The sequence below is a fragment of the Haliotis rufescens genome, unplaced genomic scaffold, assembly GCF_023055435.1.
Source record: "Haliotis rufescens isolate VD_foot unplaced genomic scaffold, xgHalRufe1.0.p SCAF_6, whole genome shotgun sequence".
In the NCBI taxonomy this organism is placed as follows: Eukaryota; Metazoa; Mollusca; class Gastropoda; order Lepetellida; family Haliotidae; genus Haliotis; species Haliotis rufescens.
Window position 1 is genome coordinate 12,930,361 of NW_025964334.1, and position 58,060 is coordinate 12,988,420.

The 58,060-nt window shown below is 38.9% G+C and overlaps 1 protein-coding gene across 3 annotated transcripts; it reads right to left on the reverse strand.

The window, feature by feature from the left end:
- Positions 1-1,102: 1,102 nt before the first annotated feature.
- On the reverse strand, positions 1,103-51,247 carry LOC124135476 (MOB kinase activator 2-like). Of its 3 annotated transcripts, none has more exons than XM_046500841.2 (5): positions 50,935-51,247; positions 18,838-19,004; positions 9,532-9,634; positions 8,398-8,522; positions 1,103-7,247 (listed from the first exon to the last, which is right to left on the reverse strand). In XM_046500841.2, the coding sequence occupies exons 1-5, from the start codon at positions 50,949-50,951 to the stop codon at positions 6,904-6,906; spliced, it is 756 nt and encodes a 251-aa protein (XP_046356797.1). In that variant the 5' UTR covers positions 50,952-51,247; the 3' UTR covers positions 1,103-6,903. The 3 variants fall into 3 exon arrangements, with proteins under 3 accessions (XP_046356797.1, XP_046356796.1, XP_046356794.1); XM_046500840.2 differs by lacking the exon at positions 50,935-51,247 and adding an exon at positions 37,762-38,235; XM_046500838.2 differs by lacking the exon at positions 50,935-51,247 and adding an exon at positions 20,756-20,899.
- Between the last annotated feature and the right edge of the window lie 6,813 nt (positions 51,248-58,060).

The window sequence follows — 58,060 nt, forward strand, 5'->3', positions numbered from 1 at the left end:
CTCAATCGAGGATACAATATCGGTATTAGCTATTCTTTCATAATTTTATTTGTTGACACATTCAGTAATATTCCTGCTGTATGACACCGGTCTGTAAATAATCGAGTCTGGACCAGACAATCCAGTGATTGACATCATGAGTATCGATCTACGCAATTGGGATACGATGACATGCATCCAAGTACCATCTTTTAGTATGACCCTGCTGGAGGATCGAACCACCGACCTTCCGCTATTGGGCAGATTCTCTATCCACTGGACTATGGAGGTTGGTTTGTTGTTTAATACGGCACTAAGCAATATTCCATCTGTCTGGACCAGACAATCCAGTGCTTGATATCTTGAGCATCAATCCACGCAGTTGAGATACGATGACATGCATCAGTGAGCCTGACCACCGATCCCGTTAGTCGCCTCCTACAACAAGCATAGTCGCCTTTTACGGCAAGCATGGGTTGCTGAAAACCTATTCTACCCCGGATCTTTAGGGGTATGATCAGGTATGACTTAGGCTTGTATACCCATTCTGTTCAAATAAATAATATTCATATCATGTGAGTGCCTGAGTGAGTTTGGTTTAATGCTGCTTTGAACAGTATTTTAGTTACATTACAGCTTGTCAGGTTGAAGCTGGATGAAAAGATGCAGGCCTCACAGGTTTACCAGCTTGGTGAAACCTACCAGCTCATGTGATATGCTGGCAAATGCGGAGTGAGTTGGGTTTAAGGCAGCTTTGAACAGTATTCCAGTCATATCACCTCCACTTATTGTGGGAGGAAAGCCCATGATGCAGGTCTTAGACGTTTACAACTTTGGTGACACCTATGGGCAGGGTAGGGTGCTGCCAAACCTAGAAACATAAGGAGGTTTCGGATGAACCCAAGGGGTGCCAACTCTGCACAATGAATGTGCCTTTGATGACTGGGCCACCCGTGTCCTAACAAACCTAGAAACACAATCAGGGCAAAACTGGGAGTGGAACCAATGATTTCTGTCATGCCTATGGGATGGAACTATCCACAGACATTTACCAAGCCTTAGACCATTGGGACAGCCCCAATCCTCTGTTGAAGGGACAACAACATACAACAGACTAAAGCACTTCATAATATAACTTTTATTTTGACATAGGAGTAAAATGTATTGTGTTGAGCTGATGCCAGCCATGAAATATATGATACACAGCTACACTCACTGTACTGTCTGTATAGCATCTGATTAGTGCCAAGAGGCCACACTGAGTCCACAACACAACTCACACATATATAGGCCTACTCAGGGGAATGCCACACACATCAAATATAAAAAATTCTCACATGACTGTTATTTATCAATTCCTAGCACATAAAGGTCAAAATAGACATTTTTTCTCAAACAAAATAGGAGGCATATTAGTTACAGATAATATTTTCAAAATGCCTCATAATACGATTTTGCAAAACTTGATTTTCTATTGGATCTTTGTTTTGTCATGTTTCTGTGAATACATTCCATAAAACTTTGCTCACTATGATTTGTTTGATATGTGTGACATTGAAGCTTGTAACACACACATGCTATAAAAGCGTTGGATGCTTATTTAAATACTGATTACACCATGCCAAACCAAAAGGTCAGGACACAGCTGAGAGTATTCTGTACGAATGCATCCATTAACTGATGCTCTTTCAGTATATGGTGTTCTAAACAATAGCTGAATATTACACATAATGCTATTGAGTAAGTTTAATATAGCCCGGACAAACGAAGATCATGCAAAGTCACATAGCAAGATCCATATTATCCCTTATTACATTACTATAAAAGCAAACTCATTTTGGCAAATTACAAGGCTCTAAGGATCCCATTTATAATGTTTGGCACTAACCACATGGAATACAGATATTATGGAGTTAGGTCTTGTCTAGATGTACACAAGTACAGAGAAAACATTTCTATAGTTTAGACAGCCAGGTTAAGATTCCACCTCACCATGACAACAGCCAGGCTAGGATTCCACCTCACCATGACAACAGCCAGGCTAGGATTCCACCTTACCATGACTACAGCCAGGCTAGGCTTCCACCTCACCATTACAACAGCCAGGCTAGAATCCCACCTCACCATGACAACAGCCAGGCTAGGATTCCAACTCACCATGACAACAGCCAGGCTAGAATCCCACCTCACCATGACAACAGCCAGGCTAGGATTCCATCTCACCATGACAACAGCCAGGCTAGGATTCCACCTCACCATGACAACAGCCAGGCTTGGATTCCACTCACCATGACAACAGCCAGGCTTGGATTCCACCTCACCATGACAACAGCCAGGCTAGGATTCCACCTCACCATGACAACAGCCAGGCTTGGATTCCACCTCACCATGACAACAGCCAGGCTTGGATTCCACCTCACCATGACAAAGCCAGGCTTGGATTCCACCTCACCATGACAACAGCCAGGCTAGGATTCCACCTCACCATGACAACAGCCAGGCTGGGATTCCACCTCACCATGACAACAGCCAGGGTTGGATTCCACCTCACCATGACAACGGCCAGGCTAGGATTCCACCTCACCATGACAACAGCCAGGCTGGGATTCCACCTCACTGTGACAAGATGCAGTGTATAGCATATGGAACATTGGTGCAGTGTTTCACATTTTGTAACAAATTTGCTCATAAAAAATAACGAAATGATATTTTGACTTCAGTGAAATCCAAAAACATAATTAACTTAACATAGTCTTATCTAATGTGACTGTCAAACACTGACAATAGTTGATTTAGCATTTTCTACCTCGGTCATTACGACACTATCAGTTTATTCATATTTGACAAATGACCCATGTCTGTCTGTGCACAACAGTAAGAATTCTTACAAGAAAATAGTAAACACAAATTTCAAACAACCAATATGGCTTGCAATATTTTGTCTTGTTTGTTTGATAGGTACAATATGGCCCAAAATATTTTAAGGCAAACACATTTGCACACATCAGGTAAACTGTTACAGACAAAAACCACAAAGAAGTGACAGATCATTGTGTTTGTTAATGAAATGAAAGCTATATATGACATTAATGATAGAACAACAATGGCATGTGTATTTTGGTTCTAACTCCTGAACACATATGGAATATTTCAACCCAGGAATATCAAATTAATTTCAAAGGCAAAAGAAAACAAAATGCATGTTTGTAAGTATTACACAGAATCCAGAGTATTTTAATCAAAACTGCTGGCAAAATAAAGGAAATGACATTCAATCAAAGAGACACAATGTCAGAAATGCAGAGCTTTAAGCACTCAGTGAATGGTCAGTAACAAGTGTTAGCATCGTTAGCTTGATTGCGTTTATCTGGGGACGTCCTGAAAACAAACCCTGACAACAACTGAAAAAAAACTACAATCTACAACAAAATAAATAATCTATAAAATAAATACATTCTTATGCTTTGCTGCTGCTAGGGGTGGCCATGTTGGATAATGCTGCCAAGCTGGATTATCTCCCCTTGGAGCTCAAAATTGGAGGTTGATACAAACATTCTATCATGACAGATATACCATAATCGTCCTTATTCTGCATCGTGCCATGCTCACAATTTGTGTAGGGACAACATTTTGTGAAAAATTCAAAGATAAATGTAGAACAAGATATTACTGTAAATACTAGACGAGAGATCAGACGAAAAATGCAAGTCAGTTTCTTGGCTATGAATAATTTAGAATATTATTAATATCTTTGTATTTCTTGCTGTTTGGGATCCTCCCTACATGGCTTAGAATAAAAGGACTTGATCTTAAACAGATAACTGTTCATAGGTAGTGATGATGAAACAGACTTGGACCTTCATTACAAGAAATTCTGTATTTTCAAAAGTACTTGTGGAATTCAATAAACCTGTGTGCACAAGATTTTAACAAAATGGTTGAGGATATGAACACACCAATGGCATTCAATTCAAGTATAAAATTCAACATCAACTTATTCAACAGTTGGCAAAATCTTTTAAGATGGTAATATGCTGTAAATGCCTCCAACCTTATGACTCTACTCAATTTTCTGCTTAAGCTGAAACACAATACTGCTTAACTTAAGCATGCTGAGAAAATATATATTAATATGATACCTGCACAATGAATGACCAAAAGCTGTTAACACAGTTATTATCGGAGTATGTACATTTTTCCAAGATATCACAGCTCCACTTAATGTTCTAGTATTGCAGAAGACAAAGCCACTGGATCATGAAGTATGCATGTCTAAACAAACTGGGGGCAATGTTCACAAGCAACAAGTGGTCATCAGTTAGCAGCGGCCTGAGTAACAATACTGCCCACACAGTCCTGGGAGCATCACCTACATGACTTCAGTACCAGCCATGGATGGTTTCAGGGTATTATGACAGTATTACTGTAGAGAAAGCAGCTAGTCTGATACTAGGAAGTGTCCCTTCTTTCAAAAGTCAGAGTATTTTACATGACCTCAATGTAAATCATTAAAATGTCATTGATGATAAAAATATCTTTTTAAATAATTTTTCAATTTGCCTTTTACATATAAACTATCATTTGCAATGTAAAATAGCAAAGCCTGAAACTTCTTTTCATCCTAAAACAGTATTTTACTTTACCTTAACGATAAAGAACTGTATCAAATACTGTAATTCAATCTTCCATCTCATCACTGTTATCAGTTTTGGAGGATTGTAATGATTTCCAGACCTTGTGAAACCTTTCTAAAAGTCAATGGATGGCTGTGCGAAAATCGAAAAATGTCATCCACTGACTAAAGAAGAGCCTCTTTGCAATGAACTTTCATCAATTAACCTTTTCAGAGTTTCGGGCTGCTAAAAAGTATGTCAACGATCAAATTCTGACAAAATCTTTTCTGAGACAAATAATCCAAGATATTGCTGAAGTCCAAGTTCACACTTAAGTTAATGAACATGTCATCCTTCCTTGTATCAGACAGAACTGTGTCCCTCGTGGTGCTATCACTAACATCAGCACAATACTAATTAACACAACCATACACAACTGTATAGTCAAGGGTATAGCTATTTGCAACATCTGCAACTTCTTTCATCAAACTGGTCCAAACTGAGTCCACTTGTTTTCTTACAGTTTTCTAAAGACTTTTTCTGTCATAGTTTTACCCAAACTGATGAAGTTACCTACTTTTCATTCAATAAAGAATACTCGGTCTGGCAGTGTAAACTGCATCAGAATCTCCATCACTGTAGGAATAGCTGTCCTACACAAGTGTGGTACTTGTACAAGGTCACTTGTCATTGTCCTCCAGCAGATGTGAAAGAGAACATTTAGGCACACAGAAGTGTCAGATTAGCTCTACACCACAATTCTTTGGCAAGCAGCAGAACCAAGGCTTGGCACCAGTGAACAATCAACTCTATGTTATACACCTCCAACCTTGCAACCAGAGAGCCTTTAGGCTTTATGACGTGAAATTTCAATCCTGCCAAGGACATACATAACTGCATAACAGCCTTGACATGGGTAATATTTGGCACCTGTATGCGATTACCTGCTTGACATCCATCATTTCCTTGGCACCCTCTGCAAGACTTGTAACAATGGTAGCCCAATATAACAATACAATTGGCACCAATGGGAACCCTTCACTGCATTTAGCAATTAAAACCCATGACATCTTTCAAGAATTCTTGACCATGAGACCCTTCTCCAAGAGTATTACCTTGGCACATATCAGTCCTTATCTGCTGTGATGACCTGGTTATTAACTCAAGTCCTATTTGGCACTAATTGTCCAGCATCATCCAGAGTATATAACTTGGCATTAAAGGCATCATCGGGCCGTTCATCTGAAGATAATGTATCTGGAAGAACTGCCAGGCTTTCCATCTTTCTTGAATCCTGCACATCAGATTCCATGCCAGTTTTCTGACCTTGCCCACAATGTCACATAACAAATTACAACACATATCTGCTGTACAGCGTACAACGCCAGCTAGTGCTGATAAATACATTTTTGTCTGGTAAAATCCCTAGTGTGCCCACTATATCCAACACAGAGTATTGTTCGTTCTAACCTCATCTAGAATCCACAGCAACATATTAGTGAAGCCTACAGCTCTACAGCGAGGGTGAGGGTAGTAGGCTATTGCAGAACTGTGTGGGGTGCCAATGTGTGGAAGAATTGAAACGAGAAGATGCAGTCCTCACACAGTCATCGAAACCCTGGACTGGGTTCCTCATACATAAACCACCAAGTCAAAAGAATCACATCGATCAAGCTCTACACCAGGTGAACATCACAGTCTCTCTGTATCATGTATCTATCTCAATTGCAATCTACATCAACTCATCTGCAGCTGTCAACACGGACGTTCTGTCACTAGTCATCACCGAGGTATTGCCTTCCATCAGATATTGTAAACAATTACAATATATAGATTAATAAACAGGATCAATGTTTCATTTTATCAGAGCATGTCGATGGCTTTGAACAAAGAATTCACAGGAACTAACATTTCTACCCCAAATAAGCAAATAACACCTCATTACTTCATAATTATCATACATGTACTGTATATACCATTTATATCATAAAACAATAACAAGCACAGGCCCTGCTGAAAATGAAATTATCACCCAAAATGACATTATGAACACTGATCCATTCAAACTACAGAAAGCTGAAACTATGAGGCACGAGATCCTTCTTCAGCTGCATGAGGAGGACCATCTCCACATCCAAACATCCCGATCCTCATCTAGGATCTTCTCTCTCCCTAGAGTCACACAGTTGATACACTCCAACCAAGCACAGTATCACATTCTTGATCCTTCCACACTATATCCTGAGTCCCCGATGCAAATGCACGACCATTAAACATCCTGTTGATATGAAAGACAAAGGTTTGGAATCCACTATGTTTGCAGCAGCTGTTTCTCTGGCTGTGGGGGACTAGTGTCTTCCGGTGTTTCCTCACTATCTTCATTAGCTGCATTATCCTGTATACTCTGGTTATAGTCTTCTAGACATTTGAGGAGGGCCTCCACAAGGTCGTGGAGAACCTCAGTGTCCTTGTCCTCCAGTAAGTTAAACTCCAAATTGAAGACCATGAAGTGAGTGAACAGACTGTTTAAGTGGCCATGCAGACCTAGTGTCAGAAGTTCCCTATAATGTGCGTGGTATATGTGTGCTAATACTTGGAGGAGATACCGGTGCACCTTCTTCACAACTGTTTCGAATGAGTTTGGGAAGACATGACCTGAAAGACAACATCAAATGTTAGAGTGAGTACAAATGAGTAAATATTTAACATCAATTCAGCAATATTCCAGCCATATCATGACGAGACGTTATACATTAATGATACATATATTTAGACTAAATAAAAACCTGTCATCGATGGCAAATGTTAGAAAATCACTTCTGAGGAAACGTACTGAAGAATAAACCACAAATAGCAGTTCAATTGCAGATGCAGTGGAAAGCAATCTTGCCTCACTTATGCACATTCAAGCACAAGTTACAAGACTTTCATTCATTTCATGCCCCTTAAACATCATACTTCTGTGAGTCACTGTTGGTTTAGGTCTAGGTCAGCAATATTCCAGCTATATCATGGTGCCCTGTAAATGATGCACCAGGCAAACCAGTTGTTTATAGCATGACCAATGATCCATGTAGCCAGGGCACACTGACATACAATTGGCCAGTTCACACAATGTACCAACCCAATCTTCATTGGTTTCTTCTTATGATGGTGATGGTGAGTATGGTTTTACGCCGCTTTTAGCAATATTACAGCAATATCACGGCAGGGGACACCAGAAATTGGCTTCACACATTGTACCCATGTCGGGAATCGAACCCGGGTCTTCGGCGTGACGAGCGAACGCTTTAACCACTAGGCTACCCGACCGCCCCTTCTTCTTATGACAAGCATGAGACCTATATGACCTAGAATTGCAACAATAAGCATACTTCAACTTCCAAGGTACTGCATGATCTGAGACAGTTTCCAAATTCTGATATTGTCATATTCACCGTATTTGACATAATAAGCGCCCAGGGTGCTCTCAAAATTAGAAATAGGGAGCTCTTATTAGAATATTATTTTGGTGAAAAAAAAGCAGAGTTGAAAGATAAATTTCGTGGTTTATGCTGACAGCCTGAAATGTTTACGTATGACAGATATATTTTTCCAGAATTTAATGGCCCATAATTAAGGGTGCATATAACACACGAGTGTGTATTATACATGAATGAATAAGTCTTGTGTACATTGATCAATCGGAAGGGTTGCTTATTGGGATTGTTCACTAGCCAATATATTAGCAAATATTGCCGTGGAGTGGGGCGCTTATTACATTGAATACGGTATGCCCCAAACATTGCCCATTATCTGTACTCACCAAACTTTGTTGGGAAGACAGATTCGTCAGTGATGGACGTCTGTATATATGTCATGACATAGTCAATGTACTGAGGAGCTGAATATTTAAACTTCTTCCCCTTGTCATCATACCAGTAATATTGCCTGAAAAATAGATGTTGTAAAGACTACTACAAACATTCAACACTTTATGATTGTTCTTACAAAATAATATGAAAGTGAGGGAATGAACACTGAAAATTACTAAAAGCTATATATGAATGACAACTTCTGTGTTGTCAAGCTAAATCATTCTTGTATGTTTCTATGTTTTGTTTGTTGTTTAATGCCACTCAGAAACATTCCACCTATATGACTGTGGCCTGTAAATAATCAAGTCTAGACCAGATAAACCAGTGACTGATATGAGCAACGTCCTACGCCTGGGTACAATGACACGTGATAAGTTGCCAAGACTATTCAGTACAACACACATAAGTTTCTGAGGGCCTATTCTAACAAGGAATCTCATCAGGGAGCGAATCATGTTGTGTTTTCATCAGAAAACAGCTTTTTAAGATAAACAGTGATTAACTGTTAGAACAATAATTTTCCATGACATTTCTACAGAAAATATGCCAAACATTTATGAATATAAAACTTTACTTAAACTATGGTAAACAATTAGCAGCAAAGGAGTTGATTGGAACCACATGGCTTTAACATCAAATTTACTCGTTAGTATTACTTTTCATGGCACAAAAGAAAATCCCATTTTCAGATATGCAGATCACTATATTACGTCTACAACAAGAAATCTGTGATTTCTAATGTTACGATACTGTATATAGATTTCATCAAATGATGCATCAATAGAGTCCTCAAACATAGTTGCTACTCCTTAACCAGTATGACCCAACTGTAATGTATACATTACAAACAGGCCGATCTATCTCACCAATATGGTGGGTAGGACCTTAAAAAATAACCAACCTTCAACAGATAACCAGCTCGACACAAGTATGCATCATCAGATTGCAGATGATTTCATACAGCCCTTTGGGCAAGGCTAATATTAGTTAATATTAATAAAAATTCATTTGTAATATTAGCTAACACATTTGAGGCATATTCATCTTGCACAACTACAGTCAAAAACTAATTGTAGACTTACACACTGCCCGGGGCTGCCATCGAGGAGCATGCTTGTCCCTCGGAGGTACAGTACTCAGAGATCACCCCATACATTAAGTTCACATGGTTGAAGAAAGCTATGGCTGAAAGGTAAATAAACATAGGTTAGAATCTTATAATCATGTAGTATGTCAAAACCAATGGAAAAAGCTCAAAGATAGCTACATTCATGAGATATGAATAGCAAGATGTGACATAGAAAATAATGTAGTCCTAGTCAGTATATCAAGGTCACTCAGGTCAATATGTGTCATGTGAGGCATACTGGTCTCAGTGTGTTAGTGAGTTGGGCTTTTGCGAGTTTGAAGAGTATTTTGGTTATATCACTGCATGTCTTAGTGAAAACTCACAAGCATTGGTATGAGTGAGTGAGTGAGTTTGGTTTTACGCCACTTTTAGCAATATTCCAGCAGTATCACAGCAGGGGACACCAGAAATGGGCTTCACACATTGTATCCATGTCGGAGCACTGGTATGGGGCTGACAAATCAAGAATCACATTTGAACCCTCACAGGATTCAGACACACCTAAGGGAAGCAACTTTGCCCCACAAATAGCAACACCAACATCTGAGCCCCTTGTTAGTTACAAAGTGACCAACGAGGGCGAGAACGAAAGTCAACCATCATGAACACCTGGCATAATCCAAGGCAGATTTGTCCTTGTTAGTAACACAAGGATCATGATGCAAAACTGATTCTTCTAAAAGTTCAGGACGTTTTAACTTTCCTGGTCATCATCTCATTTTTGACAACTTCAAAACTACCCGTGCGATTGATTTATCTCCTTTTTCTCTCATTATTGAAACAATATTTCTAATAACAATTCAGTAGAGACAAACATGTGACAACTCTACTTAACATTTGTTTGTTTGCCTGTGTTTAACATCAAAGTTGTGTTTGAAGTTTGTTGTTTCATGCCATGCTAAGCAATATTCCAGCCACATGACGGCAGCCTGTAAGACAATCCCTATCTTCTTTACAAACTGTCAACTACCACAAACAGTCGTAGCTTCAAACACTGATATGGAAACTTGATTGAGGAAATTCAATTCTCATGTTGCAACCAATGTGAATAGAATGCTTTCAACTAATACTCTGCACACTCTTTTGAAATCTATTCAGGTTCTGGTCCCCTTCATATCAGGTATCGGACACGTACAGGATCAGTACTACAAATCACGAAATCCAGTTCTCCTTGGTCAATTCTTTTGATAGAGACCAGAGACTAATTAACCATGATTTTGTTGCTATGGTGAAGTACTGTATTATTTTAAGTACCTTATTATCTCAATTATTGGTCTATCATCAGTCTGTACAGCTCTACTACTTGCCTGAAGACAGATTCTATCACAGCAACTAGTTGGTGTTAGTTCAGGAATGCAATGCAGGCTAATGGTTCCAGGTAGACACGGGCTCATTATAGATCTTATAATGTGTGAGTCTAAAGGCTTTTCTTCTTCATTAAGATAAAATGACAAGTATTTCTTCAAACATTTTTCAATTTTAATTATTTATTTCTTTAATTTTAAATTGTGTTGACACGACCATGTTAGTCACTATTACCGGTATGTGGTCTCTGCCAGTATTTAGGGAAACCTTCAGAGTTTGGTTAATTTCTACTAGTACTAGTCATACATTAACCAAGGAGAATATTGGTGTGGCCTATGGACTAGTGCAAGTTAATTACTGCCATAAAATAACTTCAAGTGATAGTAAAGGGGTGCTACAATCCTTAAAGTTTGCTGCTGTAGTTCTTGAATCTTTGGACCCTCTAAATCATTAACTTTTAACACTGGGTCAATGTCTGTTGTTTAACGCCACACTCACACAAATATTCCAGCTGTATGACACCATTCTGGAAACAATTAAGTATGGGCAAGACAATCCTGTGACATCTTGATTGGTTGGTTGGTTTGTTGTTTTACACCGCACTCAGCAATATTCCAGCTATATGACGGCGGTCTGTAAATAATTGAGTCTGTACCAGACAATCCAGTGATTGATATCATGAGCATCGATCCACGTAATTGGTGACATCTTGAGCAAGATGTACGCAATACGATGACATTCCTCAACATGAAGTCAATGAACACAACCCCCCGATGACATTAGTCGCCTCTTACGTCAAGCATGGTTTGCTCAAGACCATTTCCCACTCGAATCTTCACAGCACATTCGGGAAATGACAATGACGCCCTGACTTTCATGCTTAATTGTGAGAACTGAAGAAGTCATAATATCGCCTTCACAAAAGGCAGAAAACATATTGATTACAGCAGTCAAAAGATGGAGAACTCCCCTGCAAAAACCCAGCTTATAATACCAGAAATGTTGAATGACAACACCTAATCTTGGTGATATGACATTAAATGCTATCAGCAACTTGATAGTTGTCAATAACCAGAGACAGGCTGCCTGTCAATTTGACATTATTATCCCCAACATCAAAAGATAACATGGACATCATAAAAATCAAGCCATTGTTATTCAGTCGACTGACGGTCTAGCTCAATTCATGGTGACTAGCTGATTTAATTTCCCATGACACCCAGTTCACCCGCTTACAAGTTTAGTCACTGTAGCATATGCTATGTAATGTGCCATGAAAATTGAAACAACATCAACACTAAATCAAATCAATCTGAGTGAGTGAGTGAGTGAGTGAGTGAGTGAGTGAGTAAGTGCCACTGTAGGCAATATTTCAGCTATTCCTAAGTTTATCTGTAGGGGGATTACAGCATGAGCTGCACAAATTGTACTTGAGTTTATTTTGAAGTTTCACATGATCCCATGATAAAAGTAACAACCGTAATGGCAGATACATTTAAAAAAGAGTGCAAATAATAAATAAATACACAAACAATAAATACTATATTTCATGTAGGACTTATTTGCTGAGGTAAGCAATTTCTGAAGGTGAGCTTCTCTCCCTGTCCTCTTTAAAAATCCATCAACTAATTGGCTTCCATGTGTTGGAGAGATCGGATAACCCCAAGGATGAGCCCAACAGCAGACAAACTGGATGATATATTCATTGAGTGGAAAGGCATCAAGCTAACCTGAGCTCACATCTATTCAGCCCAGACCCTTCAGTGTATTGTTGAGATGGAGGTGTCAGTCTTTGTATTATGCATCAAACTCCCTGCAGAGCGCTGTCTAGCTCCAATTGAGCTGCTCAAGCAAATCAATAAGTGATGGCTTCTAACATCCACCAATCTGGAGGCTCATAGGTGGGCAAACCGTTAACATCTTGGTGGGTTACTGTACCAACATGCCATCAATCTAAAGTCAATGTCAAGTCCTTGTGAAATCATTTGTGTGACAGAAGATGCAGCCTCAGAAATTCAATTTTCTTTCAGAACAGGTGTAAACCTATTACCGTATATCGCTGTGTATAAGGCGACCCCACATATAAGACGACCCTCCTGTACACGCCTTCAAAATCAACCCGTGTATAAGGCGACCTGGAATGAAGCACATCACAAGTGCGCACACAAACCTTATATATGCAATAAAAATATGTTTATCTTGCATTGTTTTTTCTACGTTGATTGGTCGCGTGTGTAACTCCAGCACATGTTGCCATTTTGTGGTACACGGTACGACACCAAATTGGTGCCCGTAAAATAAAATTCATTTATGAAGTAATAACATATAAGAGACAATGGTGAGTAATTTAATCACCAATTAACTATGTTGTAACTAACTAGGCTTATATTTGCTTCACATTCAGCGTGTTTATTCCACAATCACTTATTCACACTGTCTCCAACAGTTGTTAATACAACTGTAAAAACAGCGGGAATTGATTTCAGCTTCACCGGTTATCACATGTTAGGTCACATGTGCAATATGCAAATGCTTACCAGTACTTCTGGCTCTCTACTCACGGATGTTGATTGTTTTACCGTGTCAGCTGGTTTGACAATCTGCATAGAGGCGAGGTTCATTTCAACTTTATTTGCAGATATTATTAAACTTTATTCAAGGAAAAGAGATACAAATCATGTTTATGTATGGAAATAGGTTTTGGAACAGTTATTTAGGACGAAATGCGAAGTTTTATTGTCAAATGCTGGGCTGGCTATCGGACGCTGGTTGACATCGCCAGTGGAAAAAAATGTGAGATCTTCGACTCCGTGTATAAGACGACCCCCCTTCATAATCCCCTCATTTTAGGTACGAAAAACTCGCCTTATACACAGCGATATACGGTACACAAGTCCTCAGAGTTTGTAGCTGGTCCTGCTTGAACAAGACAAAAATGTTTACTGGGTTGAAAACATTTTCTGTTAGTTTTATTCAGTTCCAGTTTGTAGAAGAAATGAAGAATTTGGAACTGATTCAGTGTTTTAGCCCTCAAATGCCACATGTCAATGAAGACTACCATCACTGGATGTTTACTTGTCCTCAGCACAATTTAGTAGTCACGTGCTAGTTGACTAGTGGCGAGGGCCATGTGACACAGTTGAACCAATCAACTCAACTCGAAAGGGTGCACGGGAATCACGCACGTTGAGACGCCCAACGCTAACACCGTATTTGTGCGTGCGTGATTCCCGTGCAACCTTTCCAGTTGAGTTGATTGGTTCAACTGTGTCATATGGCCCTATGATGCAGGGGTAGCATTATGCAGATGGCTGTTACAATGAATGCTCGTTCCACCGTGATGAACAGGTCTGGTTGTTGATGAAATATAGTGATAGCTAAATAGACCGATTTTTTATTCATGCACCGATTGTCTTTAAATGTAATATCCAGTTATGTATGACTGTTTAATAATCTCATACCAACTTTGACTGGAGTGGGTCCAATAGTTTTTCAGATATTGTAGTAAACGTCGGTACCTTAAATTACCTTCCAGACTATAACTTGATAGAGAAAATAACTTGCACAGCACCAATATAAACTATGGCTGTGTGCTTAGCTATAGTAAACGTGGCATACAATTCTCTTCTCCAGCCTATCAACCTTCCATCCTGTTAATTCACAAACCAATTTCTATTTCAGGAGAGTCATGGCTCAAGAAATGACATGTTTTCAACACCAATCAATTTCATCTATGCCATATCAAAAGATGCCTGTCTCAGCTAATAATAACTTGTATGGTAACTAAGAAACTTCATATGAAAGCCCACAAAAGCATAAGAGTTTCCTAATCTGGGAGAATAAAGCCAGCTTCTAGACCAGCAGTAACAGCCATGCTGAGCGGGCAGTGCTCAGTGCCCCAACTGCCCCGAACCCCTATTGATCAGCACTTTGATGGCCCCTTGTCAATAGCAATATGAATCTAAGTTGTCTGTCACTTCTTTCCAAGAAAGAGTTAATCAAGGGGAGAAACTGTGTGGTCAATAACTGCCAAAATGTCAGTGTGGATGCTGAAAATGCAACAAAGGAAGTGAACTTGTCCGCACTATCTGGCACGTCATTTTTGTCTGGATGACTGGTGTGGGGTTTTCCGCTAGTGAAACAGTGTTTGAAACTAAGCATAAAAGTCAAGCCGAAGGGGTCCTTGTTATTGACCCACTGTGATAAGTAAAAGATTGAGGGGGTCCCCAGATTCAGAAGTGCGAACACGGGTAAACTTCAAAGAAACTTGGTTCACTTCACTTAACAGACTTCTATGTTCATACAACATTGAGGCAAAATTATAATGTATCTTTTGTCATTCATTTCAATCTGCTCTTCAGATTGATGTCTTGTGCTTTTGGGTTTCACCAAAGAGGTAAATTCTAAACCCTGCATTATTTCCCTCATCCTCCCTCATTAAACAGACACACCGTCATATAACTAGAATACTGTTCAAAGAGGTGTTAAACCCAACTCACTCACTCACAGCATGTGAATTATGACAACAGCAGCATCTCCGAATGTACCACAGACCAAGCCTCGTCATGGTCAATGTGATTGTACTGCAAGGTGTTGCCACATGCCTCCACAGCAATAAAGGTGAATCATGACAACAGCAGCATCTCCAAATGTACCACAGGCCCAGCCTCGTCATGGTCAATGTGTCCTGCAATGAAGGTGTTGCCACATGCCTCCACAGCATGTGTATCATGACAACAGCAGCATCTCCAAATATACCACAGACCAAGCCTTGTCATGGTCAATGTGTCCTGTACTGCAAGGTGTTGCCACATGTTTCCACAGCATGTGAATCATGACAACAGCAGCATTTCCAAATGTACCACAGACCAAGCCTCGTCATGGTCAATGTGTCCTGTGCTGCAAGGTGTTGCCACATGTTTCCACAGCATGTGAATCATGACAACAGCAGCATCTCCAAATGTACCACAGGCCCAGCCTCGTCATGGTCAATGTGTCCTGTGCTGCAAGGTGTTGCCACATGCCTCCACAGCAATAAAGGTGAATCATGACAACAGCAGCATCTCCAAATGTACCACAGACCAAGCCTCATCATGGTCAATTAGTCCTGCAATGAAGGTGTTGCCACATGCCTCCACAGCATGTGAATCATGACAACAGCAGCATCTCCGAATGTACCACAGACCAAGCCTCGTCATGGTCAATGTGTCCTGCAATGAAGGTGTTGCCACATGCCTCCACAGCACGTGAATCGTGACAACAGCAGCATCTCCAAATGTACCACAGACCAAGCCTCGTCATGGTCAATGTGTCCTGCAATGAAGGTGTTGCTACATGCCTCCACAGCATGTGAATCATGACAACAGCAGCATCTCCGAATGTACCACAGACCAAGCCTCATCATGGTCAATGTGTCCTGTACTGCAAGGTGTTGCCACATGCCTCCACAGCATGTGAATCATGACAACAGCAGTATTTCCAAATGTACCACAGACCAAGCCTCGTCATGGTCAATGTGTCCTGCAATGAAGGTGTTGCCACATGCCTCCACAGCATGTGAATCATGACAACAGCAGCATCTCCAAATGTACCACAGACCCAGCCTCGTCATGGTCAAAGTGTCCTGTACTGCAAGGTGTTGCCACATGCCTCCACAGCAATCACAACCTCGATGGAATGACAGCTTGCTCTATTATTGTCAGGATTGATTTTCCACATAAATTGAGTGATGATAAAGTAAGGTTTTGCAACACATTTTATTGACAATGAGTGGGAAAAATATTTCTGATTTCTGTTTTGGATTTCTACTTTTCTTTCCCACACAATTATCTTCACACCTTTATTAATTTGGTCAGAACGTTTTGAAATATATGCCTTTTGAAAATGCATTTTACTTATTTAATCATTTCATAATATAATGTTTAACTGAATCATTAATGGTAAACTACCAAAACCCAAAATGTTTTTGGACTATTTTGTATTTAGGAAAAATATCAATACAAAATATCTATTATCTATTGTTTCAAATCAATGATAAAGTGTCATATCAAAACCAACTACTCAATCATTCCGAATTTGCAAATAAAATTATCTGTTATGACCACCATACATCAAACGTAACTGTTTATCACTTCACCCTGACATATTCTTCCTATTAAAAACCTTAGTGACAGGTTATGAAGACACACCCAAATTGTAATCCAAATATAATCCAAGTTGTCATTCATTTCTCAAATTTGGCGTCACTGTTATCAGTTATTTCCTGAAGCATGACCAAGTAAACATCCGTAAGGTGTGGCACATGTGCATCATCATGACTTAACATTCTCTAGGGGACTTTTCTCTTGTTCTTTAAAAATTGTGTGCAATACACATACACCTAGTTTGTAGGTGGAAGCTCTAGCTCATGTTTCATAACAAGTTTCACATTACTGTTTGTTTGTTTGTTGTTTAACGCAGCACTCAGCAATATTCCAGCTATATGACGGCAGTCTGTAAATAATCGAGTCTGGACCAGACAATCCAGTGATTGACATCATGGGAATCGATCCACGCAAATGGGACTAATCACATGCCTGACCACCTAATCCTGTTAGTCGCCTTTTACGACAAGCATAGTTGCCTTTTACGGCAAGCATGGGTTGCTGAAGACCTTTTCTACCCCGGTCTTCACGGGTCTTACATTACTATCTCAGTCATATCATGGCATGTGAACTAAATGTGGGAGGAAAGCACCAAGCGACACATGTCATTTTTAGGGTGAAGCTGGAATTTTAACCTAAGATGGGCAGGTCCTGGCATGGCTCAAACACCTAACTCTGCAAAGGGATGAGAAGTTTATTTCACCACAAGACCACCAGTACCCTCAATTATAAGTGATGGATATTGACCCGACGTTCGCATTGCAGTTAATTGAAATAATGATTCATGTATTGGGCTACGTACCACTATATAATGCATGTGTTCTTTTATCTGTAATTTGTTGTGAACCTGAACTAAAAGAACTTTCTCCGGAAATCTTTTACAACTTTGTAATCGTCCGTCATTTTGTTAGATGTTGCTTTGGTCACAAAGCATGTGTAATAGACACATTATATACAGGAAACTGATCACGGATAGTTTTGCTTTCCCAGATCACAGGAAACAGTAAAGTTGTTAATTTCTGAATATCATAATTTCACTTTGACTTGTCACTCATATAAACTCTGCCAACAAGATGAAAATATGCATGATTTTGAAAAACCCCGCAGTATACCAGTATTTTCCAAATGAATTGTGATATGTATTCATAAGTAATTCACATCGTGGTATACTGGTATTGGTAATACCACCCACCTCTTCAATATAAACTCCAATTAATACACAGACACTTGCAGTGCATTCTGCCATTGGACCCCAGTGCATTGAACTCAAAATTGCATATAACTTGATCGTCCGTTCTTCATCTGTATAACTATGCAAGATTTGTTGTGTGATTACCGGTAGCTAAAACACATATCAACAGTCTGCATTTTTAGCCACTAGTACATAACCTCTGTGTGTGTGTGTGTGTGTGTGTGTGTGTGTGTGTGTGTGTGTGTGTGTGTGTGTGTGTGTGTGTGTGTGTGTGTGTGTGTGAGTCTTAGTGTGTTTGTGTGTGTGTATGTGTGTGCTAGCTCACTGAGATACCATGCCGCAGTTTAACATGAATACCCCACTCCGAGCCGACCAGTCCTAGTTATAGTTCCTTGTGCCGAACACCAGACCAGGGAACAACAAGTACCATCTTTTAACATCTTTGATATGACACGACCGGTGATTGAACCCCGGACCTTCCGCTCTCCGGGCGGACGCTCAAGCACTAGACCACTGGGGCGGTCTTCGTCAGTCGTAAAGTACATTTTGATTGCAGGTAATTCTTCTCAGCAATTGATAAATTCCAAATTTGGAAGCACAAGAAAGTGTTTAAACTTACTGTGAGTAGCCAACCACTCATTATAGTCTAGGTGTGGAGGTAGTGAGACTAGCTTGAAGAAATCCGCTTCTGTAACACGTTCCTTGATAAACGTTTCCCCCAGGTACTGACGCTGTTCCTCGCTGGCAGGTGGGGTAGGGGAGTCCTTATCTTTCCGTCTCCCCTTCCTGAAACACAGAGAACATTCGATTACTCTCATAAGTAATGTACAGGTTTCATATATATCCACTACGTTGCCAATAAGGGAAAGAAAGAAATCAATATGCCTATTCTATACAGGGTTGAGAATGGATATTCGCGGATCCGCTGAAGATTCTCACCTGTCTACAGTACATGACATGATAAAACATTGCCAGGCTGCCATCAGTACCCACAGACTTAAGAATCGGCATGTCCTTAAAAACTCTTGAAACTTCCTTTTTGTGACAAATAAATCGACACATCTACTGCAGGCCATAAGGACCCATACAGATTTGAAACTAGGGGCCCAAAATGACATGTTCCTGCCACGGGCCTACAGGCAGGCGCTTATTTTGAACACTGCTGTATTTGTGGTTGAGGTCTGATTTTGTTCTATGTGAGTGGGTGAGTCTGGTTTAACACCACTTTGAACAGTATTTCATTTAAATCATGTCAGGCCTACAGGCAGGCGCTTACTTCGAACAATGCTGTATTTGTGGTTGAGGTCTGATTTTCTTCTATGTGAGTGGGTGAGTTTGGTTTAACACCACGTTGAACAGTATTTCATTTAAATCATGTCAGGCCTACAGGCAGGCGCTTACTTCGAACAATGCTGTATTTGTGGTTGAGGTCTGATTTTCTTCTATGTGAGTGGTGAGTCCGGTTTAACACCACTTTGAACAGTATTTCATTTAAATCATGTCAGGCCTACAGGCAGGCACTTACTTCATGCACTGCTGCTGCATGTATTTGTGGTCTGTTAACATGGTTAAGATCTGATTTTGTTCTATGTGATTATTTCAGTTAAATCAGTGTCGAGTAAGCTTAATGTTGGTAGAAAGCCCATAATTAATGCATAGACGTTTACCACTTTGGTGAACTGATGAGAATGGCAATAGTGCTGAAAACCAAGAGAAATAATTGGGGCGAACCGGGATTCGAACCTACAATCCTAGGTTTCTGGCATGCCTAAGAAACGTAACTCTGCGACACCTTTGTCAACTGGGCTTGTGCTCCCTAGTTAATGTATTTGACAAAACAAGTACAGCATGGTCACAAACAATCAAACTTCAAGCAAATGCACAAAACATTCAAATGACAACTCTTCTGTCTCAAACCTTGCTGAAGAAATAACATTCTTGGGCAATTTATGCTATGGTTATGAGATAGATGGCTTCAGACTCAATAGCAACAATTTTCAAGGACATAACTTAAAAGTCATGGCCTTTGGGGTAGAATATCAGAGAATCTCACATTCACTTACATTCTACTTGACAGGGGCATTGGTTGGTTGTTGGTTGGTTTGTTGTTTAATGCCGCACTAAGCAATATTCCAGCTATATGACGGCGGTCTGTAAATAATCGTGTCTGGACCAGACAATCCAGTGATTAATATCATGAGCATCGATCCACGCAATTGGCATCAACCACATCAGCGAGTCTGACCACCCGATGACGTTAGTCTTTTAATGTCGGTATAGGAATATCTTGCTTCATCTTACAATTCTAAAACAACAACCGTATGATTCAGAGTAATATAAGATATAAAGGTCAAGGACAGGATGATGGAACTATGCAGAATGCACCAGACAGTTTAACAATTGAGTATTTTTTCAACAAAAGACTACAAAAGACTGCAAAAGACATGCATTTGTGACTTATTCATGGTCGGCGCACCCTCACAAAAACACATTCAAAAGAGGTTTGTTGACATATTTAACAATGAGGACAACCTTACCTCAATGTCTGCCAGAGGTACCTCTTAGATGCTTCCTTCATTGCAAACATCTTACAAAATACAAAATGGTAAGATCCCTTTTCTGTTGTAAATACAACCTTCCTACCAGTAAGTGGTACGTTGTTGTGACAGTGTTGTACACAGCAGGATCTGGTCTTGCAAGATATAAACACCCAGGGTTCAATCTACCGTATTTTACTCAAGAAAGTCATCCCTAGGCAAAACTTTCAAAAAAGTGGTTTACAGATTCCATAATGCTAAACATATGAAAAGTGGAAAATAGATAAATATGGAACGGAATAATTTTGTATTTTGTGTCATGTGATATAAATCTGGCTCAAAACGAAACTATGGTAGTAAACGTGTCCGGGGTATATATCAGTTTAGAAGGGAAGCATAATACACTGGATAATCGAGGATGGAAACAGTCCTTCCACCACAGAAATTCTTAGATTTCTCCTCATCATAATCAAATTCACTCAAATGCACATCTAAGTGTGAGGATGTTTACTGAATCATTTAAGGTACTTGAATACTTTTCTATCTGTAGAACATGACACAAACAACTTCGTGAACCCTGTTAAGGTGAATCTTGCTTGAATGAGCACTGCTTTGTTGGCGAGACATTACTACAGGTCGTCACTTTAGGAAGAGGGATCTGTACTACATTCCATACAAATCCCATGGTGTTCTGGAACAGGTTTGACTGTATGTAAATAAAAAGGTCCAGATAAATGTCCTATTGAGCTACATATATGGCAGTTAGATGATCCAGGCTAATTACAGGTCGTTCAGGTCTAATTACTACTTTGAAAGATGGAGCAGCTTCAATAACATCCCTAGATGGTGAGCTTTGAAGGCAGAATGTTTGTAAGAAGGATGGAGGACTAGTTGTATTAAGCCATATCTCTTGGGGAGTCCTGCGCAGCAGGCTAACACTATTACAGAAAACATATCATCAATTTATTTTGATTAAAACCATGAGCAAACAGTAGGAACAAGCAATAGGCAAGAGTCTAGTACAGGCTGAGTAATGCCATAAATAGCTTTTTCAATATGGCTGCCCATGTCGGCCATCTTGAAAATCAGATTTGAATCTCCTGAACAAATGTGATGATTGGTGGGAACAAGAATGTGAAGCTTCAGAATCATCAGTACAGTGGTGAGGTGAAATTAGGTTTAACGTCGCGTCCAAGATTATTGCACTTATATAGCGACGTGCATGCACGTGTATGTGTGTGTGTGGCTGCTTGTACTAGTCCGAACTGATGCCGATTTATAGTGCTAGCTCACTGAGATACCATGCCGCAGTTTAACATGAATACCCCACTCAGACACAGTATACTGACTCCGAGCCGACCAGTCCTTGTTTTAGCCCCTTAATGCTGAGCGCCAGACAGGGTAACAACAAGTACAATCTTTTAACGTCTTTTTGTATGACGCGGCCCGGGATGGAACCCTGGACCTTCCGCTCTCCGGGCGGACGCTCTACCACAAGACTACGGAGGCGGTCCATCAGTACAGTGATTTCATCAAAGATTTTTACATCAGATGCTGGACAAACAGGCCATGATTTAAACTCACTTGACTTTCAGGTGAGCTAATTAAAGTCAGGCCTCAACTTTTCTGCACATATATCTATATACCAATATTAATACAAATAAATTTGCTCAACAATTTTTTCGGCACCAATTTTACGACAACATAGATAGATGTTGATTGACGAGTAAACATTGCTGTTCAGGAATTTATGCCTGAGTTATGTGTGATGTGACTGAATTCCACAATGCATCAGTTTTCCTGACTTTCATATCAGATCAACATGATCAATGGAAAATGAACAATACATTTTTTTAAATTACAGTATTGGCATGAAAATACCACCCAATCACTAATAAGAGCCCTTTCAAAAAGTTCATCAAGACAAAATGAATGTTGTATAGTCATTGTTATGTCAAGTGAAATAACAATCCTCATAGGTGTTTCACAGTAAATTGTTTTACTTTTTAAAACCCAAAACAGTAATTTGAGAGTCTAAATATTAATAACATGATTTTAAATATTAAGCATGTAAAGGTCACTGTAACAGTAGCATATCAATTTCAAAATGCAAGGACCAGCTGTCTGCTCAATTACAAAATAGCAACAGTTAATTATCGTATCTCATCAATAATTCATAGTTTGATGCAACCTTTGGCAAAGATCGGCAACTCAGTTCAAAATGACTCTCACTTGAAGTAATAATAAGCGAATTAAACTCAGACTGAAAACTGACACCTATCTCAATCTACACCAAATGCTTTTGAGTCTACTGTCCCCAAAATTGTATTTTGGGACTATTTTCAGTATATATTTGTCTTAGTATATGGACTTATATTGTGTGAAGTTACTGGAACAGGAGAAATTTTATTAGACTTGGGCACTGGACTAGTGACTAAAGACACATATAGCTATTTTCCAACTTTTACAATTCAAGGGCTTGATAGGGATTGAACATTTGATATACTTGGGGCCCTGGGATAAATGCGAAAAAAATCATTTTCCAGAACTTGTTCGCTAGACATTGTTATGAGGCAGGACATGTTGTAAGTTTACTAAGCGGTGGAAACTAACATTTTTGGTCCACTAATCCTTATAACGATAATAATCAGCAAACCCCTTAAAAATGGCAAATTTCCTACTAGTCCTTAAGATACCTTAACCATTGGGCAGTTTGGCAAGGACTACATGACTAGTGCCATTTTCTAACCCTGTTTACTTCTGATGAATGTTTGTTGCAGCTGATAGAAGAGCTTATGGAATAGAGTGACCTCCCTTAGTTGTTTATAGTAACCCTTTATCGAAACATTTAAGAAACATTGAAAGTTTTTTTCCCACTTGCTCCAGCAAAGGCTGACTCCCTCAAGCAAGTTTGACAAAAGTTGTTTTCCTTTAGTCTCCTAAACAAAATCATGCACAAAACAAATCAAGCACTGACCATGTTTCTGGGTCAATAGCTGGATATAGTGATTGTCAACCATATCGACGTCAATGAAATGACATGGCCAGCCCTCGACGTGGACAAAGTTGTTATTAGTCAGCTGTATCAATGGCTCTATTGAAACAGCTTGCTGGACCTGCTTTTTGCCTATATACATGCCGAGCACCTGGACCTACACACTGAGTGATAGGAGCACTTAATACAGCTCAACAGCTGATAATAAAGCCACGACAATGCCTATCTGGAGTGACTGCAACAGTCGAGGTTTTAACTGTTGGTGTTTATTAACTCAAAACTTTAAAGCTAAGATGGAGTTACAACAGAATCATACACATTCTGCTGTACAAGTCAAGGACATAAACATGATAAAGAAGTCTTTACACAGTTCGAATATTAAGAGGTCCGGGGGTCTTTAATGTTGGATTCTTTTTGTATTTGTATCTATGGACTCTGAATCTTTTATGTTTACATTAGAGTCAGGACAATGTCCCCTTGACTTGCATGCTTGATGTTGGACACAGCTAACTGGGTCTTATGTTAAAATGATGAGCCTTTGAAGAGGGCATTTTTACCCTGTGAATCATGAAGTGTGACAATATATTATTAAATGATGACTGTTAACAGTACCATTGATGCAATAAAGATGCAACCTGAATGAGAGGGATGCAAGTCAAATTACAAATACATTGGTGAGATGCCCTATTAATGAACTGTAACTTAAAAGTTAATAATCCACATGCAACATTTACAAGAATCACTTTCCTTGTCGATCATTGATTGAATGATTAAGCCAGTTACTATCATGTTTACAACAAAAGTAAAACATTTCAAGTCATGTCGTTGTCATAGCAAATGTGTATCAAAATCAAACACTTAGTAAATCTGTCACGCAACAGCACACTGTGGTTTTGCCCAAAGGCAACACTAACATATTATTATACGGATAAGGCAATAAATATTCATGTGACCCCAACATCAGGTGTTGCCAAAGGACAAGAGGTCACATGGCTTCCGTCTGACGATTACTACACAAGCCACGTCCTGAAAGTATCTGCAATTATCCTTACACGAGCCCTGATACGAACATTGTAGGCCCCACCCTTATTTGCTATGGCGATCAAACGCACCTTTCACTTGGATTATCCCCACAGTAACCTTGGTAATGAAACGTAAACTACCTTGGCTCCCGACCAAACAGGGAAGTTGGTACTCGACAAATATTAGCTAAATCATTGAAAATGGACACAGTGTACATGGCAAGTGTTTTAATTTCACCTGGCCTCTCCAAGGTGTGTTTTGGAGGTTGAGTTTGTTGAGCATGTCTCAGGTGGAGTTTCGAATGTCCTACACTTAGAAACACTCACTGGGCTTGGTTTCTTGGTAGCGGGTTAGGCCAAACAAAAAAAGACTTGTTTCAGGTATTATGAATCCAACAGGTATGAGTCCGGAGATAGTTAAAATTTAGTTAAAATTCATTTAAAAATCTTCAACACAGATGGCTCGTTTAACAATGGTGTTGTTAGCTGCTGTCTTTAAAAAATTGTAGGTCACATTATAGTTACACAACAATAATATGAGGAAACACCAGATTTCTTGAAAATGTAAAATATGGTTTCATATTGGCTATGACAAAAACATTTGGGTCGCAAATAAAACAATGGGTTGGTCAGTTACCTGAAACATATGTATCACTTTCCCCCCCTCAGTAATAGACTTGCTGTCATGTTCAATGAGTGTGATTGATAGAGTGAGTGAGTTGGGTTTAATTCTGCTCTGGATATTTTTTTCAGTTATTTATCAATAGGTTAATGCTGGAGGAGAGGCCAAAGTGATACAGGTAGTAAACTACAACATTGAGCTCATCAGCCGCTGTTTATGTTACTGACGATAAAAATCAGGATTTTAAACCTCAGGTATGATGACACACAATCAACCATGTCACCAAGAGGCTGATCACCTGATCCATTAGTCAAGTCTTACAACCAGCATTCTATCTAACAGAAATCCCTACATTGGCACTTGAACATGATGATAGGAACATGGTACATGGTTACAACTTAACTCAAAAGTTTTACTGGCCTGGGTAAAGATAAAATGCAGGGTTAGAAATTGGCACTAGTCCTGTAGTCCTGGCCAAACTGCCCAATAGTTAAGGTATCATAAGGACTAGTAGAAATTTGCCAATTTTAGGGGTTTTGCTATATGTTATCATTATAAGGACTAGTGGTCTAAAACTGTTAGTTTCTACCACTGTAAAATGCCCTTGTAATGTTAAAACAATAGGAAAATTTGGAAATTTGTAATATTGTACAAGCTCCAGTGGCAATATAAAAGATGAGATTTTGTTTGAAATGGGACATAGACATCACCTTCTTACCAATCTGGAATTAACACAAGTCATCCTGAAATATTTACCTTCTAAAACAGAATAACTTAAAGTAATACTGGTGAACAGCTTTCACCAATCCCAGGGGTAGTTTCTCTTCATGAGGCATTCTGACTCGGACTCACGGCATCTACACCTGAATCAAACAATCATCCAAATGAAGGAGGCCGGCATGTGACCACCTTACATACTACTACAACAATTACATAATTACTCAATAACACCTGGCGCAGGAGGAACAATATAAACTCATCAAACAGCACTTCCTAAAGTAATCAAGACCTCTCTAAAATGTTGACCACCAAAGAACTGTAGCACTTAAAACTGGAGATGTGTTGTAATTACCTAACAACTGACAATGACTATTAATTAGTCATCAATAGAACAGTGAATAACAGTGGCAAGCAGCCAGTATAATTGGTAGCAGTAGATGAATGAAGAGTTAAGCAAATACTGCCAGGCACAACAAATCTTGTCTAGCACCTTGTTTTTCTGGCTGAGATTACACAACACACTTGCCCTCCAGCATAGACAAGTAGATGGTAATCTTCTCTGAAAACATGCTTGTTACTGAGGCGACTCACTGGCCACACACAAGCCTGCTCCCTCCCGCCCAGGGGGCAAGCTGACCTAAGCCTGATTTACAGACACCAGGAACCATGAAGGGAAGAGGAAACTTCTCCCAGTAGCAAATCTGAAAGCCAGATCCTCATGAAGGCTCCATTATGCTTGCTCTGACGTAATGTGACAAAACCTATTTTCCATTATAAAGCACGTAAGGTAAGTCCTTATGATGATGAGGCTCCCTCCTGGCCAAAGGGCAGACTGACCCAGGCAGAATAGCTGAATCAGCAGGAATAGTGAAAGAGCACCATATGGAGGGTAATGAAATCAATGTTACATGTCTATTGTCATGGAGAAATACAGAGGAACAACATGTGACCTAAGTTGGAGGAAATTACTTCGAACAATTCCTTCATTTCCTCGAAATTGTTGGTTCAGCTGAGAGAGTATTGTGTGGTGTAGCATATCTACTCAAATCATTGTCAGACCGCTGTCCACAGCAAATGTCCGTAATGAATGCATATTTTTGTATATCATATGAATAAATGAACTGCTAAACAAATTGTCAATATTGTGACAAATGAGGAACCTGAATGCTATCCTTGAGCTCACATTTCCAAGTTCCATCTCATACATTAATGTATTATTTAAATAAAACATTGAGCAAGTAAAGGTTACCATCTGCTGTTGCCTGCAATATTACAACTTTATTAGCACAGTCAGCTTTTTTAACCAATCTTCCCAACCAGAAGGAGCAAAAAATTAATTCGGTCTAATCAGTGTAGCTAATAATAGCCTAGTGAAAACCCCTAGTGAAAGACAAGTTCAGACAAATAGACAGATGTTTTGGGCAAAGATTGTTAAGGTGGCACGTTAAGTAATTGGACCAATGACTGACAAAACTAAACATTACTAAACATCATGGCATAGGAAGACACACATCAGATATATCACATGTGACCGCTCTATCCTCTGTCCTCATACAGACAATGAACATGATGAAGCAATTATATCCCATACAGCCCATGCAAGTCCAGGTTGCTGCAGTTTTTTTGTTGTAAAATATTTTCATTTCAGAGACTAGATGTTAGCCTCAACCCTCTGTTAAGACAATAAAAAAAAGATGAGTGACATGACGCCTATTCTGCCTGGGAATCACCAAAGAGAGGCTCTTACAAGTGATGAATACTCTGGACTTTACTGACAGAATTTAACAAACATAAACACAAACCCCAAAAAATATTTCCAGTAGAATGAAGTTGACAGCAATATGATCATCTGCTGCACATGCTGAGCAATACTCCTACTCCAACAATGCCTATCCCCAGAAGAGTGAGTGAGTATGGTTTTAGCAATATTCCAGCAATATCATGGCGGGGGTCACCAGAAATGGGCTTCACACATTGTACCCATGTCGGGAATCGAACCCGGGTCTTCAGCATGACGAGTGAACGCTTTAACCACTAGGCTACCCGACCACCCCTTCAATGCATCAGTTTTCCTGACTTTTATATCACATCAATGCAACATGAACACTACATATTTGAAATTATATGAACCAAGGTTTTGGCATGACGAGCGCATGCTTACACACTAGGCTACCTGACTGCACCTATCCCCAGAAGAACTTCATTCCACTATTACAGAATAACCGAAAATTTAACTTTGCTCTGATTTATTTTTTTACAGAGCATCAAGTCTGAATTACATTGTATTCTAAGAGTAACTGCATGAGTGCCACCTCCCTCTTAAGGATAGACTAACATCTAGTCTCTGAAATGAACATATTTTACAGTTGTTAAGTTATAGTTATAAAAATAATAAAAAGGAGCCCAGAGACTTTATTCATTTCCTGATACTGCAGTAGTCTAGACTTGCCAAATATTATAGACTTCCATGGGCTGTTATTTGGATATATTTGTTTCTGGGTCTGTATAACAAACTCTCTCAGGTAGTGATAATGCCACAAACATTAGAGTCAATCCAGAATGCTTTTCAAGTTTTTAACAGGATTTTAGTCTTACCATATGGCCTAGTTTCAGATCTTAAAAGACTGGAATACATTTTACTAGCCTAAGCGGTCAGAACCAAAATCTTAGGGGGGAACATAATCCTGTGCCGGGCTGTACTCGACCTGTTCCCTATCCTGGGTAGAGTAACCCTGTGTTGATTCTCCCACCTATATCAATAGCACATCTTGTAAACATAGCAGAGACTGAATGATGGACACATGTATGTTGTGTGCAACACTAGCAGTATCATCACACCCTACACATGATCCAAACAATCTACAGATTGCGTATGATAATCCTATTTGTCTAGCTTGTGTGCACACTGCCTCCAGGGGGAGAATTAAACGTTCGGCCTATCCCAACATTGATATCATTCAGTCTAACAAGTTTGTAAAGATATAAAGCTGGTCAAAGGTTCAAGGATTAGTAATTTACATAAGAGGTTTAGGGGAAACTTACTAAAAAGCATACAGTATAGATTTACAAATTAAGCCATGAGCAAACATCGAAGAAGGCCCAACTGTTTCGAAAGGGTTGGAAAATCAGTTTTTAATTGTGTGTTTGTTTATACATCATAGACAACAAACAGCAGTGTTCGAAATAAGGTGTGTGTGTGTGTGTGTGTGTGTGTGTGTGTGTGTGTGTGTGTGTGTGTGTGTGTGTGTGTGTGTTTGTGTGTGTGTGTGTGTGTGTGTGTGTGTGTGTGTGTGTGTGTGTGTGTGTGTGTCCCAGCGTCCTTCATGTCTGCTTGCATAATATATGAATCTACTAGGAACCAATCAATCTCAAATATTCAACATTAGGGTTCTGTTTCTTTTGTTTATTTGTTTGTTGCATGCTTGCGTATGTGTGTGCGTGTGGTGTGTAATGCCATACTCAGTAATATTCCAGCAGTCTGTAAATAATCAAGTCTAGACCAGACAATCCAGTTGTTGACATGACATCGACCATGTCAGCGAGTCTGACCACCAGATCCTGTTAGTCGCCTCTAATGACAAGCACTCATTGATTTTCAGGGTGAATTTCAAACACTGCACAGGCTATGAACTCTACACAAATGTTTCATAGTTTTAATACTGACAATATATTCATTATTTATCATAAGAATGTTAAAAAGGAAACACTAGTTAACTTGTGTCCTGTTCATCCCACAAATCTTATTCCAGTAACTTACACAACAGTCCATGTCAAACTTGACCTTTACCAAGTTCTTTCACTTTTACAATCCACAACTTGTTTTTGCACCACGGCCTAACCTATGCCATTTTGCAGCTATTTACAGTAATTTACCATCACCCTTCAAGGAACAGATGACATCAGTGAGGGTCTATGACTCTTCCTTGTCCTTTGCACCATCAAGAGAGATATATACTGAACAAGAAACTTAGGGATCATGAATATTTTGAGGGATACTTTAATAAAATTGTGTGCTCATTATTCACACACTCCCCAACATTCCCTAAAAATACTCATGATTCCTAACTTTTTTTGTTCAGTATATATCTCTTGGGCAAGTTATTAATCAGATCTCCTTTAGATCTTAAAGTGCATCATCAATCACTGGATTGTCTGGTCAAGACTTGATTATTTACAGATGCTGTCATATAGATGGAATAATGCTGAGTGCGGCGTTAAACAACATGCAAACAAAAACAAAACGTTAACCTTATTGTACATGTTGCATAGAACCTAGTGTAACTATGATTTTGAAATTTCAACTTACACAATATTACTCTAGCTTAGGATAAATAGGGCCATGTTTTCACATGTATAAACATGTTCATGCAGGCATAGTCTGTCTTACAGACCCTGATACAAATATATATCAAATACAGCCCATGCAAGTCTATAATGTTTGGCAAGTCTAGATCACTGCAGTATCAGGAAATGAAGAGAGTCACTGGGCTCCTTTTTATTATATTTTTATTAAGATAACTGAACAACTGTTTTTTTTATGTATGATATGTTCATTTCAGAGACTAGATTTTAGTCTAATGCAGGCAGAGAATCCAGTGAGGAGCATCAACATGAACTACCATGTCTTGAAATTATGGGGGATCTTCGATCTTTGAGTTGTTTGGCTAAAGTATTTGAATTTGACTGTATGGACCCTCAAAATAATCCATATTTTAACATTTTCCATTCCAAGGTCCCCTTGACATTTCTATTTCAACAATGGAGATCCTTGAATGAGATCACGTGCCTTCAATAGACCCAGGCAAGTGTGACCAAACTGACGCAGTCAATTAAACATGTGACAACATTCACAACACTTGTCTGTTATCAGCTGACCCTCGTAGTGAGTCAAGGTCACGTCACATGTCGATGATGACGTACAAGATAATGAGCTGTCAGCCTGTCATAGATCTGTCACTTCAACAAGATCAGGTGAACATGATACTACGGCCAGGTACTCAACTCATTACAAGACATCTCGTGATAGTGCATTATATATGGACACAGGTTGTCAATATTTCATCATAAATGTCACAATGAAATTGCTTTAATATACAATACAGTAGGAGGCCAAACAGTCATCAAACTTAGGGGTGTGTGGGGGGATGGGTCCCCGGGGGTTCAGAGGGTTCCGGGGTCCCTAGAATTTGCTGCTATTGTATTTGAATCTAGAGACCACCGTAACCTTAACGTAACATTAACAAAAGGCAATGACAGAGTCCCTTGACTTTCATGCTTCATTTCAAACATTTACAAGAGTTTGCCACTAACGTGGCTATATCCCCCACCCCTGTTGCAGAATTTATGACATAATTAAATCTAAACAAACCCTAACCTTTTATAACCGAGGGGGAACTTGTCATGGAAATTGTAAAAAACAAAAATTTCTAAAATTTCTAAATAGCAAAAGGCACCAGTTCAGCATGTACCTGACAGACCTGCAAAGTTTCATGAAAAAATATTGAAAGGTTTATGAGTTATGCTCCAGAAACGAACCCTACCCTCACAGAACATAAGTCCATCTTGTTGCCATAGAAACGTAAAAAATAAAAATTTCTAAAATTTCTTAATAGCAAAAGGCACCAGTTCAGCATGTACCTGACAGACCTGCAAAGTTTCATGAAAAAATATTGAACGGTTTATGAGTTATGCTCCAGAAACGAACCCTACCCTCACAGAACATAAGTCCATCTTGTTGCCATGGAAACGTAAAAAAATAAAAATTTCTTAAATTTCTAAATAGCAAAAGGCACCAGTTCAGCATGTACCTGACAGACCTGCAAAGTTTCATGAAAAAATATTGAACGGTTTATGAGTTATGCTCCGGAAACGAACCCTACCCTCACAGAACCTAAGTCCATCTTGTTGCCATGGAAACGTAAAAAATAAAAATTTCTAAAATTTCTAAATAGCAAAAGGCACCAGTTCAGCATGTACCTGACAGACCTGCAAAGTTTCATGAAAAAATATTGAACGGTTTATGAGTTATGCTCCGGAAACGAAACATGAGGGCGCCCGTTTCTATATCCCCCGCCAACTTTGTTGGGCAGGGGATCATTAAGGATACAAAATTTAGGCTTCTTCTGTAGGCCCTGAAATCAGGCTTATAGTCTACTAGTCTAAAACAAAGTTCAGGAAGCACTAGTGATGTTTTCTTGTGGGCTATCACTTTCATAATCAGGTAGACTGTAACTCTCTAGCAAATCAGTTTTGCAGATACTAGTACTAACAAATAATGTCTAACCCTGATCTTTAACATGGTCAACAGTTAATTTCAGATTAACTTTATTAGAAATTACTATTTTTCAAAAGCTATTGCATGTATAGTCTTACTCCAAATGTTTTTCTGTTGTCTTGGGCAAGTCTTAAGGCTGGTAATCTGTCACACAGATTAGAAGGGGCAGTATTGAAATACAAGAGATATTTTTATGTCTTCTAGTTTAAGGAAAAATTATTGACATGACTACCAGAACATATTCACAATTCTAACAGTCCACTGTTTAAGAAACATCTTGACTCACTTTAAGGTTGAATGAAAACAACTAAACCTCATCTAGTTAAGTGTTCAAATTCATTGATGTCATAGCTCTCAAAAGGTGATCCTTAAACAGTTTACATGTTGATAATCCACAGAAAAATAAAGACATATAAAAGACTAAAAAGTTCAAATGCTACTAAAACAAATTTGTCCTTCATGAACCACTCTTGAACAGAGGAAATATATAAAATTTGCTCATAACTTGAACATGCATAATCAATAATCACGCAATTTAATGCAAGCCAGGAGTGAGGTCACCAGTTGGTTGGTTGGTTGGTTGGTTGGTTGGTTTATTGTTTAACGCTGCACTCAGCAATATTCCAGCTATATGACGGCGGTCTGTAAATAATCGAGTCTGGACCAGACAATCCAGTGATTGATATCATGAGCATCGATCCACGCCATTGGGATCGATGACATGCATCAACCAAGTCAGCGAGCAAGACCACCCGATCCCGTTAGTCGCCTTTTACGACAAGCATAGTCACCTTTTACGGCAGGTCACCAGTATTACAAAGACAGAAACGAGAAAGGTTATCATGAAACAATGTGTATCATGTAAGTACCATATTGCAGCACTCGTATCCGACATGTATCTTGTGGCTCACCCCCTATATCACTACACCTCTACAAGAGGTATGATGATAAAATCTTACGAGTTAATGATGAAACCAACTCAATCTAGTGATCCACCTTGGTTGATGTTAATGAATGGTTGTAAAATTCCTGCAAACTCAAGTGGAAATTCCACAGATTTCCAGGTGCCTAAGCAAGATAAAACTTATACTGAAGAAAATGCCATGCACACAGGATCTGATTGCCTGTTTGTTGGAAGAGGAACATAGCAATTAGATGAAGCCTGTTTCACTGTTATCTCCAAAACTTAATAGAAAACCTGCTGTATATATTGTAGCTAGTACTTAGCGGGAAATCAGTATCCTGTGTCTGGTCGCCTGATATCCTAAATATTCAGGCCCCTCTAAGTTAGTGTTACTTAACAAAGAAACTGCATTAAAGAATTATGTTAATATTGGTGGGAAAGCAGTATTTGGTATTTGAGAACACGGTTACTTATTCTTAAATATAATAGTTAAGATAACTTAAGTTTACTGAATAAATTTCCACAACTGTATTCCAAGGTAAGAAACGGTCACTGGTCCATTAGTCCGAGACAAGTGAAAATCTAAAGGGGCTTATTGTTTTCTCGCCGAAATCTAAATGCTTTATATAAACCTCTATTCCAAAATGAGTGATGGACTAGTTGACTATGACCAAAGGTGTCGACCCCTGTATTCCATATAAAACACAGCATGGTCATAAAATATACTTATGACCAGTGTAGGATCCACCCATCCAGACAGTACTGACAACTTGTCATGCTAACTATAGTTTACCAGCTATAAACAATCCCAGTGTACATGTACCTGTCACCTTGAAAAAAGGCATAGGATATAGGCCAGTCAGTGTTTGAATTTGAGCATGGAAAGGTTTCATGGCATTACTCTCATGTTAGACCCATGAAGATTCTGGAGTAGAATAGGTCTTCAGCAACCCATACTTGCCGTAAAAGGCGACTAACGGGATCGGGTGGTCAGGCTCACTGACTTGGTTGATGGATGTCATTGATCCCAATTGCGCGGATCGATGCTCATGATGTCAATCACTGGATTGTCTGGTCCAGACTTGATTATTTACTGACCGCCATCATATAGCTGGAATATTGCTGAGTGCGGCGTTAAACAACAAACAAACAAACTCTCATGTTAAAAAGTAAATACCTAGGGGGTCCTAAGATTCAAATACTACAGCAATATACCACAACTGTTCCAGCATCCTCCATTTCAAACATGCTAGCTCCCTCAAATTTTAATATTGCCAATCATATTTTTGGGCTCTAAATGTTGATTTCAACATTTTTTCAAGTATTTTTGCTGCACAGACAAAGGATGAACAATAAAAAGAATATCATGTAGTGAGTGAGTGAGTACGTTTTACGCCACTTTTAGCAATATTCCAGCAATATCACGGCGGGGGACACCACAAATGGGCTTAACACATTGTACCCATGTCGTGAATCGAACCCGGGCGAGCGAACGCTTTAACCACTAGGCTACCAGACCGCCCGAATATCATGTAGACAGGATGACCAGGTTACATTTGTACCATGATTCCCACCAATTTAGATACTATAAGTTGTCAACCGATCTCAAAAGGTATATGGAGTGATGTATCCTGTGTGTACATAGGCTCACACCCACGGTACATCACACCACATACCTCTCAAGATCTTGATGAATTTTCAAAATTTATAATGTCTGAATGCGGCAGGTAACTTTGAAGATGGTATGGCAACATTAATGGGTCACCTGCCCAACTGTCTTGTTGGGTTCTAAAATATTTCAAACACTGCTCAAGGACCCCAGGACCACCCTCTGAACACTGCAAAAGAAAACTTGAACATTTTCTTGTACTGTTTACTCTCTTCTCTCTTGACCGGCTCACTTGCCCTTATTTCCAACCCTGGCTACTACTGTCAGTATGTAGGCCTGACTATTCAGGCTACGGATGGAGAAAGTCCTGTTCCTGATGTGATAGGCTTGAGGAAGGATGTAGCTAATTGCATAGATAACCTCTCACCAGCTGGATGTGATTACAACGTTCTCACACACCCCATCTCTCAAGACCTGAGCTTGGACTGACTGCACACAAACCTACAGGACTTGAAAGAAATACTTGTGGGTTACAGAGCATCCAGTGACCTTTTCCCACTTACCAGCATCGTCATTAAGTCTCCTTCAAACTCACATCTCTGTGTGTTAACATGAAGAAAAGCCTATCAAAGCAACAAATAGTAATTTTAACTGTTGTCTTATTTATAATATATAAAAAAGAAAATTTCTATTTAGCTTTGCTGCCCGTTTTCATAAAATACATTTTCAAGTGAATGTTGAGAAAAACTTAGTTTAACATAAAATTGCTTGTGAAAGGTCAAGTGACATCTTGATATAAAAGGTGACAAAAAAACCTTCTTGTTGCATAGGAACAGCATCTGCAAACCAGTTTTGTTATTGAAACTCACAATTACTCGTACATAGAATACTGGTAGCTTATGAAAAGGTGTAGGTGATTATGTACATGGGTGTTTAATGCCACACTCAGCAATATTCCATCTATATAACGGCAGCCTTTAAAAAAAATAGGGTTTGGACCAGACAATCTAGTGATGGATATTGTGAAAATCAATTTATGTAGTCAGGGCACCTAGCCTGACCAGTCAATCCATTTCGTCACCTCTTTGGGGACCTATTCTAACCCAAAATCCCTACCAGGAAAAGACCTAAAGAACCAAACAACCCCCCTTTAATTTCAAACATTGCAGTGACAACAAATTAATGGTTGTCTAAGGTAGAAATTAATCAGTCTATCAGTGATTTCATAATTACATAACAGAACTTTGATATCCTCATAAAACCTGTACCACTGCTGCATATCTTTAACCTACTCATAAGGAAAATTACCTCTACCTCAAACTAGACCAAAGTTTGGACCAAACTTAAAGCTGAAACACTTCAACTATGGTAAATAATACAATGACAATGGGATGTGTATCATGAAACATTTTTCATTCATAGAAAAATAACACTGACAGCTTTTTTATAAGAAAAAAACAAAGGAAAATTTAGCTGTTTCGCATAATCAGTTGTCTATCAAAAACCCTTGGAATTTATTATGTTTATAACATGAGTACATGATTGACTGAACATTAGACATGGCATATGACAAAATGTCCTAAAAAGAGCTTGTTGGATGCTGTCAAGCAGTTCCAAACAGGCTTATTGACTAAAATGAAGATGTGTCACCTGCTTGATTGTGTGTCATCATACCCTGGCCACATGGATGACAACTAGAGCCAGTGAGTTGCCTAGCCCAGATTATTACAGGCCACTCTGATACAACTCAACTACCGTGAGCTGGCAGTGGCGTTAAACAACATTCACTCACTGAGGAACTTTTACAACAAAATAGGTCTGAATCTCAGTAAGCTGTTTAAAGTAGGCCAAATACTAGCAGGTGAACAACTGTTTGTTGTATCCCACACAGACGGAGTCTTGCAGCCGTTGTACTTGTAGACAATGTAGACACATGATTGATTTTCAAAGAAACACTGACAAAGAGAAAACACAACCCCATGGCAGATTCAACATTCAACATTTGTCTGTTGCCAGTGACAACATGCAAATATTGAGTATCATATGGCGAATTACTATTGATTTTATAATGTATCACACAGTAACACATCTCAACACGTGGACAAAAAAACAACTCATTCTTCGGTGTCAATCATCTCAATTTCAAAATACAGTAAACTACGGTTATAACGAACTTAAAGGGACTACTAATTTTAGTTCGTTATAACCGTAGTTCGTTATAAGTACATATACAGCATGACTACAGCAAGTAGTCGGGACCAAAAAGTAAGTTTGTTATATCCGTCAGTTCGTTATAAGCGTGTTTGTTATAACCGCAGTTTACTGTATACCTCATAATGATGTAAGATGTTCCTCCTTCCAACAAATGACTCAAATCTATGGAGTTAAGCAAGACGTTTTCACATCTTACTAACTCATATTGGAATACACAAATTCCACAATATTCAATTAGGAACAAACAAAAACAGAAATTGAAGTAAATGGTAGAAATAAAACCCAAAATAACCATAACATCAGTGACAAGCTTTTACTTTTCTTATATCTCTTCAGTTTCTTGCTAAAAATGGATGCTAAATGAATTATTCATATCCTTTCAATTAATCACACTGACATATTTTGACAGTTAATGAGAAGTAAAAACATCAAATGCTATTCAATGTCACCACTTCATCTTACTTATATATGTGTTGGAGGATATATAGCTGATTGATTATGTCTGTATCACATGTCACAAATACTTCATGATTTTATTCAACATGTTTTCTTAATATTTCGAATATTTCCATACATCTCTTCTTCTCAGAACATCAACAATGAAGTTCCATATAATTACATAAACCAAAAAAACCAAAACACTCACCACAAGTTGAAAACAAACAGTATTCCAGTTGTCATTTTAGGAGATGATTTGAAAATCTTGAATGGGAATATTCGCTCCAGTTTTAAAGATAGTCACCGCTATACTATCAATAGCCTTCCTAATTATCTCAAGTGATGAAACAGGCAATAGTGCCAAGCTGCTCCAAAACCAGCTGTGTGGTAATGTCTGTCTGCAGTGTGAAATCAACGTCCCTCTGGGAGATATGTACAGGACCTCCTGCTGCACTGTCAATTCCTTGAATGTTAAATTAGAAACCAGGAAACTATCCCATACTCTGTCACATTTCCGTCCCTGTTTCGTCACACCGTGTGTACCTTACAGCGTGAGCCTGGTTCATAGGCTCGCATATAGCAGCTGATGCCAGTCAAGTGTGACAGACGGGTCGCTGTGGTAAGAATAGCCTGTTTACCTGTCTATTCACGGCCCTTGATTCAGATTAGCTGAAGCGCGTGTCACCTGATCATACCACGTGCACTGACGTGGGACCTATGAAATCTACGTTCACATGTGGCCTGACCAAAACCGGGTCACCAACACACTAGGATATCAACAAGCATTGTCAGTTACTAAACATACTGAAATGGGCCTCAGCCCAGCACATGCCTGTCCTATTGTGAGGCCGGCTGGGGTTGGAATGGACTCGGAATCGTGCTAGAGTTATCAGCTGGTTTGTGGTAGCGATGTGCACCATATGTAACAACAGTTACATCGCCCCTTGCATTGTCCCCTCCGTTTCATCACATGCTGCTCAATGTGGAGGTCTGCTTGGTTTCTTTGTTTAGGAGGGGAACCACAAAAGTCATGGTTTTCACATTGTGAAGGGGATAGGTTCGTGAGAGGATATGACTCAACTAATACTTCTCAGATGTTTAACTCTCCAAAGAGATTTCATACAAAGAAATAAGCCACACAACAAACGCATAAATGTGGTAAAACTGTGTAATGAGTTAAGTCAGTGCACATAACTACAGCTTCACATGGTATGACTTAATCAGGAAACAGGTATTACATGTCTAACTAACAGATAAATGTCAATATTACCTATCTACAAAATTAAGTGCTTATAACACAAGTGAAGTTTATTTAACCAATCAGTTCAAAGTCATGATAATAATTAGCATTAGTGATCAAAGTCAAATTAACTAATATGCTTACCAGTTTGAATAACCAATCAGTTATGAATAAATTTATCTTCAATGGTGAAGAAACATTAACTGAACAAACATTATCATTTAATCACTCTGTTGATCAAAACAGATGGGAAATGAATGTACAATATATCATGCTATAGATGTGAACTTGAGTACTCTGGGATGAATCTAGACCTACTCTGAAGCTGATGTACAGCCCCAAGTCTTTAGAAAATGTCAGTAAATGTTCCCAAATGGAAATTAAAAATTATCCAATTCATGTAAAGTTAATAATAACTAAAGATTATTTGTATTTCGCTGATCATTATCAATAAAGAGGAATAGGTTCTCATGTTTCGTTTTATATTACTGCATTGAGTGCAATGTTAAAATATTTCTGAATTTAAGATATTAAAACTTTAAAAAATCCCAGATTTTAACAAAATAACAATTTCTTCACAATTCGCCAGCCAAGGTCATTTTGTATAAAATCCTAGATAATATTGAAAATATAAGAAAAAGTAATTTTTATCCATAGGAATTACTTTATTACTTGGTGGTATGACCCGTATAGGTCAGTGTGAATATTGTTTTTACTCTGCATGTGGCAATATTTTAGCATTATCACGGCAGGGCACACCAGAAATGAGTTTCGCACATGGTACCCATGTTGAGAGAACTGAACCGAGGATGAGCAAATGCAGTAACCACTAGGCTACCCAACAGCCCTGACTTGGATAGTGAGGCACATACTAAATACTTTTCTCAGCCACACAACCATTCTAAATTAGACTGAATCAACAAATTTCCATCTCATAAGGATTATAACCTTCCGAATAAGTTTCCATCTTTTACTCTTCTTCTATACTGGATGATTTAACGCATACAACACCTCACCAGTAACAAACTGATACGGATAATATTAGAATGTTGTAGAAAACACTTCAGGCACTTTCAGATGACATCTGTTATCAATGCATATCTAACTTAATATATACAATTCTTGAGTAATACAGGGATGGAATACTGGGTCTGAGCAACCACAATTTATTTCTTAAAGCCCCTAGCAAAACCTCTCAGACAAGATAAAAAAAATAGATGTAAAAAGGCCCCATGTGAGCCTACACCCAAACAAATTTATTGTTTTGAGAATTTGGACATAACAATTCGACCTTAAGGCACAAATAGCTTATTATGTTTACATAAATGCTTCAATTGCTAGCTTTCAGATCTAGTATTGCGTAATGAAGTAGGCCTGCAATTCTCAATAAGATGTATAAAGGCCAGATTTGTGGTAGAAGCCTAACCCCAGATATTGTCCCAAATCTGCCAACAAGAATGTAATAACATTAGCTGGTTGTATAAGCCAGAGTCGGCAGATTTTTCCTGTTTAATCTTGTAGACTCCTTCACTGATCCACCTCTCTCCCCCAAGGCCTACCACAAACATTATTGATTGTCAATGATCACAGAATATCCCCGAATTGCACTCAAAGTAGGCTGAAAAAAAAGTTGTCCATTATTTTCTTCCGATCAGCCAAACTGAAACGAAAAAGACCCGTTTCCTGGCTATGATACCTAATTATAAAGCCATCTAAACGCAGGTCAATCACCTCTTGTGAGAGGCCACAGCAATCAACGCCACCTGTGTCATCTGTCACACAATATAACATCAGCCTGTGAAGACACATGTCCTTCAATCAACAAACAATGGTGATGGACAGGGCTAATTGAGCTGAAAGGTACACCTCTGTACACATGATAGCCATTGTAAGTGAGTGAGGTGAGCTGAGGTGAAATGGGGTTTAACGGTGTGTTCAAGATTGTTTCACCCATCTAGCGTCGTGCATGCGCATGTCTGTGTGGCTGCTTGTACTTAGGGCTTATGCTGGTTTATGGTTTTAGCCAACTGAAATACCATGCCACAGTTAAACGTAGATACCCTACTCAGATAGATCACACTGAGTTCTTGCTTAATCCCCTTAATGCCGAGAATCAGGCTTCAGGACAAGTACCATATGTCAACTTTTTTCTGGTTGACACGGAAAGTGATCGAACCATTGACCTGCTCTCTGGACACAGGCTCTATCCACTGCACCATGGAGGCTGAGTGAGTTGGCAAGTTTTTGAAAGGGAGGAGTCCAGCAGTTTTAATTTGTTTGTTGTTTAACGCCGCACTCAGCAATATTCCAGCTATATGACGGCGGTCTGTAAATAATCGAGTCTGGACCAGACAATCCAGTGATTAATATCATGAGCATCGGTCCACGCAATTGGGATCGATGACATGCATCAACCAAGTCAGCGAGCCTGACCACCCGATCCCGTTAGTTGCCTTTTACGACAAGCATAGTCACCTTTTACGGCAAGCATAGTCACTTTTTACGGCAAGCATGGGTTGCTGAAGACCTATTCTACCCCAGAATCTTCCCGGATCGACATGTAGGAGGAATGGCCTAGTGATGCAGATGCTTATCACTTTGGTGAGACATGAGTGTGGTGATTACATTCCATGGATCACAATATGGGCCAATCTGGGACTCCAACCCGGGACTCCAACCCGTGAGCAGTGGTTAGTAGTTACATGGACATGGACACAACTCTGTGATACAAATTACCATCGGCCTCCTCTGTGATGGGAAAATGATGATTTTCAGAGTTTAAAATAATGCATGAAATCCAAGGGATCCCAGCCATAATAATATTGAGCACAGAGAATTCCTAAATTCATACACTTTAGCCTTAAACTTCAATGACCCATGACATGAATTGTGAACACGTTATCAGAATGGGCTAGATTGATAAAAAAAAGTGGCTTTTCAGAACTGTGGTATCTGAATGTTACATTGAAAACCACCTGACACAATTTGACTCAAACCACTACCTGATGAAACATATGTGTTGCAAAAAGTAAAGTTCCTACCACACATTAAAATACAATCTCTGGCACACCATTCATTAGTGATGAACTGTAGAGGATAATGCACACCAAGAAAGGAAAGACTTTCTAGCAATGAAAATGTAATTTCTTAATACAGATCTCTTACAGTCTAACACAGGTTTGCTGAAATCAATTTGTTAAAAAATAATAATCCAGTTATGTTGTAAGATGTCATTACAAAACAAGGCCATTAGCCTTGACTAATGAATACTATTCCAGCATGAATGTGATCTAATGAATCCAGCATGAGGTTAGGATCCTTTAATAGGGAAGTACCGTATTCGACATAATAACCGCCTGGGGCGCTCTCAAAATTAGAAATAGGGGGCTCTTATTACTAAGTTATTAGAATATAATTTTGGTGAGAAAAAAACACAGAGTTGAAAGATTGTAAATTTAGTAGTTTATGCTGACAGCCTGAAATGATATAGAAGAAAAGTATGTGCGTATCATACACAACAGATATATTTTCAAGACTATAAATGCCCATAATTAAGGGTGCATATAACACATGAGTGAGTATTATACACGAAAAAATAAATCTTGGGTACATTGATCAATCAGAAGGGGTGCTAATTGGGACTGTTCACTAACCAATATATTAGCAAATATCGCCGTGGGAGCTTATTAGAGCGGACGCTTATAACATTGAATACTGTCCTGATGAAACCACCACAAGTTGAGTTGCATAAGCCGAGAGGCAGTGGTAGTTGTATAATACGTACTAGAGCAAGGCCTGAATCTCTCTATGCAAGCATATTGATCAACAGATGGTTCAACAGTGAGTCACAGTGCCTAATAGCTTTCTTACTCCCACAGAAAATGGAAGTCATATACAGTTATCACCAAAGACTCAGGAAAGGATGTTGAAATTAGAAAAGAAAAACAATGTCCGCTGTTTACCATTCAATCCCACTATTGGTTTCAGTTGTCTTATGGCTAGCATTGAAAATATCATATTGATTATTCAATATTATAAAGATAGATGTAGAACATGTAGAATGAGTCCAATCAGTTAGAATGGTTTTACTCGAGGCCTTTAACAATAAATAGCTCAATAGGATAATAAATAATAACTTAATTTCCAGTTTTCTTTTCCTTATATTACACAGAACAAGTTTCAAATATATATATGTTTGCATCAACAGGTTGATACTACACTAATGATACGGTGTGCAACTTTACAGGGAATTATCTATAAACTAAATGGCAGGCAATTAGGGAAAAAAATTATATTTTGTTCAAAATTGGGAATTTTAAAAAAAAAGTTAATAATTACCTGAGTCCAGAGGTGCTGTTAAACATTGCATTCATTGCAATAATATAAGACTTAATATCAATCATTTTCCCACTATATTGGCACTGTTGTCAGTGGCACACAAGTTACCTCTACAAAGCTTAACATTAGTTATAGCTATATCAACATGTATTGGGAAAGTTTTAAATCCAATTTGTGAATTTCTAGTATTTGTATCTGACATTTGCTGCAGACTTGGGGCCAAATATCAACCTTTGAGCAGCTATGTCTAGATAAATGCTACAGAGATAGAAATCTATTTTTTTTCAAGTGTGCCACAAGGCAGGTTAAGGTGTCCCCTTGGGAAATAAAGTGTGCCAACTGGAGGAATAATCTGATCCATCATCGAACTGATGAATGTCATTTCAGAGTCTAGATAACAAGCAACTTTGTGGTTTCACGTAATAAACATTGTCACAAGGTATTGTTGTTTTAAAATATGATTTCTAAGTGTACCCTACAGGCCCCTTGAACATTTTTGTACCATGCCACTATGATCATGATGATTAACTGTGCCATCGGCACATAACAACAAAGAATTCCAAACACAACACTAGTCGGAAGACTGAGCATATTCAAATTTCTTTCAGTCTGGTAAGCTCATCAAACATCAATCCATTCATTAAACCTAAAACCTGGATATGAAGTCAAGTGAAAAGTTCACCCAGTAGACTCAAACAATATGGGCATAACTGAAGATACAGTCTGTGCCACAAACTACTATACCCAACTATTTTGGAATCATTTAATACAGCGTTAGAAATTGGCACTAGTCCTATAGTCCTTGCTAAACTGCCCAATGGTAGAGGTATCATAAGGACTAGTAGAAATTTTCCCTTTTTAAGGGTTTTGCTATATGTTATCATTATAAGGACTAGTGGATGAAAACTGTTAGTTTCTAACCGTGTAATACTTGTAGCTTTTAATCTTACACACTACACCATTTCACTGCTTTACAGGATCTTTGAAATTAGTACTTAGGGGTCCAATCAAGGTAAAACCCTGTAAAATAAATAACTACAAAGACTAGTGATGGAAATGGCAGGCTGATAGGAAATACTGTATAGTTATCTCACAAAACAGTGTTTGAATTTAAGAATGAAAGGCAGGGGTCCTTGTCATTGGCCTAATGCTAAAAGTTAAAGATTAAGGGGTCACTAGATTATAAACTATTGGAGCAATTCATCTATATCGAAATGTCGCTTAAGTATTAAAGAAGTTGTTATCCATAAAATTGTGTCTACCTTAGAATTACTGATGCATCCTAAAGCAACATTCATTCATTCATTCATTCATTCATTCATTCATTCATTCATTCATTCATTCATTCATTCATTCCAAGCAGGCCAAAGTCTAAGTGAAGAAAAAATTAAGTTTTGGTTAATAAACAGAGAAAATATCATATATACTGTTAACAGATCTCATAAATTGATGTTGGAAATAGCAAACAGTTCCAGCTGTACTAGAGTGAAAAGGCAGCAATGCTCTGAACCAAAGATTTCTAAAACATTTTATTATCGCCATCATATAAACAATACGAACAAGCCTTTCTACATATTCCAAAACCTATTTGTGAACACGTTGCCTCCATCGAGTAGACATCAACCATTACACAACTACATAATTAGTTCTCAGTCTCAAACCAGCCTGATTGTCTGGTCAGCTGACCTATATGTGGCACCACACTCAACACTAGTCATGTCTAAGAATAACATCTGACGACAAGTTCCTAGAACTGTGTTTCTCCTCAACATGTCCTGTTCAATATCTATGAATCACTGAATGACTTGCACAGTGACTCAAAAGAAATTATTAGAATATAAAGTTACTGATCATTATCGTCTACAACGTGGAGAATATCTTACATATGATATCCCTTGAAAAGTTTCTTCCACATGCTCCAGTGATCAGGGTTAGAAATAATTATTTATTTTCACTAGTCCTCAAAAATGATCTACACATTATTTGCCATCACCCTATTCAACAAGGAAATGTCATTAGTCCTTTCTGAATTTTACCAATCTCATTGTGATAGACTTGATTTCGAACCCTGGTGATTGGTCTGAAGATAAAAAACATGTTTGGAGTTGACCTCATAATCAAAATCTTAGTGGTATTTTAAGTGTGCCATGCAAATATATGTTCAAATCTCAGTCACACAGTTGAAAAAAATAGCAATCTGTGGAAAGTGACAGGAACTAAAACTGATCATAGATGAAGCTAAAATCATTAAGTGGTTTCAGAAATACTGAGTGGAATTCCAATCAAATAACTTAACGTAGCTAGCTTCTGAATGAGATGTTTGAAAGATTAGAGATTTCCAATTGATCAACTGTAACAGGAGTGTATCAAAGGTTAGTAAGGATTCTACCAACTGAACTCAGTTCAATGATTCATCAGCTGATTTTCTCAATTCAGTCTCACGCTATGATTCACCCATTGACATTTTCAATTTCCTTATTTTTGTCACTGTCATTAATAGACATGATAGATATCTCATCAGCTGTTAATGCCAATGCTTTGAAGTGTGCCCATCACTTCATCATGTCAATGTCATTCTGGAAAAGTACAAGTTTCGCCAATATCGAGCAGATCACGCTTCACGCACACCAAATGTGGTGCTCCCAATACCAGTAGGTATATTGATTGCTGATGCTGACTAAGTACCCAATAAGCTGATACAGCAAAAACACATGGAAATGAACAAGATGAAATTAATGACAACAAAGGAACTAACAACGCACACCCTCCATTGTTATAGATACCAATGAGGGCAGCTCATCATATTCCACACAATGAACATGATTACTTTCAGTAAGCCTATTGTCAAGAGCTATTCAACCACAATAAACAACAAAGTAGTTGCTATTGTGCCTATATGGGACACCCTCCACAGGACATGCCATTCCGGGACCTGGGTTATCCATGCACAAATCTAGAGATTATATAGAATTAGTTTATCAGCTGTAATCAATGTGTGTCTACTGAGTGAGATATTTGCACACAACGTATGGAAAAGAAAACCACAACTACATTTGTTTGCTCTCAGTTGGGGGGGCACTGTCATATACTCAGTGTCTGCTGAGTGAGATATTTGGACACACTGTGTGTAAAAGAAACCACAACTACATTTGTTTGCTCTCAGTTGGGGGGCACTGTCATATACTCAGTGTCTGCTGAGTGAGATATTTGGACACACTGTGTGTAAAAGAAACCACAACTACATTTGTTTGCTCTCAGTTGGGGGACACTGTCGTATACTCAGTGTCTATACTGAGTGAGATATTTGCACACAACATATGGAAAAGAAACCACAACTACATTTGTTTGCTCTCAGTTGGGGGACACTGTCGTATACTCAGTGTCTACTGAGTGAGATATTTGCACACAACATATGGAAAAGAAACCACAACTACATTTGTTTGCTCTCAGTTGGGGGACACTGTCATATACTCAGTGTCTACCGAGTGAGATATTTGCACGCAACATATGGAAAAGAAAACCACAACTACATTTGTTTGCTCTCAGTTGGGGGACACTGTCATATACTCAGTGTCTACTGAGTGAGATATTTGCACACAACATATTGAAAAGAAACCACAACTACATTTGTTTGCTCTCAGTTGGGGGACACTGTCGTATACTCAGTGTCTACTGAGTGAGATATTTGCACACAACATATGGAAAATTAAAGAAACCACAACTACATTTGTTTGCTCTCAGTTGGGGGACACTGTCATATACTCAGTGTCTACCGAGTGAGATATTTGCACACAACATATGGAAAAGTAACCACAACTACATTTGTTTGCTCTCAGTTGGGGGACACTGTCGTATACTCAGTGTCTACTGAGTGAGATATCTGCACACAACGTATGGAAAAGAAACCACAACTACATTTGTTTACTCTCAGTTGGGGGACACTGTCATATTGTCATATATGATATATACAATATATCACTAATTTCCACAATTACCCCAACTGATCAAGGTAGCCTTGACCTTTGATATGTACAAGCAATTGACATTTGATGTGTCAAGATTAGTCAGCGTTAGAAATTAGCACTAGTCCTGTAGTCCTTGCCAAACTGCCCAATAGTTAAGGTATCATAAGGACAAGTAGAAATTTGCCATTTTAAGGGCTTCACAATATATTATCATCATAAGGACTAGTGGACTAAAACTGTTAGTTTCTATCGCTGTGTGTTAAGATTTAAAGGTGCAAAGATTTGGTTCCATGCTGAAGTAACCATGCCACAGAAATTGACAAAGATAGCCATGTTTTACAAAAATCTTGCAAACTGACTTTGACCTTTGAATAATTTTGACCAAAACCTTTCAAACAAGGTACCGAGAGAAGGTATATATTTGTTCTTATTGATGAATATTGTGGTCCCATTCTGCCCTGGAATCCCAATGGGGTAGTCTTGAAGAGAATATCATATCACAAGTATCCATGTATCACAGAAACAAGAACACCTTATCAATAACGCACTGTGTTGACATAAGGTCTTGCAGACGTATGCTGTTCTTTAGCTATCATCATCCATTTTCTTGAACAAAATTAACAGTGTTGGGGAAAACAGATTCAGAATTGCATTGAAGTCCTGATGGATGCTCTTAGCCATGCCTGGACTATTTCAATTTCCATTAATTTTCCAAGCATGTTATTAATCTTACATGAAGTTTACCATAAAGTTCAACATGGGCTGGTCTTATCTAAATAATGTGAAGGTGGAATCCATTTACGAACGTTTAGGCTCAAGGGAACTGCGTCACAAGCCACTCATCTGACAACTCTGTTGTTAAAATATTCATTTAAAAAGCACATCCAAAGAGGAAGTTTATCTTGTTCCCAGAATTTCAACCTGGGCCTTAGCAACAATGAAATTAAGCCTCATACTACTGAATATTTGTCCAATAAATTATTTGTAGTATAGTACAATAAACTATGGTTATAACAAACTCAGAGGGACCACTAATATTAGTTTGTTATAACCATAATTCGTTATAAGTATATGTACAGCATATACACAGCAAATGGCCGGGACCAAAACTTAAGTTTGTTATATCCATCTGTTCGTTATAAGCGTGTTTGTAATAAACGTAGATTACTGTATAGCAAGACAGCTTTATAGAGGTGACCTGTGCGTGTGCATGGGTGCATGCGTGCATGCGTGCATGTGTGTGCACCTGTGTGCTGGTGAACACAGCAATCAGCTATATTCCAGCGACATGACCGCAGTCTGTAATTAATAAGAGTCTATCCACACTATCCAATGATTCACCATATGAGCATCAATCCATGCGATATGATGACATGCAACCAACCAAGTCACCAATCAACAAGCCTGATTGTGCATCCCATGGGATGCAATAAATATTTTTTCTGCATCCATTCTACACATTTGTGTGTTCTGGACGCACATTTCTGCATCGCGTAAAACCCTGCAAAGCATGTTTTTGAAATCATGATTGATCTACATGTTCATAACTGATGCATACTTGTAGGCTCCAAGCTAAGAATATATTTTTCAAGGATCTAATTACCAGAGTGATAATGTCATGAACTTTGAGAGCAAGTAGTGTGGTGTATTGTGTACTATTTCTGTCCACTCATTATTACAATCTGCTGCTTTAGCCACTACTCCAAAGTCACAGGCTAGTAACAGTATGCTCAGTCTTTATAGTTTAGCCAATAACCCATAGGTGTTGAGTATTCATAGCCCATATGCTAGTTCTAAGATCTACTGAAAAAGATATTCATAATTCGAAATAAGCGCCTGTCTGGTGATCCCATGCCCATGTCTTGTGCCAGACCAGTAGTCTCAAACTTCTAATGATGCGTAAGGCCTTCAGTAAGTTTACATGTTGATTTATTTATCACAATAAACAGCAGTTTCTTAAATGAGGTCCTGAAGAGTGACTATTTTAATTAATCAGGGCCTGCAGCTTCAAAATCCTGTGGATCCTAATCGCAACCTGGCATTTTTTATACATTTCAAACATGAGTGGAAAAGATGCCCAAAGGCAACTTCAGCCAAGTCAATTTAAATGTTATTTGCTCAGACTGTTCTTGCAATTATCATCATCCTCATAATCAGAATATTATTGTAATTTCAGCACACATCAATTAAGCTTAACTGACACTTACATGACAACAAAAATTTATATGGTGTACTGTTTCTAAGTCAAGAGAGAGAGCAAGTGGTGCCTTACTCTCTTTATTGAATCACTGAAGGGAAACTGTTCAAGACACTATTCTTTGAATAATATCCTTGTTCGTTGATTAGATCTGTGCATGAAACAGATGGCATGATCATGAAATAGCACAACTTGGTTTGTCGTCATTGTGATATGAATGCTCTTAGACTGTTGATTCTACCTAGTTCAGTTAGGTAGTGGCTACTATCTCACAGAATATACACCTAAAAACTGAAGAGGTAAGGGTTGCAAGGATGGGTACTATTTATTCTATATTGGGGAGTACCCTGGGTACCATCCTGCATACAAGACGGTACCCAGCCTATATAAGCAGACCAATGATATCAGTGTCAGCATTATTTATCCTTGATCTAATAAGGGCAATTAACACCTGTGAAGGTTAACAATGTGTGACTAATTTAATGAAGTCATTGTCACATTTCTTAACCCATGTTATCAATACAGTATCAGTATACAGTGTAACTATTAATACAATACAATATGAGTGTCTGGATCTTCCCATGCAGTTCCCATCCTTACAGTGACCCTTTACTGATACCCAAACCATTTATCCTTGGTCTAATTAGAGCAATAAAACCACTGTGTGTGGTTATTGATGTGTGACTAATTTCAAAAGTGATTGTCACATTTCTTGACCCCAATAAGGATTGTTGCAAGTAGCAGCAATTACAAACAAGCTGATTGTTTGTAATTTACATATGGGGGTCCAGGCAATACGAGGGTCCTGCAAAATAATGAAATGGTGTTGTGTATTGTACGTTTTGATAATTTCTTTAGAGCCTGGAATGAATTAAAAATAATGTAGACAGTCACGGTGAGTCACCATGATTGATGGATGAATTGACAGACACCAATAACTGCTCTTGATGCGCTGTAGGTACAATGAATATTATTGTATGTCCCTAGAGATGCAGTTAGTGTATTCTTTTTCTGCACATTTGTGTTTCGCATAAAACTCTGGGCATTTACTGTTGGACATTTACCCTGGACTATCAATGTAATTACTACAATAAAAATGTAAGCATACTGCAACATTGAAATTGTGAAGATTATGTACATTTATGGCAAAATGACAGTGCACTGACCATTTGGTTGCCATGATGATGAAAATGAAAGGCTGTATAAATTAAAATGATGATTTTGACAGGTGCCACACTGAATATTTTCACGCTGGCAGTCAATAAAGACTGTTCACTGATAGGATATAAATTTATTGTGCAACATTACACTAACGATACCGACAGGCAGCAGGTGCAATTGTAAAAAAACCAGTGTCGGTGCGATATGAAATGTTAACACATCATTCAGCACCGGCAGTAGAGACCCTACCACTGGGTTGACGGACAGTCACATCACCGGTGATTTACTGGTTACGTCGCTCGGGATGACATATGATAAACATTTGTAAACACAGCTACTGGTGACACACGTTACTATACATCTGCCTATTTTAGTAAACACTACACTATCATTTGCTGCTTTTCACAAGAACATTTCACTTCATTTGTCAAGTCTGGAACCGTGGAACCGAGTTGACCTGGACTTAGCTCTTTTACTTACCCCATAAACCAATCCATTGTATCTCTTAGATACTCCGGTAGCTTATCCAGCTTGAGTGTTTATCACAGCGTCGAAATCTCACTGATGACGGAGCGACGTGAAAGACAAGCCTCCACACTTTCGATACAATTCTCTCATCACAAACAATGTAGCTCCAATATGGCGACGTTTGCGCTGAAGAAAAATACTACTTTCCTGACGCATAAATACACTGCTGATAGGGTATCAATATATCGTGTTAGTAAAAAGTAAACGAAGATGTACGGAATATTGACTAGCTTGGTGCCTTACTGTTTCACACTGTAATCAGTGTGCGTCAACCGAATCACCTTGTCTGATAACTTTGTACCAGCCGAATAAAATTTAGACCCAACGAATTAAACTTCCGAACCTTGTTGAAGGCGGACGTAAATAAGTTTGGGGAAGTTAATATGTTTAAGCTAAATCGTAAACATGCATGTTCTAGCTATAACTAAGTTTGCAAACTGTTTCAACGTTTTATTTAAAACAATTATTTCCTGTTTCACATATATTTATTTCAGCTTCGCAACAGGTAATAATGACAATAGTTCTTGAGGTTAAGTCTGAAAGATAAAATTAAATTTACATATTTCAAATCTATTAATTCAAACTGTACCATATATCACCGAATACAAGCTGTGTTCAAATCCAGCGAAAAATAGTTTTTGTTTTTAAGGTATGCTTGTATTTTCTCCATCGCTGTCATATGGGTATATCAAAATATGACTGAAACCGGTATTGCATCACACGTATGTTTAACTCCTAATTAAATAAAATCTTGTGGGCATTACTTCTTGTGAAAAAATAACGACGATGAGTTATTTATCATATTATTTTAAAACACTATATTTTCCATGTGATATTTGTTCCTATCATGCACGTTCAAGTTGCATACAATTCAATTCATTCTTCACCATAATATTTAACATCTATGCATATCCATGAATAACTTATATATCTATATCTAATAATAACATCACCCCTCAACAGAGTACCTTTTTATGATATTGTAATTAACGTTTGACGCAAATTAAACACAAAAGTACACTGGTTTCAAATAATATGACACTGATTTTTCAACAGACGCCGCCAACAGCATGATTCAAATGTAAACAGTTGTTAAGAAAATGTTATAAAATTCATTGCTCTATGCGAAATCTCATTTTGGAAATGAAAGTTGAAATCTATAAACGTTCAAATGAGATGACAAAATAACGAGGTTAATGTCAGAGAATATAGTTGATTGATTATAAAACCGGATTCTAGCTTTCAAAAGCGTGAACAGATTTTGCATGAGCTTATTCTAGGTCAATAGTCAGAAAGATCGACCGTAGCAGACGACGCATTTACGGGGCTAACGAGCCGGTAAGGTCACGTGATAGTCTTTCGCTTTCCCAGGCGATAACATTATATCGTCCCTCTTTTGAGAAATTTGATTAGATGAAAGAGAACCTGTTAAATATTGATCCAAACTATGTAAAGTTGTAACCAGCATGGGAGATCATTGAACGGAAGGCTTATTGTGAATATGTATTATTTACCACGCCGCATGTTGATAACTCAACTGAAACCCATAACAAAATCTTCATACGTGTTTCGAATAATACCTATATGTCGATACCAAGAAAACATAATCAGATTAGAATAGTTCTAGTATTATTGTACTCATTATCTTGTTCATGATTAATCATGTGTTAATCCACACGTTTGCCGTAAAAGGCGACTACGCTTGTGGTAAGAGGCAACTAACGGGATCGGGCGGTCAGGCTCGCTGACTTGGTTGATGCATGTCATCGTATCCCAATTGCGTGGATCGATGCTCATGATATCAATCACTGGATTGTCTGGTCCAGACTCGGTTATTTTACAGACCGCCGTCATATAGCTGGAATATTGCTGAGTGCGGCGTTAAACAACAAACCAACTAACCAACCACATTCGAATCGTTTGATTTTAAATAAGTAAAAAAACCGTTCAGCTAGATCTAATTATATGATATAATTATATGAAAATGTGGTTCTGGTAGCTTTCTACATGTACTTATCGATTTTACATTTTTATCAGTTATTACCATGATTATTGTGAAATTTATTTGAAAAAAACCCAAACAAAAACATCTGGTATATTTTTTGGCAGTTCATTGTATCCTTATTGGGTGAATTAATTAATTAATATATGATACTTTAAATTTAATTACACGATAAGAAATAGGAACATGACACTATAACAGGTATGTGCAAAGTTTAATATGATTTCATTCGGGAAAATTTATACTGCTTTCATGTGTTTAAAGGGCGGTAGGGTAGCTTAGTTGATCGCTCGTCAAGTCGGAGGCCGGGTTCGATTCCCCACATTGGTACCAAGAGTGAAGCCCATTTTCGGTGTCCCACGCCGTGATATTGCTGGATTATTTCGGCGTTAAACCATAGTTTCTCATGTCTATAATACGATTTTTTTTATGCATGACTTTTAATACGAGTCGCGTTGTAGTTTTGATTAAGTCTGTGGTAATGACTGTGATTTCTACACAGACACACACACAGACACACACAGACACAGACACACACAACACACACACGTGACATGCACGTCGCTATATAAGTGCAATAATTTTGAACGCGACGTTAAAAACAATTTCACAATTTCGCCTTACCTATACCTCGTGTTATATCACAGCGTGACAGCTTGATGTGAAAACCTAGAAACTTAATCGGGGCAAACCGGGATTCGAACCCACGATCAAGGGACGCAACTCTGCACAACGAATTGCGGCGCCTAAGACGACTGGGCCACCCAGGTTCGATTCTCGATTAATGTGGGCAGAGCAAACGTGAAGCCTCAGTTTTCCTCGCCTTTGATATCTTAAGACTAACACTGGTTCATTGCTTTAATAAAGGTACCTGTGAGTGGGTGAATATAGTTTTACCCCGCGGTTCCAGCAATATCACGACTGGGAACACCGGAAATGGGCTTCCGAGGGAACCGGACCAGGTCTTCTGTATGACCGGCGGACGCATTAACCACTAAGCTACCCAACCTCCAAGACTTATAACGGTAAACAGCTTACTTGAGCATATATCCAACCATACTATTCATTGTTCAATTTATTAAAAAGGAGACATGTCGAATATACGTGAACACCCTTGCTTCGGGGCATTGCATCAAAGGACGTTGTCCAGCTTTAAACTGCGAACGACGATGGTGATAAATTGAGCGTCAAGACTCTGCAAATTTGCTTAATACAAACAAAGCTGGCATTTCGTGCTTGGCTGTATAAAAAATAAAATCGTACTTTTTACTCATTTTCAGCGAATTCCAACGACATTGTAAATCCGCCATAGCAAAATGATATTTTTTTCTTTAACATACTATTTGGATATGCTGTTACTGTTTTAAAAATGAGGTGTTCCCTTGACGATATCAAATCAAATTTGAGATTTTTGTTCGTGTTGAAAGTACACTACATCAACGTGATTTAGTGTCTCTCTCTTGGCAGAATCGGGCAATTTTAAATTTGGAAATGGATTTTCGTCAACGCTGCTGTTTTTACAGTAAAACCCAATCTCATCGGAAACATATCCAAGGAATAAAGAACCTGATCTATGCAGACGTCAAATATATCTTTTTTCAAAATCAAGATATCCTTGATAAATTATATGGACGGTCTATGCATACGAATGGATAATTGGTCATTCCCCGGCACATGTCCGTTATCTATAAAGTTGTGTTTGAGGTTTGTTGTTTAACGCCGCACTCAGCGATATTTAAGCGGTATATGAGGCGACTAACGCATCGAGTGGCTCGCATGTCATCGTATCCCAGTTGCGTAGATCGATGCTCGTGATGTCAATCTCTGGATTGTCTGGTCTAGATTTGATTATTTGCAGACCGCCGTCACACAGCTGGAATATTGCTGAGTGCGGCGTTAAACAACAAACAAACAAAGCATAATTTCCGCGGAGACCGGGTTTGAATAGGTTCCCCGAACTCTATTGCGGATGATTGGATATACGGTGACTGGGATGATTGCCTGTTGCTTACAATATCAGGCCGACAGAAATAGATAACTTTATTAGCACAGGCAACATCATGACAATTTCGCATGGATAGTTTAATATCAACCACAACCCAGACTTGTGAGATGGCAGCAATATTACTGCCCGTAGCGTTAAACTGCGTTTACCCCCCTTTTTAGAGCTTGCGTGCACTTCCCTTTTTCTTGATGTGTCATTTGCACGAGCCCTATATATGCTAACTTTAAATACACTTGAAATAATGTTTCTTTCACGTCAATATATATTCACGAATATAGCCCATTCAACGCACTTCCAATATCAGACAATGCGCGACACAACATTGACCGGAATCTACATATAGCGTGATGTCGATTTCAATGTGGCCATACTATTGACAAGTTATGTTTACCTTTTGGGCGCGTGACCGACTGTCAAGGTGGTCCGCACCATGAAGAGCTCGTATATTTCATTTTCTGAACAATTCCATATCTTTGTTGGACAAACCCGTCTGCCTGGAGTTGTTTGTTTTGTCTGAGTTATTTATATAAAAGAATACACTACTTATTTTCTGTTTGTAACGTGGTCTTATGTAAAAACCAACCTTTCAATCCTGATTCAACATTCATCACAGAATGTACTTGTCCTTAGATAGGATAAAGAGAGCTGTACTATTTCGTAGCTCACTTAAACCTCTGTGTTACAATAATTCATTTCGTTTTCAAGGTCATGAGTCAAATTGGCTATTATTATAAAACTCCAAATTATTCATTCAGTATTAGTTAACCGCCAAGATGACAAATATACTTACGCATACGCCCGCCCGCCCCTCACTCAATTTAAAAGACGGACGGTTAAATGGTTGTTGGTGGTGGTGAATGGGTTTCTCTTCTCTACACCCGCACCCCCTCCTCACCTCCCGGATCTTCACGGGTCTTAAAACTGTGAGCCTAAATCTTTTTTGTTTGTTGAACCTTATTGCAACAGTGTCTTTTTGTGGCATTTTTTGTTTCAAGCATTTACGGGGACAATTTATGTATATTTTGTCAATAAAATCCCAGAACACTCCATATCAATGGAGACATTCTAAACTAGATAACTGAAGACATCACTGTGACGGATAACAATATTCTCCAACTCTTCCACTTCCGTAAGTACATATTCATGCAAACATCTCAGCATGTACCTGCTTGAGCTGTGGTACGCTTGTCACAGTCTCACGACCAACACATACACTTTTCCTGTTGACTATTGCGCCAGGAAACGCCAGCGGTGGGAGCCCCCGTTTCGGCACCGGTCTCACCATCGCACACGGTGATATCATTGGTGCAGGATCGTTCAGACAAAATGGGCGACAGCAGTCTTACCTCAAGCATTTTCATATTTTCCATCTTATATATGACTTTGGTATGTGCAGTTATCAATTTGTCACGTGGCTTCGTTGGGAACAGGAAAGAAATCATCTGGCTTTTTCTGAATAAAAAATACAACGGTACAATATCATTGAAAAATAAGTAAGGCCATGATAAGTGAATTGCTTGATTTTGATCCACTCCGTCAAAATGACCCTTACTTGATGTCCCCGTGGGGGCCCAGTCGTCTAAGGCGCCGCGATTCGCTGTGCAGAGTTGCGTCCCTTGGGCACGCCAGAAACCTATGATTGTGGGTTCGAATCCCGGTTCGCCCCGATTATGTTTCTAGGTTTGTCAGCACCATACCCGTGCTCGTGGGTTTCACCGAAGTGGTAAACGTCTGATACCTGCATCACTTGGGGCTTTCCTCCCACATTAAGCTGACACGCCGCGAATGAGTGAGTATGGTTTTACGCCGCTTTTAGCAATATTCCAGCAATATCACGACGGGGGACACCAGAAATGGGCTTCACACCTTGTACCCATGTCGGGAATCGAACCCGGGTCTTCGGCACGATAAGCGAACGCTTTAATCACTAGGCTACCCGACCGCCCCCATTAAGTGGATAAAAAACAAGGACTGTATCTATATCGCATCGCTATATAACTTTGTTATATATTTATTTTATTTTTATAAAAATGTCCCGCTTTCACATTTTTGATAAATTTGGAAGAATAATTAATTTATTGGGACCTTACGGCCATAACCGTTGTCGTCGTATGGTGCTTTAACACTCGGCGTGTGACACAAGCTTGATGCGAATAACGCGAATAACAAATAACGCTGTTTGTCAACCCCGTCAGCGCTGACGTAAAAAGTCTCCCCGATACACCCACGCTGTGCAGACCGCCTCCGTGGTCTTGTGGTAGAGCGTCCGCCCGGAGAGCGGAAGGTCCAGGGTTCGATCCCGGGCCGCGTCATACAAAAAGACGTTAAAAGATTGTACTTGTTGTTACCCTGTCTGGCGCTCGGCATTAAGGGGCTAAAACAAGGACTGGTCGGCTCGGAGTCAGTATACTGTGTCTGAGTGGGGTATTCATGTTAAACTGCGGCATGGTATCTCAGTGAGCTAGCACTATAAATCGGCATCAGTCCGGACTAGTACAAGCAGCCACACACACACATACACATGCATGCACGTCGCTATATAAGTGCAATAATCTTGGACGCGACGTTAAACCCAATTTCACCTCACCCACGCTGTGCAATTGCCGCGTTTGACGGCGTCACTTTGAGCGTTGTTGCACTGCACTGGTCTGAGCGAGAGACATCACTCTCGACAGTTACCACGTTGGAAAGGTGACTGTCATACCGTTATTGAATTACACGCCTAGCTCCTGAAATACTTTGTGTCTTCAAGCTATTGATATTGAGTAGGTTTAGTCAAATGACATTTCTGTCACGACTCGGCGTCTCGATGTGGGAGGCAAGACTGAAGTGATGACGATACAACGATGGTGAAGCCCACAACACGGGTATGGTGCTGACAAACCTAGATCGTAAGGACGGTTTTTGGATTCGAACCCGATATCATACGTGTCGAGCAAGCCTACACTGCAAACAAATGTGGTTAGATCCTAAACACAAACCTAAACATGTTCCTTGTCCCATAATTTTGACGCGTTAAGGTCTTTACATGTGTAGGATTGTGTTAACAGCTAAACGTGTTCAGGGTCTAA

Coding starts and splice junctions, on each gene's coding strand:
- LOC124135476 (XM_046500838.2), bottom strand. CDS start 20,805: ATGTTTGCAATGAAGGAAGCATCTAAGAGGTACCTCTGGCAGACATTG. Junction 9,635..18,837: donor TGAGTGGTTGGCTACTCACA/GTAAGTTTAAAC, acceptor TTTACCTTTCAG/CCATAGCTTTCTTCAACCAT. Junction 7,248..8,397: donor TGTCTTCCCAACAAAGTTTG/GTGAGTACAGAT, acceptor GTTGTCTTTCAG/GTCATGTCTTCCCAAACTCA.